At 39.3% G+C, this 72,089-nt stretch overlaps 3 protein-coding genes across 3 annotated transcripts in view; 2 read left to right on the top strand and 1 right to left on the bottom strand.

The window, feature by feature from the left end:
* The window catches only part of LOC107791866 (nascent polypeptide-associated complex subunit alpha-like protein), a 2,600-nt gene extending 463 nt beyond the window's left edge, over window positions 1–2,137 (bottom strand). The window contains exons 1-4 of the mRNA XM_016614011.2: window positions 1,968–2,137; window positions 1,022–1,103; window positions 157–284; window positions 1–37 (exon numbers count right to left, since the gene is read on the bottom strand). The exon at window positions 1–37 is cut by the window's left edge and continues 463 nt beyond it. Of these exons, the coding sequence (XP_016469497.1) occupies window positions 1–37; window positions 157–284; window positions 1,022–1,103; window positions 1,968–2,030 (310 nt within the window). The 5' untranslated portion in view covers window positions 2,031–2,137. The remainder of the gene's footprint in view (window positions 38–156; window positions 285–1,021; window positions 1,104–1,967) is intronic.
* Window positions 2,138–26,301: 24,164 nt separating this feature from the next.
* On the top strand, window positions 26,302–36,297 carry LOC142181215 (transcription elongation factor SPT6-like). Its single transcript, XM_075253979.1, has 17 exons — window positions 26,302–26,637; window positions 26,774–26,872; window positions 27,871–28,000; window positions 28,069–28,153; window positions 28,279–28,432; window positions 28,508–28,643; window positions 28,765–29,032; window positions 29,161–29,370; window positions 29,452–29,577; window positions 29,666–30,052; window positions 30,790–30,897; window positions 30,986–31,765; window positions 31,925–32,066; window positions 32,138–33,312; window positions 33,492–33,701; window positions 34,561–35,029; window positions 35,672–36,297. Exons 1-17 carry the CDS (start codon window positions 26,604–26,606, stop codon window positions 36,088–36,090), a joined length of 4,932 nt encoding a protein of 1,643 aa, XP_075110080.1. The 5' UTR covers window positions 26,302–26,603; the 3' UTR covers window positions 36,091–36,297.
* Window positions 36,298–42,519: 6,222 nt separating this feature from the next.
* Window positions 42,520–48,233, top strand: LOC107791868 (uncharacterized). Its single transcript, XM_016614013.2, has 5 exons — window positions 42,520–42,937; window positions 45,418–45,530; window positions 45,632–46,003; window positions 46,740–47,478; window positions 47,791–48,233. Exons 1-5 carry the CDS (start codon window positions 42,706–42,708, stop codon window positions 47,859–47,861), a joined length of 1,527 nt encoding a protein of 508 aa, XP_016469499.1. The 5' UTR covers window positions 42,520–42,705; the 3' UTR covers window positions 47,862–48,233.
* Window positions 48,234–72,089: the final 23,856 nt, after the last annotated feature.

The following is a 72,089-nucleotide window of genomic DNA, read 5'->3' on the forward strand; positions in this document are numbered from 1 at the left end:
TCTTGAAAACATCTGGTTTTGAGATGACAAATAGAATCTGAAGTAGAAGTCAACAAAGAATCAAAAGAAAGTTATAGCTACAACATAAGCAACTAAAATAGAATTAAAAGAAAACAAGGGAAAAAGAGAAGTGAGAAAATAATAATGTCAACTAACATTTTTGCTCTTCTTGACAGTTACACGGCTGACCCCAGGGATTGGCTTCATTCCTAGCTTTAGCATAGCTTTGCGACTCTTCTTCTCACTCCTGCTCTGCTTTGACCTGCCACTACCATCTCCGAGGTCTGCCCACAATAATACATTTAAGCATTACCACAATAACCAGAGATGAAGAAACTCACCTGGCCTTTCAGTTGCATCGGGACAGAGAAAAATATGTAGCACTCCTATTTAAGCAAAATGCAACTTCCAACATTAAGATCTTGGTTCTTGAGGATCCTTTTTATGAGCCACGGGAATGCTATTAGGCGAACACGATGACTTTTGTTTTTTTTTAATTAATGACTTTCGTTAGTTTCTGATACAATCTCATTTGTATGGGTTTAGCTTGCCCATATGTAAAATTAACTCATTAATCCTGGTACCTATCAAACTGCATATTAAAAAATCAAGACGGGAATAGGAAAAAAATATAGAACAAGAAAATTACAATAAAGTCATGCACACAAGATTTTATGCAAGCGGTGTTGGTCTATTATCATAATTCTGTGTGTGGGTTAGGGTCTAGGACTATGTTGGTTTTAAGGCTTTACTTCTTGTCCCATATTGATATTACTTTATATTATTTTAAAGATTTGTTATCCTATTATATGCATACAATTGTTTCTTAGAAAAGTATTTTCACACACATGAATAAGAAACTTATTTTTTTGTGAAGCGGCGTCAAATGACATCCCTATCTAAAGGGCATCTCCGCCACTGCTGTCACTGAAATGTTGAATAATAACATCTTTATGTGAACTGACAGAATATTATACAACCTAAGTAAGACTCAGAATTAACATTTAGGTTCTACAGTTACCTTCAGCATCATCATCATCTTTGTCATCATCATCATCTTCATCATCATCATCTTCTTCATCCTCGATAATAGGTTCCTCAGACTACAAGAGAACGAATTATAAACATATAAGCTTACACAAGGAGCAAAATGACCTGTTCTCTTGAGAAAAGATATTTTAATGCCAAACAATGAGAATACACTTAAAGTTTATCACTTCTAGCATCCACATATGGACCAAAGAAGCTTTTCCTCTATTTCCTTCTTTCTTTACACTTCTGTTCATAAATTAATCCTACTAATTCTGTTAGTAGCCTTGAAAGTTTCAAACTCTTACCTCCTTATAACAAAATTCAAACTTTCACTTAAAACATCATTTAGAATCTCGATGGCGAACAAGCAAATTAATATTTGTTCTCCAAATCTTTATTATTTATCATTTCTGAACAATTAATTAGCCTTCCAATGCAATTGTAACACACAGAAAGCTTCTTTTTTTTGTTTAACCAACTAATCCAGATTGAGCAGGTCCCATTTGAAGGGGCTCAGAAAGCTAATTCAATATCTCGATACAGACGTAGGAAAAATGTTCAATCTTTCAATTGGAAAGATCATTCAAAATTTCTGGAGGAAAACAGTGAACCACTAGTCTTTTTACATATCTTTGCCTTTTTCAATTTCCAAACTGAGAAGTACCCAGGAATTTAATAACCTCAAAAATCAAAATTTTACCATACGAACTTGTATATTAACAGGTCTTTTCTCAAAATTTTAATTTATCTTCCCATTTCTCTACAAATACCAATATTTCTATGTCACTTAACCCAGACAGTCACAACACAAGCATGTAAGTACAACAAAATAAAAAATTAAAAGAGTATGACATAAATCTCAAGCAATAAACGAATCTTACAAAACAATAATCGAACTATTAAATCAATTTAAACAGAAATTAATGGAGAATTACCTCAATCTTTTGTTGTTCGAGATGAGCGGCTAAGAGCTCTTCTTGCGATTGAGCAGCAGTCATGGCTGAGAATTAGTGAGGAATTTGAGAAATTAGGTTTTTTGAGAGAGAGAGAGAGAGAGATAAGGAAGAGTCCTAAAACCCTAAAAACGGCGGAGAAAAGCCTTTTTACCTTGAGATCTGAACACCTTGCCACTACTCAAATCTCGAGAAAATTACAAAAATGGTCACTTATGTTTTGAAATAAGTAATTTACCATTCTCATAGTTTTAATTGTTTTTTCCAATGAACAGTTTGGTTGTTTAAGTTCGTTAAAAATCAGCAATTTTTATTTTAAATCAAATATCTAATGAACTTTGAAAGTTAGATATAACGAAATTGTGGGGGAAAAACTTATAATTACTACTTATATATAGTGGCTAAACCTTAAATAGGTATTTAAAACTAGCTATGTTTTAAATGATGCCATTACAAGCGGCTGCCCAGTGCCATTGCCTACCTTACGTGAAAAACTCTTGGGCTTGGGCGCTTGTTAAAGATTGTTAGTAAGTATATTATGTTCTTCAATCTAGAAGAATTAACTCAATAGTCGCCACCTAATCTCTTAAACTATAAATAGCCAGCAGATGTATGATATATGTATAATATATATATATATATAAACTGCATATAATCTATGTATATCGTCTAGAAAAAATAAACATTAAATTTGACCGGCTATTTATGTAATAATTCCTTTTTATTATTTTTGCCTAAAATCTATTCTATTGAAAAAATTTGTTTTCTTTTTAATTAAAAAAGATAAACACACAAATACATAAAGGTATATGTAAATATTTGAATTTACATTTTTCATTAGAAAACAATAAGGGTACACGTAAATTTCAGTTGAGAGTTTTACGGGAAGAAATTCAAAAATAGTCAGATTTACAAGTGGTCATTCAAAAATAGCCACAGTTTCAAAAATAATCGAAATTTAGTCACTTTTTATGTAAAAATAAATTTGAACGAAAATACTATTCAAAATTCAGAAAAACTCCAGTATAATATACTGGAAATATACTGGAGTTCCAGCATAAGTATATTGGAACTTCAGTATATTATACTGGAGTTCCAGCATAATATACCGGTCCAACATAGAGATTGGAGCACAGGTTCCACCCATCTTCTTTCCCTCTTCTTCCTTCCCCATTCTACCCATCTCTCTCGAGAAAAGATCTACTAATTACTAATGTAATGGCAAGGACATTGGCTGAAATTAACTCAAAACCGAGGTGCAAACAAATATGTAATTCAAATGACTCTAATCAAAGTGAGTAAAGTGTTAATATAAGGGGAATGAGCTTGATTTCCAATAGCAAAGTGTTAATATTAGGGGAATTAACTTGATTTCCTAGATACTCAATTAATTTTCAAAATACTCAATTATTGAAAATTATCGAACACGTTGTTCGCCTGCATAAGTGTATATGGTAGAAATTGGGCTCGTCTACGATATGGTAGATCAGGCTCGGAACATGAGGGACTGAAAATCAACCCCAAGTCCCATTGAGCCAGTACTAGAGATTAGAATGTCTGTCCTCGAGAACATTGAATTTGTGATCTCAAAATCGACCCTGACCCCGAACGAGCTTGAGGAAACATTGTCAGCGTAATCAACAAAAGAAGAAATAGCAAGAGGCCAAAATATCTGTGACCGATCGAATATTACGGCAGGAATCTCGGCACGTATCAATAAGGAACCGATATTTCAGCGAATCAAGAGGTTTTAACTTTTATAGAATTGTACCTAAAGTAGGACTCCCCTACTATATAAAGGGGGTCTCATTACTTGTAAAACACATTGTAACACGCATCCCAAAGCAATATATTATTATTTTTTGTAAGATATTGTTCTTTTGTATCTTGACATCACTCGAATTGCATCCAATTCAAGTGTGACCGACTTTCCAAGTCTATGATTGTTCAAGTTGTGTGGTTTGAATTCACTTTATCATTGCTTAGTTCAACTGCATCTTTAATTTATCGCTTTGTGTCAATTTAATCCATGTTTCCTTAAAACAACTTACAAATTTAATTATTATCTGATTTTGAGGGTAAACAGTTTAGCGCCCACCATGTGGCTAAGGAAAAATAATGGTTATTTGATACAAATTTCCATAACACACACTATTTTACACTTATTCTTTGAAGTGCCTCCAATTTCAGGTTAAAGCTCGAAATGTCAAACTCACAATTAGCACCCCTACCTGTTGATGATGAATCCGGTCACCACGATGAAAATAACAACATAACACCCGGTAATGAGGTACCTCCCCTTGATCCTATCGGAAATCCAGTCGCGGACCTGTTGGACGCTAACTCGCATGTGACTATCGACACAAATCTGCCTACCGACCCCGAGAATAGCATCTGTAGTAGAGCCCAATCAACAGCTTTAAATACTCAAAATAATAGAGAAGACGGGATCAATTTATGGATGATCTTCGAAATGTTACAGGCTCAACAAGCAACGATGACTCAGTTATAGAACCAAAGCTGCGCACCAAGCAGAATTAAACCTGATCCATGACGGGAAATCACTTGCATGAACGAACCGGTCGCAGAAAGGTCGAATGGAAACGAGTTTGGGACCAACCCCGAGATCATAAAAATGCTCGAAAATCTGACAAAACGGATAGAATCAAGGGAGAAGAAAACTGAAGCTAAGGACAAAAGGGTAGACACCTACAATTTCAGGGTCGACCAAATCCTAGGAGCACCGTCGATACTGAAAGGCCTGGATTTCAAGAAGTTCATGAAAAAACCTTTCCTTCTGAGTGTGGCTCCAAAGTCGATCCCTAAAAAATTCTGCATGCCCGGGATTCCTAAGTACAATGGAACGACTGACCCAAACGAGCATGTTACCTTATACGCATGCGCCATCCAAGGGAACAATTTGGAGGATGATGAGATCGAGTGAGTCTTATTGAAGAAATTCGGACAGACCTCGTCAAAGGGAGCTATGATATGGTATCACAACTTACCTCCTAATTCTATTAACTCATTTTCTATGCTTGCAGACTGTTTCGTGAAAGCATACATCGGGTCTATCAATGTCACGACCCAAACCGATAGGCCATGACAAGTGCCCAAATCTTACTTGTCGAACACCCCTAAGCATATATCTAAGACATAACATAAAAAGGGTAGATCATGCATAACATGTGTCAATAAACTGTTGAATCATGTGAATAACATACGCAAGGAAAACAAGCCCAAAAGACATATATATACATATACATGCGGAATACAATAGTGCGAGCCGACAAGGCTGTTATAGACAACTACATATCCAAAACTAGAAGCCGGTAAGGCCACATACTATCAAACTATACATGACTGTCTACAGACCTCTAATAGAGTATACAATTGTATAAAGGACGGGACTGTGGCCCGTCGTACCCATATCTACATACAAAAATAGTGTACCAAAATCAATAGCAGTTCCAGATCAAATGGAGCACACCAACTCTTGCTGAGCTAGAAACCTAAGAAGGGGATTGTCAGTCTGTCTACCTGCACCTGGGCATGAAACACAAGCCCCAGGAAATAGGGCATCGGTACGAATAATGTACCGAGTATGTAAGGCATGAAAATCAGTACATACAAGACATAAAAGAACCATGAAATAAAGGAATCCACCTATAAGTGTAAATAGCTATGTGAATCATGAAACATTTATAATGGCATGCATGTGCGTATAAATGTCATATCATGCCTAGGTATGTGCGTACATAACGTCATAAAGTATTTGAGGGCATCCTATCATATCATCTTGGCATCAATGGGCGAAATCATCAATGTATTCCAATTGATCATGTGGTGGTGCGTATATAACATTGTAATCTTTCCCCATATCCCATATACATATAATATATGTGTATATAACGTTATCTGGTCATGGGTTAATATACATATATAAATGAATGCAATGCATAAGGAAGTAAGTCAATAAGATCTCTCGGAATGTCATAAGATCAATATGCCCTCAGATAAACTTTATCAACTACATGTTTTTCTGAGACCTATGAACAGAAGATATAATAATAAGGTACATGGGGAATCAAGAACATAGGCACCCCTAGAACTTCTATAAATAGAGTAATTTATGAAAGTTGTGCGTTTGCTCGTATCGTTTGTATCATATGGATCATGCCAAAAGAAAATAAGGGATAGCCTTAACATACTTGAGCCGATTCTCTTGACAATACCTCTAACACGTGTCAATTGCGATAAAACACGCAATGGTGGATCGAAGTAGGGAAAAATCCATATGATATTCTTGAGAAAGGTTGTACCGTACTCCCTTAGAATTGCAACTCACGCTGTTATAGCACTACGTAGTTTCATATGAATTCTTTTGAGGCTTTCATCCATTACTTTACAAACACATACATCTCCCTTTAATAAATTAGGGAGGTCTTTTATCATAGTGGGTTATGGGCCCCACTTGATGTGGATTGCTTTGCCAAAAATCTCCTAAATATGCCACCTACCTCCATATACCAAAGAGTCACTATTAGGTTTTGATCCATAATTCCACTTGCTGCCACGTGGGGATAGTGTTTCCACTAATTGCTTTCCATAATTTCTAGTTAGTTTGTTAATCTTACACTAAAAACCAATAATTAACCCATTTCCCACATAATTAGGAATTATCTCAAATTGCTTAAAATACTATTCACTTTTTAACATACTTTATATACCTTACTATTATGGTCATGTGGTATATTGTATGGCACTAGTCCATCAATATGGGATATTATAGCTTGGACCATATTTTATCCCAAATTATCAAACTTTAATGAAACTCATTTTCTTTGATTTGTTTACCCTCTAACTTTGATAACACTTACTTATCATCTGTTATAAATAGCATAAATACTTATAACCTCAAAAATAATCTCATTCCCGAGCTTGCGTCGATTAACTTTGACAAAACTTTAACGTACAAAAATGCAGGCGTCATTCCCCCCTTAGAAATATTCATCTTGGATGTTTGACTCCCCGAGATCTATATAAATTTTGGCAGAGTCTCCTCTATAACAGTACCACAATCATCCATAACGACAATGGCCTCACACGACCAATGATAATAACTAATACAAGAATCTATACACGCATATTAAAGCTGTGATGTCTCGGTCTGATCCTCCTCTAGAAGCGGAAATAAGTGAGGATACCTAGACTTCATGTCTTTTTCAGCTTCCCAAGTCGTCTCTTCCACATTATTGTTTCTCCAAAGTACTTTAACCGAAGCTACGTCCTTAGTTCTCAATCTCCGAACATGTCTATCCAGTATAGCAATAGGTGTTTCCTCATATAATATATGCTATATGACCTAAACATCATCAACTGACACGACTCTGGAAGGATCTCCGATATGCTTATGGAGCATAGACACATGAAAGACTCGATGTACAAACTCCAAGTCATAAGGCAAGTCTAACTCATATGCTACCTAGCCTACCTTGCGTATGATCTTATATAGTCCAATGTACCGAGGGTTGAGTTTTCCTTTCTTACCAATCTCATAATGCCTTTCATCGAGGATAACTTTAGGAATACTCAGTCGTCAACCTGAAACTCCAAGTCTCGTTGTGGATTATCCGCACAAGACTTCTGATGGCTTTGAGTTATTAATAGTCTTTCCTGTATAAGCTTAATCTTCTTGATTGCCTGTTGTACCAACTCTAGTCCTACTAACTTAGTTTCCCCAACATCGAACCATCTGATATGTAACCTATACTTCCGTCCATAAAGACCTTTATATGGAGCCATCTCAATACTAGAATGATAACTATTATTATATGCGAACTCAACAAGCGGCAGATGATCATCCCAGCTACCCTTGAAGTTTATCACATAAGCCCATATATCCTCAGGTGTTGAACAGTACGCTCAGCCTGTCCGTCTGTTTGGGGATGAAATGTTGTATTAAGATTTACCTGGGTTCCCAATCCTTTTTGGAAGGACCTCCATAAATTAGCTGTAAACTAAGCACCTCTATCTAAGATGATAGATATAGGGACACCATGAAGTCGTGCTATCTCCTTAATGTAAAGCCTTGCATATCCTCTACAGAATATGTAGTCCTAGCAGACAGAAATGGGTTAATTTTGTAAGTCTGTCAACAATCACCCATGTAGAATAGAACTTACACTGGGTACGAGGTAATCCTATGATGAAATCCATATTAATTACTTCTCACTTCCAAGTCGGAATCTCTATAGCCTGCAATAATCCATCAGATTTTTTATGCTCAGTCTTAACCTGCTGACAGTTAGTCCACTAAGCAACAAACTCTGCTATATCCATTTTTATTCTGTCCCATCAATATATTTCCCTGATATCATGATACATCTTTGTTGCTCCTAGATGAACAGAATAACAAGAATAATGAGTTTCTCCTATAGCCTGTCGGCGCAGCCCTGCAACATTGGAGACACATAATCGTCTTCGATTTTTGAGGACTCTATCTCCTGTAATCTCAAATGGTGTCTTCTCCTTCTAAGGGGCAGTATCTCTGTAATGAGCTAACACATGATCCTCGTACTGGCATTCCTTCACTTCAGTTACTAAAAAGGATGTTGTCGTGTCCTGAATAGTAACTCCAGTATCACCTGAGTCCAGTAATCAAACTCTAAGAATAGCTAGCTGATGAATCTCATAGGCTATCCCCCTCTTCTCTAGCTGTAAATATGATAGGCTACACATAGATCTACGGCTGAGGGCGTCAGCTACTACCTTCGCCTTTCCTGGATGGTATAGAATATCAACGTCATAGTTTTTTCAGTAGCTCAAACCATTTTCTTTAATGTAAATTCAATTCCTTTTGCTTGAAGATATACTGAAGGCTCTTATGATCCATATAGATATCAATATGAATGCCATACAAATAGTGCCTCCACATCTTTAGTGCACGAATCATCGCGGCTAACTCTAAATCATGGGTCGGGTAATTCTTCTCGTGCTCTCTTAGTTGTCTATAAGCATAAGCTACAATATTACCATGCTGCATCAGTACCCAACCTAATCTAACACCCGAAGCATCACAATAGATAGCATAACCATCGGTTCCCTCTGGAAGTGTTAGAACCGGTGCTGAAGTTAATCTGTCCTTCAATGCCTGGAAACTCCGTCTACAAGCATCAGTCCACTGAAACTTAGCTCCCTTACGAGTCAACTTTGTCAATGGTGCTGAAAGAGAAGAAAATCCATCTACAAATCTCTTGTAATAACCTGCTAAACCGAGAAAGCTACGAACCTCCGTCGGTGTCGTGGGTCTAGGCCAAGTCTTTAATGCCTTAATCTTTTGTATATCAACCCAGATACCTTCACCTAAAATAATATGCCCAAGGAAAGCTACAAAATTCAACCAGAATTCACATTTAGTGAATTTTGCATACAACTTCCCTTTATGTAGAACTCTGAGCACAATACGCAAATGATCTGCATGCTCAGTCTCTGAATGAGAATAAACCAATATATCATCGCTAAATACAATCACAAACAGATCTAGAAAGGGTCCAAACACACGGTTCATCAAGTCTATGAATACTATTGGGGCATTGGTCAAATCGAATGACATAACACGAAACTCGAAGTGCATGTATATGGTCTTGAATGATATCTTCGGAATATCTTTCTCCTTAACCCTTACCTGATGGTACCCAAACCTCAAGTCTATCTTCGAGAAACACTTGGCACCTTGCAACTGATAAAACAAATTGTCAATCCTCGGGAGCGGGTACTTATTCTTGATCATCACCTTATTCAACTGTCTATAATAAACACACATCCGCAATGAATCATCTTTCTTCCTCACAAATAAAATGTCACGCCCACAAATGTTTGGTCGTGATGGGGCCTATCACATTATTAGGCAAGCCAACCCAAACCATTAACCACGCCAAATTTCTTTTATAAAACCATTTTTCTAACACGGATTTAAATCCCAACTTTTCATAGTAAATGTATAAAACAACTAAAAATGTGTAGACATCAATAAAATGTTAAACCAACAAAGCCCAAACATCTGGTGTCACGAGTCTAGAGCCTCTAAATATACAAATCTGACTGTCTAATACATAACAAGTCTAAAATACGGGAAAACAAGGATAAGAGGAAGAAAGCAGGGCTGCGGATGCCATGCAGCTACCTTGAAGTCTCCGGCAAACTCTGACAATGCTGAGGACCCTCGCTCTACCGCTCGGGCACCTGGATCTGCACACAAGGTACAGGGAGTAACGTGAGTACGCCAACTCTTTAAGTAACTAAAGTAAGTAAGGTCTGAAAGTAGTGACGAGCAGTTTAAAAATCACATAGAAGGGTAAACGACAGAATATCAAGTCAAACCCAACAGTTTTAAAACCAGTTTCTTCATAAAGCTTCAGTTTCAATTGAAATACTTTGAATTCATTTATTTAGCAATTTTCAACAGAGGCTTATTTTTGAAGAAAAGTGAAATCAGCTAAAATATCATAAATGGGCCCCTCGGACAAGGTATCATTCATAAATATAGCCTCCCGGGCAAGCCTCTCAGTCACTCGTGACTCAGCTCTCGTCACTCAGTATTCACACTCAGCACTTAGGCTCAACAATATTTTATAATAGTAATAATCATAATAATTGCTGAGGCATGCAGCCCGATCCATAGTTTATAGTCGACTACGCTCACTAGGGGTGTACAGACTTCGGAGGGGCTCCTACAGCCCAAGCGTCATATCGCTGCGGCGCACAACCCGATCTAATATATATCGCTGCGGCATGCAGCCCGATCCATATAAGTATTACTGCGGCGTGTAGCCCGATCCATAACATATATAATATCCTCACCATTGGGTGGCGTGCAACCCGATCCGTAATATTTATAATCCTCACCATTCGGTCCTCAACCTCTCTCAGTCATTAACCTCACAGCCACTCGGGCATAATAGAAAAATTAAGGGAACTCAGTCCAAACAGTTCTCACATTTAAGAAGTAGAGTGATAAAACCAGTTTTACATAATAAACAGGTAAAACATGACTAAGGATATACTTATAATCAAATAGAGTGAGGAAAAACAGTAAAAATGCCCCTAAGGGTCTCAATAGGTCGGCACAAGGCCCTAAACATGGCGTACAACCCATAATACAGTATAAATTTCTAAAATGCGGGATATCATAATATTTCAAATCAAGTGCATGGCTTAATAGTCGCTACGGGATGGACCAAGTCACAATCCCTACCGGTGCACGCCCACACGCTCGTCACCTAGCATATGTGTCACCTTATTTATCCAAACAATTCGAAATACCGGGGTTTTGTACCCTCAGTTCCAGATTTACAATGGTTACTTACCTCAAACCGGGTGAATTACTACTATGCGACACCTTCGCCTCTCGCGTTGGCCTCAACTCGCGCCGAATCTACCCAAAATCAAAATCATAACATTAGAATATGCTAAAGGATCGAAGCCCAAGCGAAAATAATCAAATTATGCCAAAAATCCCGAAATTGGCCAAACCCGACCCCCCGGGACCACGTCTCAAAACTCGATAAAAATCACATCAATGGAATCTTTATCCTCCCACGAGTTCATACATACCAAGAATACCAAAATCCGACCACAAATGGCCCCTCAAATCCCTAGATTAAAGTCTCAACTTTCCAAGCCTAACTCCCCAATTTAGGCTTCAAATTCCACAAATTTCATGTTTAATTAGGTAGAAATCACAATAGGATCGAGTATTAAGTCCTAAATTCTTACCTCCAACAAGTTCTCTTTGATTCCCTCTTAAATCTCTCTCAAAAAGCTCCAAAACCGAGTCAAAAATGGTGAACTTAAGCCAAAACTCGCTAAAATGGCCTTTTAAACATTCTGCCCAACGATCTGAAGTCCTTCTTCGCGAACGTGGTCAAAACCTCGTGTTCGCGAAGCACAAAAATACCATTGACCAAAATCCTCCTACGCGAACGCGATGCCTCAGCCTCTCCAACCATCGCGAATGCGTCAGGCATCTCGCGAACGCGATGCTTCCTATTCCGACCCTTCGCGAATGCGGGACCCCCTCGCGAATGCGAAGGCCAAATCTCCAGCCTCCCTTCCTGACCCTTCGCGAACGCGAAGAACAAATTGTCTGCAACAGCTGAAACCAAAATCTGCAACTTCCTTTAACTTGAAATGGTCCGTTCAACCATCCGAAACTCACCCGAGGCTCTCGGGACCTCAAACAAACATGCCAACATATCCCGTAACCTCATTAAAACTTGTTCCAACCTTCGGAATGCCCAAAACAACATCAAAACACCAAAATCACATCGGATTCAAGCCTAAGAATTCCAAAAACTTCCAAATTCCACTTTCGATCAAAAAGTCTATCAAACCACGTCCGAATGACTTGAAATTTTGCACACACATCCCAAATGACACAACGGACCTACTGCAACTCTCAGAATTCCATTCCGACCCCTATATCAAAATCTCACCTACCAACCGGAAAATGCCAAAATTCCAATTTTGTCAATTCTAGCCTAAATCTACTCTGGACCTCCAAAACACATTCCGATCATGCTCCTAAGTCCCAAATCACATCCTGAAGCTATCTGAACTATCAGAATTCACATCTGAGCCCTTTTCCACATAAGTCAACATCCGGTTGACTTTTCCAACTTAAGCTTACTCAAAAGAGACTAAGTGTCTCAAACCTTACCAAAACCTCTTCGAACCCGAACCAATCAAATCGATAACATAAAATGCAACTGAACAAAGCAATAAGAAGCAGAAATGGGGAAAACGGAGCGGTAATTCATGAAACGACCGGCCGGGTTGTTACATAACACAGGTTCTCCCCACGGTGATGTACTAGGTCTGATAAAACCTTTTTCAAGAAAGTCCCTTAGTTGTTCCTTCAACTCTCTCAGCTCTTCAGGTGCCATTCTATAGGGAGGAATAGATATTGGTTGAGTATATGGTAATATGTCAATAACAAACTCAATTTCTCGCTCTGGCGGAAGACCCGGAAGCTCATCAGAAAAAACATCAGGAAACTCATTAACCACATGGATAGATGAACGGTTGGTGACTCTACTTTCACATCCTATACCCGAACTAAGTGATAAATATATCCCTTTCTAATCATCTTCCTTGCCTTGAGATAGGAAAAAAACCTACTTCTCGGCGATCCCTTATTACCTTTCCACTCCAAAATAGGCTCCCATGGGAACTGGAATTAAACTACATTTGATCTACAATCAACGTTAGCATAACAAGAAGCCAACCAATCCATGCCAATTATAACATCAAATTGTACGATATCTAACTCAATTAGGTCTACTATTGTAGATTGACTATGAACTACTACTATACAATCTCTATATACCCGCCTAGCTATCACTGGATCCCCAAAAAGTGTGGACACCTCAAAAGGTTTAACCAACTCAGATTCTATCCCAAACTTACTAGCAACCAATGGAGTGACATATGATAAGGTGGAACTTGGATCAATCAATGCATATACATCATATAAGGAGATTGATAATATACCTATAACAACATCAAGTGACGACTCCTGATCTTGTCGACCTACTAATGCATAAATACAGTTCTGAGGACTGCTCGAGCTAGATGCTCCACCTCTACCTCTACCACGACTAATTGGTGCTTGTGAACCTTGCCCCTTGGGCGTACTAATAATGACGAACTACCTACAGATTTCGCTGGTTGAACTATACATGTACCACCTCTTGTCGGACAATCTCTCATAACGTGGCCTGGATAACCACAAATATAACAAACACCCAACCCCATAAGGCACTACCCAGCATGATACTTACCACCTTGAGCACATCGTGGCAAGGGTGGCCTCATATGACTTGACTCACCCCTATACATATAACTTGAGGCCCTGAAATTCTTACTAAGTCCTGAATATGTGGAACGATCAAATCTCCTACCGATAAACTGAGGGTGTGTGCTAGCCGATAGTTGGGTTGGTACCTCGGGTATTGTTATCTTTGACCACCTCGAAACTTACCAGGAGGACTCGAAGATCTCGCTCTCTTACTCTGGCCCCTGTCATGCTCACGATCGGCCCTCTGCTTCTGCTTACGGTCCTCAACACCCTTAGCATATACCTGAATACGAGAAATATACATGCCTGACTGAAGTGAGACTGACATGTAGTCATTAAGCAGGTACGGATCCAACCCAATCCTTTATCCTATCTACAATAGTGGGAGCATACCTAGCCAAAGAATCAAACTGAAGGTTGTACTCCTGAACACTCATATTACCCTACTAAAGGGTCAAGAACCTATCAACTCTGGCCCGTCTAAGGTCTAATGGCAAATAATGACAAAGAAAAGCCTCTGAAAACTCTTGCCATACCGCTAGAGTGGTATACTCACCTCTGGACAACTCTCAGAACTCGTACCAATTAACTGCAATATCCCAAAGTCTATATGAAGCTAACTCAACTGACTCAGTCGTGGTGGCCTTCTTTACCCTCAAAGTCCTCTACATCCTATCGATAAATACCTGAGGTCCTTGTTTGGATCTACTCCAATGAATACCAGAGGGTCCAAATTAATGAAATCATGAACCCTCGCACTGATGGCCCTATCTGCATGACCAATGCCTACCTTCTGATATCGAGATTGTATGGCTACTAATCGAGTCAATAGTTGAATAACATCTCTAATCTCCTGACCTGGTGCATCTGGCTGGGGAGCTAGGTGTACAAGGGCAGGCGCTGGAGCTGGTGCCCCTCGGAGCACCTCTAGAGAGGGTGGGGTATGTGAAGTTTGAGATGGGATCTCACTATGAGACTCTCCCTAAGCCCTAGTAATCGTGGCTCTCGGCTATTAGTCTCATCAGCCACGGACTTGCCCTTCTGGGCGGCTGTAGCCTTTAGAGGCATCGCTGAAAACATAACATATCGTTAAGAAAATGAATTCTTATATCGCACGATCTAAGATAAAAAGAGAGGATAACATCCTATATGTCCCCTGTTTATAAATGTGGTACATAACACACTCATAAAAAAGACTCTACTAGACACGGTCTGCAGACAACCCTAGGACAGAACTGCTCTGATGCCACTTTTGTCATGACCTAAAACGATGGGCCATGGCGAGTGCTTGAGTCTTACCTGTCGAACACCTCTAAGCATATGTCTAAGACATAACATAAAAAGGGATAGATCATGCAAAACATCTATCAATAAACTAGTGAATCACATGAATAACATACGCGAGGAAAACATACACAAAAGACATATATACATATACATGCGAAATATGGTAGGGCGAGCCAACAAGGTTGATATGGATAACTATATATCCAAAACTAGAAGGTGACAAGGCCATATACTATCCAACTATACATGACTGTCTACAGAGCTCTAATAAAGTGTAAAACTGTATAAAGGATAAGACTGGGCCCCGTTGTACCCATATCTACATAAAAAAATAGCATACCAAAATCAATAGCAGCTCTGGATCAAATGGATCACATCAAATCTTGCTAAGCTAAAATCCTAAGAAGGGGGACCGTCAGCCTATCTACCTGTACCTCGGGCATGAAACACAGGCCCCAGAAAATAGGGGCGTCAGTACGAATAATGTACCGAGTATGTAAGGCATGAAAATCAATACATACAAGACATAAAAAAACACGGAGTAAAAGAATCCACCTCTAAGTCTAAATAGCTCTGTGAATCCTAAAACATTTATAATGTCATGCATGTGCTTATAAATGTCATATCATACCTAGGTATGTGCGTACATAACATCATCAAGCCTCTGAGGGTATCCCATCATATCATCTTGGCATCAGTGGGCGAAATAATTAACGTATAGATCAGGTGGTGGTACGTATATAACGTCGTAACCTTTCCCCATATCCTATATACATATAATATACGCGTATATAACACCATCTAGTCTTGGGTCAATGTACATGTATAAATGAATGCAATGCATAAGGAAGCAAGTCAATAAGATCTCTCGGAATGTCATAAGATCAATATGCCCTTAGATAAACTTTATCAACTAAGTATTTTTCTGAGACTCATGAACAGAAGATATAATAATAAGGCACATGTGGAATCAAGAACATCGACACCCCTATTACTTCTATGAATAGAGTCATTTATGAAAGTTGTACGTTTTCTTATTTCGTTGTACCATATGGATCATGCCAAAAGGAAAGAAGGGATATCCTTAACATACATGAGCCGATTCTCTTGACAATCCCTCTAACACACATCAATTACAACAAAATATATAACGGTGTATCGAAGTAGGGAAAAGTTCGTATGATGTTCTTGAGAAATGTTGTACCGTACTCCCTTAGAATTGCAACTCACGCTGCTATAGTACTACGTAGTTTCGTATGGATTCTTTTGTGGCTTTCATCCGTTACTTTGCAAACATATGCATCTCCCTTTAATGATTTAGGGAGGTCTCTTATCATAGTGGGTTGTGGGCCCTACTTGATGTGGATTACTTTGCCAAAAATTTCCTATATATGCCATCTAGCTCCATATACCAAAGAGTCACTATTAGGTTTTGATCCATAATTCCACTTGTTTCCATGTGGGGATAATGTTTCCTCTAATTGCTTATCCACAATTTCTAATTAGTTTGTTAATCTTCCACTAAAACCCAATAATTAACCCATTTCCCACATAATTAGGAATTATCTAAAAGTACTTAAAATACTAATCACTTTTAACATACTTTATATACCTTACTATCATGGTCATGCGGTATATTGTATGGCACTAGTCTATTAATACATGGTATTGTAACTTGGACCGTATTTTATCCCAAATTGTCAAACTTTAACGAAACTCATTTTCTTTGATTTGTTTACCCTCTAACTTTCACGGCACTTATTTATCATTTGTTATAAATAGCATAAATACTTATAACCTCAAAAATAATCTCATTCCCGAGCTTACGTCGATTAACTTATGATGAAACTTTAACGTATGAAAATGCAGGATGTAACAATCAAGGTCGAAACCAGGAAGTCAAACCTTTTCAAATTAAGACAGAATCCTGATTTCAAATGGAACAGATGGATTTGCCATCGGTCGTTGATGACTGGGCCATTTAAGCTTTCACCTAAGGACTCAATGTTCGAAGCTCGATGGCTTTACAGTAGTTGAAGCAGAACCTGATAAAATATCTTGCAGTTACTTGGGCCGACGTGCATAACCAGTATCAATCAAAAATCAGAGTCGAAGATGATCAACTTGAGGGCAGTGCCCTCATCTTTGCACAAAGTGTAAAAATTCCCAACACCGGGGGGAGGGGGCGATTAAAACAGCAGCCAACTGCAAAGGAGATGACTGCGATCGAAGAGGTAATTCCGATATCCGCACTTACAACGACAAAGGGGCCAAGTTCGGCCACAAAGTAAGAAGATAAATAGCAATTACCGACAACAGCTTCGATCCAACCGGAGAATTAGGGGACTGATGAAGATTTTGTCTACGGAGTTCCCAGGTCTTTTATAACACCCGATAATTTTGACGCCACTAAATCGATGTTCGAGCAGCTGGAACAGGTCATATTGATTGAGTATCTACCCGATCGATAGGTATACCTGGGCACGGGGTTAAGCCCCAAGCTCAGGAAAAAACTCATTCAATTCCTTATAGCTAACATAGACTTTTTTGCTTGGTCCCACCTTGATATGACAGGGATTCCGCCGGAGATAACCACTCACAAGCTGAGCCTGGACCCGAAATTCCACCCAGGCAAGTAGAAGAAGAGACCTCAGTTCGAGGTTAAACATGCTTTCATCAAGGACGAGGTATCTAAACTCCTTAAAATAGGGTCTATTCGGGAGGTTAAATACCCGGATTGGTTAGCAAACGTAGTGGTGGTCCCTAAAAAGGGAACAAATAAAAAATGTATGTGTAGACTTTAAGGATTTGAATAAGGCATGTCCCAAGGACTATTTCTTTTTGCCCAACATTGATCACATGATCGATGCCACGACCGACCATGAGATCCTCAATTTTCTCGACGTCTACTCCGAGTACAACCAAATACGAATGAACCCAGATGATCAGGAAAAAACCTCCTTCATCACTAAGTACGACACATATTGTTATAACGTGATGCCATTCGGATTAAAAAATGACGGTACTACTTATCAACGCCTAGTAAACCAGATGTTCGAGGAACAAATAGGAAAATCAATGGAGGTTTACATTGACGATATGTTGGTTAAGTCCCTGCGAGCAGAGGACCATTTAAAAAATTTGCAAGAAACCTTCAACATATTGAAGAAGTATAATATAAAGTTGAACCCAGAGAAATGTGCGTTTGGAGTCGGATTAGATAAGTTCCTCTGATTCATGGTATCCAACTAAGGAATCGAGATCAACCACGACATGATTAAAGCCATTGAAGATATCACAGTTGTGGACAACGTAAAGGTCGTGCAGCGATTAACCAGATGCATAGCCGCCCTGAGGCAATTTATCTCGATGTCTTCCGATAAAAGCCATCGATTCGTCTCACTACTGAAAAAGAAGAATAACTTTTCGTGGACCTCGGAATGCCAACAGGCCTTGGAGGAACTCAAACAGTATCTATTGAGCCCATTGCTGCTTCAAACGACAAAGATAGACAGACAACTATACCTATACTTAGCAGTATCGAAAATAGTAATAAGTGGAGTCCTGGTCCGGGAAGATCAAGGTACACAATTTTCAATTTAGTATATTAGCAGGACTCTAGGTGAAGCCGAAACTAGATACCCTCACCTAGAAAAATTAGCACTCGCCTTGCTAAGTGCCTCTAGGAAGCTGAAACCATATTTTCAGTGTTATCCTATATATGTTATGACCACTTACCCATTGCGAAATATAATGCATAAACCCGAGCTCTCAGGGAATTTGGACCTATGGAAATCAGCGGGTACTATATTGAATATTGACCTCGAATAGCCATTAAATCTCAACTTTTGGCAGATTTCGTGGCCAAATTTAAGACGACCCTAATACCCGAAGTTGAAAGATAGTTGTTAGTAAACTCGAGAACGACTTCGGGGATCTGGACCCTCTTTATGGACTGCGCCTTGAACGTAAAAGGGTCCGGACTTGGCATCATATTGAAGCCACCAACAGGCAATGTAGTTAGACAATCTATTAGGACTGTGAAATTAACTAACAACGAGGCCGAATATGAAGTCGTGATTATAACCAAAAGCTTGGGGACGGAGGTGATCAAAGCTAAGTGTGACTCCCTCCTCGTGGTAAACCAAGTTAATGGGACATTCGAGGTTAGAGAAGAACGAATGCAAATGTACCTAGACAAGTTGCAATTGACATTATATTAGTTCAAGGAGTGGACTTTGCAACATATACCTCGGGATCAAAATGGCGAGGATGATGCGCTTGCTAACTTAGGGTCGTCGGTCGAGGACGACGAGCTCAACTCAGGGGCAGTCGTACAACTCATGAGATCGGTAGTGGAAGAAGGCCATGCCAAGATACACTCAACAAGCCTAACTTGGGATTTGAGAAACAAATATATAGAATATTTAAAGGCTGGAAAACTGCTCTCGGGTCCAAAGGAATCGAGAGCCCTGCATATGAAGGCAACCCGATTTAGCATGTCTGAAGACGGAACCCTGTTCATAAGAGTGTTCGATGGCCCACTAGCAATATGATTGGGACTAGGAGATACCGAGTACGTTCTGAGGGAAGTTCACGAGGGTAACTGCGGAAATCATTCAGGCGTCGAATCATTGGTTCGAAAATTAATCAGAGCCGGCTACTACTGGATTAACATGAAAAAGACATGCTCCGATGATTCACCAACCCGGGAAGCTTCTGCATTTGATTTTATCATCATGGCCATTCATGAAGTGGGGAATGGACATTGTTGGCCCTCTTACATATGCACCCAGTAAAGCTTAATTTATATTGTTTATGACTGACTATTTTTCTAAGTAGATTTAAGCCCAGGCATACAAGAAGGTTAGGGAAAAGGAAGTCCTTGATTTCATTTAGGGCCACATCATATGCCGACTCGGAATGCCATCCGAGATAGTGTGCGATAATGTGAAACTATTTATCTACACCAAAGTAAGCAAGTTTCTCGAAGATCATAAGATCAAAAGGTTCCTTTCAACCTCGTATCACCCTATAGTAGGAACGGACAAACAGAATTGACCAACAAAACCATACTCCAAAACCTTAAAAAGAGGTTAACCAACACCAAAGTAAAATGGAAGGAAATCCTACCCGAAGTCCTATAGACATACCGTACGACCTCAAAGTACAGTACCAGGGCCACCCCGTTCTCATTGGTTTACGACACCGAAGCTCTAATACCGGTCGAAGTAGGGGAACCAAGTATCAGATTCCAATATGCAACAAAGGAATTGAATGACGAGTCCATGAGTGTGAGGCTGGAGCTATTAGATGAAAGGCGCAAAGCCTCCCTTGTTCGATTGGCCACCCAAAAATAGTGGATCGAGAGATATTACAATTGAAAGGCCAACCTTCGGTACTTCAATACAAGGGACTTAGTGTTAAGAAGGGTCATACTAAGCACCCAAAATCCGAATGAGGGGAAACTGGGGCCGAACTGGGAAGGACAGTATCAAATTATCGAGATCACTGGAAAAGGATCCTACAAACTCGGAATAATGAACGATGAGCAGTTACTGAACAACTGGAATATAACTCACTTGAAACGATATTACTGCTAAGATATGGCCACACTCATTTCTTTTATTTACATTTTGAACTAACGCTTGCATGTAACTAATAAGGAGCGGTACAAATTTTTAGGTCTGAAAGCACGCGTTGCACTCTTTTTCCCTTGAACCGGTTTTGTCCCAAATGGGTTTTCCGGCAAGGTTTTTAACGAGGCAACAATGGATTGTGCTAACTTAGAATTTAAGGTTGGTCATGAATCGGTGTCAAAGATCGCATCAATAGTATCAGAGGCTTCTCTATATGATCAACCTCGAATATTGAGGGGGCATTACCGACGGATATCGACTTTAGTAAGGGAAGAAACTTCGTGATTGAATGGTCTCGATCGATAGAATTTATTGTAAGGGCCAAATGGTCAAATGAACTATGCCCGCATAGACTGCTTGAGCCCTGGCACAAAGCATGTACACATGTATAACTATCATGCACAAGAATAAAAAGAAGTCTCTTCCTTGCGGATAAATATCTTGTCCCTTAAATATTTTCTTGCATTTCTTAAGGAATTTCCTATATCTGATCTCCTAAAGGTATCAAGCCCAAGGGCCACCTTAATCCAAGTTCGAACAATCACTCTCACTCGGGGACTACCGTCCGAAAATAAACTGGGATGGTCAGGGCTATCGGAGCTCGGGGGCAAAAGACCTGTTAGACAACGCCCGAATTTTAAAGGCTACGGCCATCCCCATTCGGGGACTGTTATCTTAGGCAAGTCCGGATAACTAAGGGTGACAAGCCCACTGGGCAGCACCCGAACTAAAAAGGCTACGGCCATACTAAAATGGCTCGGAGACGTCTGAGACCCATAATAAAAACAACAAGGCCTTAAAATTTCTTAACCGGCCCTAAAGGCTACTCTCGGCAAACTACAATCTAAAAATTATAAGTACGTTGGGGAAAAATTTCCGGTCACACCGAAACCCCACGATGCCTTAAACAAAATAATGTTAAAGGCAAGGCTTGTTCGAACCTCCGAACATAACCTAACTATTTCGTGCTAAGGCATTTTAATATGTGCAAAAAAGCAAAGGAAAAAACTTAGAAATTGTTGGAGGGAAAAAAGCTTTATATACATATCAAAAGATTTTTACGAGGGCCAAAACAGCCTCGAGCCCTCGAATCTCGGCCTGATACTACTTTAGCTCTTCTCAATATCGGAGAAAAGTCTCTATGATGAAGCATCGAGGCCTACAAACACAAAGAAAAGAGTTATGATCGTCTATAAATTAATCTAAGTACAAATTAGAAGTCATCAAGAAGTATCTGAAGTTACCCGATTTAGCATTTGTTGAGCTTCATTGAATAGGCAGAGCGCTTCCACCTCGTTCATCTTGGCTTGGTATTTCTCGGTTACCAAGCACCGAAGGTAACTGGCCACCCTTAAGGGGGCAAAAAGAATTCGGGAATCTTACGGAATGGACATGATGATCGACCGCTTCCGATCAGGATTTGCATTGAAAACCGGTTGACTAGTTTCGAACTTCAGGAAAGCCCACTCGTTCCCGATGATGGACTCTTCCTTGGCACAGGTAAATCACCCAACCCAGTGACGTCCTCCGTGGAGGTAGAGTCTACGCCATCAAAAAAGTTGTGAAAGGGGTTTGCCTCCCTTTGGGGCCCCTGGTTGGGGAGTCCTTTCAGCATATGAGCCTCATTGAACATAGACTTAGTGAACGAAGGAGACTTGAAGAGGTCTATCACACCGAGTACGTCCTTCGGGGCACTGACTAGTACCCGGGAAGCACCAACCACATCCTCCTTGTCGGCCTCCCTCACTTAAGGCAAAATGGCCTCACCTTCTTCTGGTTCGGAAGCTTTGGTTGTGGCCTCCTCGTCGGTCTCCCTGAGTTGAGGCAATTTAGTTTTGCATCTCACTAGTTCGGAGGCCCTTTGTCCCTCGAACTGTGATCGCATGCGGGCCACCAATTCAGAGGCTTCTTCTTCTTCTTCTTCGGATTTGTCCGGTGGAGAGAGTCCGTTGATGGCGCTCGGGAAATAGTGTTTTCTTTGGATTTGCGTACCAGCCTCCTCCTTGATTTTTTCTTCTCCGAGTTCGGAGAACCCGAAGCCCCTTTTCTCTTCTTCTCCTCACCTTGTATCGAAGCTGGGGACTCGACGGGACAATCCTCATCACCAGATAGAGGCCTCATTGCGATATCCTTGGAAATACCTACAAAGGGAAACAAAACGAGTAAGAACTCACCGATACAAAAGAAACCCAAATGTTATTCACTCAAGAAAGGAATATCACCGTAAGAACGAGCCTCCCATTGGCCCTTCGAGATTTCGCACCATGCACGCTCGGAATATGATTTTTATGACACGATGCCCTCGACCCACTCCTTGAGTCGAGGGACTGTATTCGGGACCCGAGAACAGCTGCACCACCACTGAGCACCGATAAAAAAGAAGGAAAGGAGAGTAAAATAAAATTTTTGAAAAATGAAATTTTACTTACGTTTAGTGTTCCACTTCTCGTGGAACGACATGCACTCAGCTAGGATCAGGTCCGAGGTCCTCACTCAGATAAAACGGCCTAGCCAGCCTCGATCCCGATCTTCATCGATACTCGAGAATGGGGCTTTACTAGCCCAGCACACAAGTTTGATCAGTCCCCCATCGAAAGAGTCGGGGACTGTATAGGCACATGAGGTGGTCGATGATGAATGTACATCCATCGATCTTGCTCACGAAGAGCCGAAAGAGGATCACGATCCTCCAGAATGAAGGGTGAATTTGACCGAAACATACCTCGTATCTTTTACAAAAGTGCATGATAACCAGATCCAATGGGCCCAGCGTAAAGGGATAAGTGTAAACACTTAAGTATCCCTCAACGTGGGTGGTGATATCTTCACCAGGTATGGGAACCAACATGTGCTTATCAACCCAGTTGCAATCCTTTTTGACAACAGGGATGATCTCTTCGGTGTTTGAGCACATGTATCTCGAGACCTTCTCATATCGGCCAGGTAGAGAGGGAGGTTTTTCAACCTTAATCGACGATTACCGAGAACCCACCGGGTATGAACGTGCTCAAGGGGGGGTCAACTGCTGGTTCCTCTACAGCAGTACGTACAACAGTCTCCTCGGCAGTTGGGCGCGATATAGAAGGAGTTTTTTTTGGGGGACTGTTTTTGAAGTTTTCACCATTTCTTTTAGAATAGAGGGAAAAAAATGACAAAAGAGGAAGTTAAAGAGATACACTTGATGGTTTGGATTGAAGAAAAGCGAAAGTTCTTACAAAGATCTCCAGAAACCAGGATACAAATGCTAGAAAATGTAAAGATTTTTAAGGAACAAAAGTAGAGAAGGTGTGGATGTAAAGTTTGAATGAATGAAGAAGGAGGTATTTATAGTTTTCAAAAGACGGCTCGCATCTAAGAGTAGTCGACCGGTGACTGACAAGCATTTGATGCCATTAAGACGTGACTGATGATGCGTTTTGTTCATTTTGTCATTTCTGACGCGGGGTATCGAGGTGAGAATAAGAAACTCATATCGTTTCTCGTTGTCTACTCTCTGAAAAACGAGGGGACTATCTGTATACGGTAAAAATGGGGCTTGTCTATGACATGGTAGATCGGGATCGAAACGTGAGGGACTGAAAATTGACCCCAAGTCCCACCGGGCCAGAACCCAAGATCAGAATGTCTGTCCTCGAGAACATTAAATCCGTGATCCCATAATCGACCCTGACCCCGAACGAGCTTGAGGAAACATTGCCAGCGTAATCAATAGAAGGACGAAATAACAAGAGGCCGAATATCTGTGACTGGTCGGATATTACGGCGTGAATCTCGGCATGTATCAATAAGGAACCGGCAAATCATCGAATCAAGAGGTTTTTACCACTTATAGAACTGTACCTAAAGTTGGACTCCACTACTATATAAAGGGGATCTGGTTATGTAAAACACATTGTAACACGCATCCCAAAGCAGTATATTATTATTTTTGTAAGTTACTGTTCTTCTGTATCTTGACATCGCTCGAATTGCATCCAGTTCAAGTGTGGCTGACTTTCCAAGGCTATAGCTGTTCAAGTTGTGACTTACTTTATCATTGTTTAGTTCAACTGCATCTTTAATTTATCGCTTTGTGTCAATTTAATCCACATATCCTTAAAACCAGTTACAAATTCAATTGTTATCCGATTTTGAGGGTAAACAATAAGATTTGAAGTTTGTCATCACCATATCTTTAATAGTCATTGACATACATTAAAAATTTTCGAAACTTTGAATTCGAAAATTAATTTTTGTGAAATTATTATTTATTTGGATTGAATGCTATTGCAAATGATTGTTAATATCCTCTGGAATTTATATCTCAAATTTGAAAAAAAAATGCTAAAGATTCAAGGTGACTTTGGTTAGAATTTCAGATTGAACGTGAAGAAGACATAAACAAATTATATACATTTTGTATGTCGGATGTAGAAAAAATATCAAGTTGTGGATAAATTGTAGACCTTGACCAGATTTATATATATTTTGTAAATAACTTTAGTTACTTTCTATAAATAGGAAAACACAAGTAAACCAGATAAATAAGTTTGAAATTTTTATATATACAAAAAAGTCACTTTTAGTTACAAAGTCTTTTACTCCTTATAGCTTACTATTAAACTAGTGTTAATCTAAAACATTAACACTATGTTTGGATCATTGTTACCCATCGTTTTATAATGTATTGTATCGTTTTATAGATACAACGTTTGAATAGATAGTATCGTTTGTTGTTGTTAAAAATATTTTTGTTGTTTGATTTGATTATATCACAATGTACTATTACTGATAAGTTCACTAAAATACCCCAATATTTTAAATAAAATTTATCAAGCACATAAAAATAATTTAAGAAAACCTCTTTCTACTAATTTATCAATAATTACGTAGCTTGGAAACAAGAGCAAAAACCTAAAAAAAGGTTAAATAATATTAGCAACAAAAAGAAAAAAATTAAAATGATGGAAAGAGACAAAGAATCGAACGGAGACTTGAATAAAAAGAATGGGGAAAAGCAAATCTAGAAAAGATGGAAGAAGACAAAGTAGGTCAATATATTGGAGATTTGGAGTTAAAATAAAAAAATAGTGATAACATAGAATATGAAGTAATAAGTAGGGCATAATTGGAAAAGAAAATATGAAACGATCCCACTACATCAAATCGGTTGTTTCATAAAATGAGGTTTTTGGTTGTTGCGAAACAATGGATTAAACAATACGATACAAATAATTTTAAATAAACAATCAAAATAAATATTATTTTGGGATAACGATACAATGCGATACAATTGGTAACAACCATCCAATCAAGCTGTAAAATTAATACTTTTATGAAAGTGCTCAATATAAATATTCATCAAATCAATATTTTAAAATTTCAGTTGATTTGTTTTGGAATAACAATACAATGCGATACAGTTGGTAACAACCATCCAATCAAGCTGTAAAATTAGTGTTTTTATGAAAGTGCTCAATATAAATATTCATCAAATCAATATTCTAAAATTTTATTTTTAATCAACTATTTAGAGCATTATAAATTCATTGCCAATTCGCCTCATCAAAATAAACAAGTCCCGTAGCTCCTGCCTGCCCCTTTGCATTGCCTTTTGCTACTGTGTCAGTGCCCCGGACCGCCATAGTGCTTACTCTCCTCACGCGACATATATACACATATTTGTCCATCTTGTATATAATTTCAGCACCTTTTGCTGTTGAGTAGCAGGGAGAGGAATCGAAGCGAAAAGCCTAGGGTTTGGTTTCAATTTCCACATAGTTCTGTGTGCAAACTTTGTGAAATACTAGGGTTTTCATTGTGTCCTAAGTTTCGTCTTCGCATTTTGAGAAAATGGCTGGAAAAAACGTGATCTCCGATGACGAAGGTTGTTTTTCTTAAACTTATTTTTTCGAAATTTTTCGAGAAATATGTTTCTTATATTAGCTGAAAAATGTTACTAGTAATTATATGCATGTATTTTTTATGCTATTTTATTGATAAAAATCAAATTTGGTGAGCAGACGAAGTTGGAATTGAGGAAGAAGAGAGGGACGAAGAGCCTGTTGATGGAGACGCAGTAGATGAACGGGACGAGGAGGATGAAGACGAAGAAGAAGACGGTATTAACCCTAATTTTAATATGGTTGAATTTTCATATTTTTTTAAAACTTATTATAATGAAGATTGACTGTGTTTTACCTTTGTTATTGCTTGAATTGTGGAATGAGACGGGCCACAACGGAATTGGAATGTTTATAGAGGATTCATACTAGACCCAACTAGTTTAAGATTGAGGCTTGGTAGTTTTTGTTTTGCTAATGCTTGGTTGGAGAAGGATTAGATTTAGTGAGTTCAAGACAAATTATTGAGTATTTAGATGAACTTATCCTGAATATAGGGGTCAATGGAGTGGGTAAAAGTCGTGGGAGATCGGGGTTCAGACTTATGCTGAGTCTAAAAATGCCAGGTGATTTTTTCCCATCTTCCCGATTCTTGATGAGCAGATTTCCGGGTATGGCGGTACTTGTGGTGGTGGTGGGAGGTAGTGGGTACCGTTGGAGTCGTCGAGGCGAATGCTAGCTGGTCCAGGCACCACCATTGTTAAAAAATAAGATCCCAAATAATTGTGGAGTGGATATACAAGTTTCATAGAGCCGCATCAACTAGTTTGGTACCAAGGGATTGTTAATTGATTGCTAATATTTGTTTTGGAGTTCCAAATCACGTGGATTAAGGTTTAAGGATGCATGGTTAGTCGAATCGGCATTTTGTTTTTGTAAGGAAGTGGATCAACTTACCTTGAGGATGTGGATTTGGTGGCTACACTGTTTTTTCTGTTCCGGTTAAGTGCAGTTATACTCAGTAAACTCAACCCCCCCCCCCCCCCGAAACAGCAGTTACTGCTCCCAACATTAAAGGCTTTTAGCCTGTTATTAGAGTTATCAGATGGACTAATAATACATGATGTTGATATTATGGAGGATAAGATAGGGAAGCCTTTATGGAATAAAACAATTTATCTTTGGCTGTTTTCTCTTGTTTGTAAAGTTTCGCTACTTGTTTTGAAGGTTTCTATGTACTTGTTCTAATCGGGTATTCTGGTGCTTTATTTGGGCAGAAGAAGGTCAGGATGAATATGAAAAAGATGGGTTTATAGTAGATGATGTGGAAGAAGAAGAGGAAGAGGATGAAGAAGATAGAGCTGACAGTGATGATGAGAGGCAAAAGAAGAAGAAAAGGAAGAAAAGGTGAGTTATTTTTTGTAGTATTGCATATTTTTTCTCGTGTATGGTTGCCTTATATATTGCTGTTTCAGGGAGTCAGAGAGGAATTACATGCTTGACGAAGATGATTATGAACTTCTCCAGGAAAGCAACATTGCGGTGCCTCGTCCGAAACTTGTGAGTTGTCATTTTTGCTTACTGATATAAACACACAGACAAACACATGTATATACATTTCATATGTAGTATATTGATTTGTCAGTCATTGTTCACACCTTCTGATTTTCACCTTGGCCGATCAGGAGAGCAAAAAGTTCAAGCGGCTAAAAAAAGCTCAGAGGGATATGGATGATGCGCGTTCTGGTTTTTCTGAGGAGGAGGAGTTTGACGAAACTGGGAGGCGTGGGCGTACAGCTGAGGAGAAGCTCGAGCATAGCTTATTTGGTGATGATGAAGGTAAATGCCATTTTAATTGTCTTCTTTGTTGGGGTCTTTCTCATGATGTTAATTGAACTCCCGGAATATTTCCAGGGCAACCACTCGAGGATATTGCTGAGGAGGAAGAGCGGCTGGAGGAAGAAGAGGATGCTGACATTGGAGAGGAAGATGAAATGGCCGACTTTATTGTTGATGAAGAAGAAGTTGATGAACATGGTGCTCCTATTAGGTATAGCATTTGAAATATATGTGGCTGTAGGATTCATCTTGATGTTTTATTAGCTCTCTGGTTTATCTCACATTGTTTTTTTGCCCCCTCTTAGTTGCTTACCTCTTAATTTCTGATGCAGAAGGAAGAAGGTGAACAAAAAGAAGTCCAGGCAGGCATCAGGAGTTTCGTCTTCTGCTCTCCAGGAAGCCCATGACATATTTGGTGATGTTGATGAACTTTTATTGCGTCGAAAACAAGACCGGGCAAAATCAGGCAAGCACGACGAATCTGGTGAATGGAGTGAAAGGAGACTTGAAGATGAATTTGATCCTACTATTCTAGCTGAGAAGTATATGACAGAGAAGGATGAGCACATTCGGAAAATAGATGTCCCTGAAAGAATGCAGGTGCAACACAAACATTTTCTTTGTGATTGCTTTTACACCTTAGTTTTCTTGTCTGGGTCGATTGTGTTATTTTTCTTGTTTGCTATGATACTTTCTTAACAGTAGAGTTTCTTGTTAATTCTTCGTAGGTATCCGAGGAAAGCACTGGTCCTGTGCCACCTGAAGCTATTAGTGTGGAAGAGAGTAACTGGATCTACAATCAGCTTGCTGCTGGCGTTGTGCCTTTCTTTAAGATTAAGAAGAAAGATAGTGGGAAAAGTGATGAAGAGAGTGAGCTACCAATAGATAAAGATGACATTATGAGATTTCTGGATTTGATGCATGGACAGAAGCTTGATGTGAGTTCTAAACCTTAACTAGGATTTGATCTTGTCTGTGCCTGACATTTGAAACTCCGCAAATTTTTGCTTTTTTATTAGGTCCCATTCATTGCCATGTACCGGAAAGAGGAATGCATGAGCTTATTAAAGGATCCAGAAGAGGATGAAACTAGTGATGATGGCCCCAATAATTCTGACAAAAAGCCTGCTGTAAGACGGCAGAAGGTGAGACTTGTTGTCAAAGTATTGTGGATTGTCCCATGTCGAGAAACTTGGGAATATGAAATGAATATTGAAAGAGATTATGCTACAGGTGCTTTGGGCAATCCAAGATTTAGACAGAAAGTGGCTCCTCCTTCAGAAGCGGAAGTCTGCGCTCGAGTTATACTATAAGAAGCGCTTTCAAGAAGAGTCCCGTAGGGTGTATGATGAAACACGTCTAAAGTTGAATCAACAACTCTTTGAATCAATTACAAAATCACTCCAGGCGGCTGACTGTGAAAGAGAGGTTGATGATGTTGACTCAAAATTTAACTTGCACTTCCCACCTGGAGAGGTTGGTGTGGATGAAGGACAATATAAGAGGCCAAAGAGGAAATCACAATACAGTATTTGCAGCAAAGCCGGCTTATGGGAAGTTGCAAGCAAGTTGGGATATAGTGCCGAACAATTTGGTTCACACATGTCTTGTGAAAGTATGGTAAGTGTGGTCTTATAAGTTCCAAATCTGCTGAATGTTGGAGAAAGTAAATTTGCTTTCATGTTAACTATTGCCTTGATCGGGGAATCACTGGAGGGGGTACCGTTTACTGATTGCACCAATACATTTGAAATCACTTTTAGAACATCATTACTTCTGAACTCTCGATCTGCTTGTTGACATACAATCAGAAATGAGATGTGTTCAACTATGTAGACAGTAAAAATGATGACCTGAGTTAATTTAAATATGCAATCTCTCCCACATAGACATGCATCTTATTTGCAAAGGATGACATGCTAACACCCATTTATTTATGTTGGATACCAAGCTATCTTATCAATATATTTTCAAAAAAGCCTTCGATGTAGTGATGAAATTGTGATACATAATCAATCCTATTTGTTTTGTTCATTACTAAAATGAAAACAGGCTCTTTTAAACAGGGTTAGAAAAGCCAATCCAGTTGTTTACTTGCAGCCAGTGGATGAGATGCCCTTACATGTAGTTCCAGTTCCTTTAGTTAAGACCTTTAAATCACAGAATCCTGAGACTTATATTGCAGCCCCCAAATATTCTCCAAATAGCTGGTTGTTCCCTTCTTTTCCTCATTCCTGTTGCTGGAGTTGTGTTTAATTTCTTTCTGAAGTCATCTCTTAGTTGCAAAGGGAGATGAGGATAACATTTGACCTAGTTGGAACTAGGAAATGACAGTGAAGCTGTGAATTTTCTTGCAGGGGGATTTGCTGGAGGATGCTAGGGAAACACCAGAGGAGATGGCGTCGAACTTCACCTGCGCAATGTTTGAAACACCGCAAGCTGTGCTTAAAGGCGCTAGACACATGGTATGAGGATGTTTATGCAATACTTACTTTGGGACGATTTTGTTGCCATGTTTGACTGTAATAGCTAACTCTCATTGAGCTATTTTAGGCGGCAGTTGAGATAAGCTGTGAACCTAGTGTCCGGAAACAGGTGCGTAAGACCTTTATGGATGACGCCAAAGTATCAACGAGTCCTACTCCTGATGGGAATGTGGTGATTGATTCCTTCCATCAATTTGCTGGAGTAAAGTGGTTACGGGATAAACCTCTCTCTGATTTTGAGGATGCACAGTGGCTTCTCATACAGAAGGCTGAAGAGGAGAAACTCCTCAAAGTTACTATCAAGTTGCCCGAAGTTGTTCTTGACAAGCTGATAACTGACTCGAGAGATCATTATCTCAGTGATGGTGTGAGTAAATCTGCTCAGTTATGGAATGAGCAGAGAAAGTTAATACTTGAGGATGCATTTTTCAATTTTCTTCTGCCTTCGATGGAGAAGGAAGCTAGGTCGTTGCTGACGAGTAGAGCTAAGAGCTGGCTGCTTTTGGAATATGGAAAATTTTTGTGGAATAAAGTGTCTGTGGGACCATATCAACGCAGAGAAAGTGATGTCGGCTCTGATGAAGAGCTTGCGCCCAGGGTTATGGCTTGCTGTTGGGGCCCTGGAAAGCCAGCAACTACTTTTGTGATGTTGGATTCGTCGGGAGAGGTTCTGGATATCCTGTATGCTGGGTCTCTCAGCCTTCGTGGGCAGAATGTTAATGATGAGCAGCGGAAGAAGAATGACCAGCAGAGACTGTTAAAATTCATGATGGACCACCAACCACATGTTGTGGTGCTGGGAGCTGTAAATCTATCTTGTACACGGCTTAAGGAGGATATTTATGAGGTGTGCATCCTTGAATTTTATTTGATTGCAAATGTCTGATTAGGGATAAACTGGCGGTATTCTGGTAGGATATGGTGCCATATTATAAACATTTTCTTAATCAGCATAATTTCTTTATTGAGGTGGCTAAAGTATTTCTTGACTGTTTTTGTGGTTCAGATAATTTTCAAAATGGTGGAGGATAATCCAAGAGATGTTGGTCATGAGATGGATAATTTGAACATAATATATGGAGACGAAACCCTTCCACATCTCTATGAGAATTCCCGCATTTCAGTGGACCAGCTCCCTGGGCAGTCAGGTAATTACTTTCCTGTGAACTTTTATACAGCTATTAGGATTTAGCAGCACTTATCCACTCCAGGGTTTTAGGTATTGTTAGGCGCGCTGTGGCACTGGGACGTTATCTTCAAAATCCTTTAGCAATGGTAGCGACATTGTGTGGACCAGGCAGGGAGATTTTATCTTGGAAGCTGAGTACTTTAGATAGTTTTCTTACACCAGATGAGAAGTATGGGATGGTTGAACAGGTTATGGTTGATGTAACTAACCAGGTGGGTGTTGATCTTAATTTGGCTATAAGTCATGAATGGTTGTTTGCCCCTTTGCAATTTATTTCGGGGCTAGGTCCCAGAAAGGCAGCATCTCTTCAAAGATCCTTGGTAAGACAGCAGACAATCTTCACTAGGAAGGATATCTTGACTGAACATCATCTTGGTAAAAAGGTATTTGTGAATGCAGTTGGCTTCTTGCGAGTAAGGCGTAGTGGATACACTGCTAACAGTAATACATATATTGACTTGTTGGATGATACAAGGATCCACCCAGAATCCTATGGTCTTGCACAGGAGTTGGCCAAAGATATTTATCTTAATGATATCGGTGAAGAAAATAATGATGATGATGAACTGCTTGAAATGGCAATAGAGCATGTTAGAGAGAAGCCACATCTGGCGAGGTTACTTAAAGTTCCAAACTACGCCAAAGCCAAAGATCGTCAGGACAAAGAGGAAACTCTCAACGATATAAGGTTAGAGCTGATGCAAGGGTTTCAAGATTGGCGTAGACAGTATGTGGAGCCAAGCCAGGATGAGGAGTTCTATATGATTTCTGGCGAGTCTGAGGAGACACTTTCCGAGGGAAGAATTGTGCAGGCAACAGTTCGCCGAGTTCAACCTCAGAAAGCTATCTGTGCTCTCGAGTCTGGATTGACTGGCATTCTTACCAAAGAAGATTCTTCAGATGATTGGAGAGAGGTCAATGATTTGACTGAAAAAATGCGTGAAGGTGATATCTTAACTTGCAGAATCAAGTCGATCCAAAAAAATCGGTACCAGGTTTTCCTTAGCTGTAAAGAGAATGATATGAGAAATAATAGGTATCAGAATAATCAGAACTTGGATCCATACTACCATGAAGATCGCAGTAGTTTACAGGCTGAAAAGGATAAAGTTCGTAAAGAAAAGGAGCTTGCAAAGAAGCATTTCAAGCCAAGGATGATAGTTCATCCTCGATTCAAAAATATAACGGCAGATGAATCAATGGAGGTACGTTATTGATTATCTTCACAGATATTGAATACAAACTTGGTGCATAGTTCTTATGATGCAACATTGCAATAAAACATCTTTTCTTTTGTGACAAGCGTGAATTAAGCGTTTTTAGAATGGCGATTCTAGCATTTGATGCGTAAGCTATCTTGATACTCTCTTCATACTTTGTGCAGTTCTTGTCGGACAAGGAACCGGGTGAAAGTATCGTACGTCCCAGCTCACGCGGACCATCTTATTTGACTTTAACTCTCAAAGTGTACGATGGAGTTTATGCTCACAAGGATATTGTGGAAGGTGGAAAGGAACATAAGGACATAACAAGCTTGCTCCGTATCGGAAAAACACTGAAAATAGGAGAGGATACTTTTGAGGATTTAGATGAGGTACTTTGACAATTTTTCCAGTTATTTTATATATAATGAGAGTTGTTCCTAATCTAGTTTTTGGTATCTGTTTTCGTTTGGTTTTGTGGGAGGGAGCATTGCAGGGAATAGAGAACATATGTTCCCCGTAGTCAATATGAATTGCGGGATCAGCTATCTTCACAGGTCATCCAGCTGGAGAAAAGAGTTGTATAAAGCAACAAATAAACAAACAAATTAATAAGTAGTAATAAATGGAAATCCTTAAGATGATGATGGTTGATGCTCTCTGAAAGTAGAACTAGAACATAAGTAGGAATGCAGTTAGCTTGCATTAATGCCATTGTTGAGAGGAAATAGAATTTGTTCTCTCTCTCTCTCTCACACACACTCTCTCTCTCTCTCTCTCTCTCACAGAGTCCTCTTCTCCATATCTCTTTCTTTACATCTCCTTGTGCAGAAACAAAGGTTTTGTGCTCAAATAGTGGACAAATACATTGGGCAAGAGAGGCTGAGTTTGATGAGTGAAGGACCTGGATTTGCTCACTTTTTTCTTACTATTGTTAGAGCTGGTTGGAGTACTTAATTATTTGCTACTTCCTTTTTATTACCAAAAAAGTATTAATTGCTCCCAAGCATTTTGCTTGTTGGTATTTAGTTGGTGGTGGCTTTCTCTGATATGTTTATTATCTTGGGTTGATTGGAGCTAGAAACTTCATGGGGATTTATTGTACATTTTGTGGTCCTTGGCAAATTTTCTTAGGGCACTTGTTTGATTACTTTATTCATCTCCTGGTACAATACATTTCTTGGGTGTATTCTATTTTATTTTCTTGGAAACACTAAGAATCTCATTCGTTTTGTGTTGTGTTTATTTGAGGTAATGGATCGGTATGTCGATCCATTAGTAGCTCATTTGAAGGCAATGCTGAATTACCGCAAGTTTAGGAAGGGATCAAAGGCAGAAGTTGATGAACTTTTGAGAATTGAGAAATCTGAGTACCCTATGAGGATTGTCTATAGCTTTGGTATTTCTCATGAACACCCTGGGACATTCATTTTGACTTACATACGGAGTTCCAACCCGCACCATGAGTATGTTGGTCTGTACCCGAAAGGATTTAAATTCCGCAAGAGGATGTTTGAAGATATTGATCGCCTTGTGGCATATTTTCAAAGACATATTGATGATCCCCATGACTCTGCACCATCAATACGATCAGTTGCAGCGATGGTACCTATGCGCAGCCCTGCAGGTGGGGGCTCAGGATTTGGTGGCAGTTGGGGTGGTTCATCCAATGATAGTGGTCGAAGAGGTGGTCAGTCTGGGGACAGAGATTCTAGACCAGGTAAAATTTTCTGTTTTTGTCCGTCTCTATTCTCTCTTTGTCTGTTCTGTTTCTGCTTCCCCTTTGTTTCATGATGAAAGGTTGCTCTTCATCAAATTCTGAAAGCTCTAAACCAACCTTATTGGTGACTTCTCTTTAGACACCTGCTTTTTCTTCGAAATAGGTGGGGGCCTGTATTTGCAGCTAGTAGGAATTCCTTTTTTAAATACATTCTCTCCAGCACTGTTTGGCCCGTATCTTCAAGTTGAGGCGGCATGTCCCTTTCTCGTTTCCCCCTAAAAATATTTCTGGGTTTTGGGGGGGGGGGGGGTTGGGGTTTCTTGTGGTCTATATTGGGGGCGGGCATTGTTTCAACTGCTCTCCTTTTTCCCTCAAGATCTCAACGTTTGTTGGTCCCTCAACTGAGCAGGTTAAGATTTGTGACTTATTTGCCCTAAATAAGATTTTCAGGAAACTCTCTTGGGGGTGAGAGAACGTTTACTGCTTATCCTACTGTGTACACTGTCTGTCTATGTCTAGAATGTGTTTCATTCCATTGGAAGTTTATCCATTGTTGCTCTGTAATGTACAGTTGTTCATTGAGGTTGATAAAAGAGCAGAAAGATGCATACTGATTGCTAGTGGACTTTTCCGGTTTTGCAGGTAGAAATGACTACAGAAATCGAAGCAGTCAGGATGATCCAAGTGGGTTGCCGCCCAGGCCCTATGGTGGTGGTGGTCGTGGGCGTGGGCGAGGACGTGGTCGGGGAACATATGGACGTGGTAGAGGAAATAACGACAATGACGGGCAAGATTCAGATTATGGCACTCAAAAGTGGGGTTCTAAGGAAGGTGGAGGAGGATGGGGTGCAGAAGTCCAAAATTCACCTGCTAGAGACACTTTCTCTGGTGGTTGGAGTGGTGGTGGAAGTGGTGCCGGAGGTGGTAGCGGAGACGGAGGTGGTTGGGGTGCTAATGGTGGTGGTGCTGGCTGGGGGCAGGATACCGGTGGTCAGTCCGATGATTCTGGCTGGGGTGGCGGTAAAAAGGGTTCACAATCCGGTGGCAGCGGAGGGTGGTGACTATCTATGATCACATCAATTCATTTGATCAAGTAATTTGTACTTATGCAGCCCTTTGGATGTATAACCACTGGCTTGTTTTCTTTTTGCAAACATTGTTATCCAGGTTTCAACTTTGCATTCTGGAATTGAATTGCTAAGTGTAGCATCTTTGTAATTATGCCTCTATGTCCGTCCTCCTCATAATGTTTTCCCTTCCCTGTCAAAGGTTCTACTGTTATTTTTATTGTTTAATGCTCTATTCGTCTAATGTAGCTTGACGAGTAAATTAAGAAGTTAAAAATCATATTTTTGACTAATGGAGGGAGGTGATTTGCTCTTTAATAGAAGGATTAAGAAGATATATTTTTCTTGTTGTCGTGTTTTTGTTTCTTCCGGTACTCCATTATATTTCTTGTTCTGTCATCTTATGCGTGGGAAGAAAATAAATTTCTCTGAACATTGGCTTCTTTACCAGTGTTTGATCGGTGTATCTATATTTGGGTCTTTCCTTTTCTGATCGAAATATGTCTGTTTGATTTGGACAATCCTGGGGCTAGTACCTCAGATGGCATAGTATTCTTTTTAATTTTTACAATAATTGTGGTAATTAGATCAGCTTGCGTTTCTTGACAATTCCCTAAGGGGTCGTTTGGTTGGAATATAGTTTATACCGGTATATTAAAATTAATACTGGGATAACTTATGTAATTTGTTTTGCTAACCAAACATTGTATTAAGGTGATATTAAATTTTTATATTACCCTTATACCTTCTTATACTTCATACCAAACTATCCCTTTAAGTGTGTTTGCAAACTTTTGCCCACAGGTACTAGGGCCTCGCATTTTTATCTTCTATTTCGCCTCAAAGGATTTGAACCTACTCGTCATGGTTTTCATTTCATTGATGCGTAAAACCCTTAAGCCAGGTGCCGTAGTTGAGTTGACAGATGACAGTAATTTTTGACATCAGTTTTTTAGCTAGAGTTTAACAATATATTTCCAAATTTGTTAAAAAATTTGATTTGAGTGAAGTTTGGTTTGAAGATAAAAGATCTGTTTGGACATAATTTTTCAAAAGATATTTTACTTTTTTTCCCCGAAAAAACATGAAATGTGACTTGTACCCATAAGTTTTAAAAACTATCAACAATACCCAACAACTCTAAAGAAAATTCATATAAAACTAGGGGTAGACATTCGGTATTTCGGTTCGGTATTTAAAAATTTTGGTTCGGTATTTCGGTATTTGGTTTATCAATTGTGTATACCAAATACCGTACCAAAATATTTCGGTACGGTTCGGTATTTCTTATTTTGGTTCGGTACGGTTTCGGTATGGTTTCGGTTTAAACCAAATCTTCACTGTCTAGAGCTCCCAGCTGAAACATAATAGAGGATCATTTAGATACAATTTCAGCGTTTCCCTACTCATTACTACATAAATATCTCAGTAGGAGAATTCCAGGAATCGCATCAACAGATTGCAATCATAAGAGAACGTTTCCAATTCATTGTTGATTAATGTATCAGAATCAGTATTGATCGTATAATTATTATCCAGCTGGACTTTAGACTCAGGGTTGATCGTAATATTATTACCCAGTGGGACGTTTTCGTTTGAAATAGTGTTAGGATTCAAGTCCGGATTATCAGCATGGATTGATGATTTGGATCGAGAGGTACGTTGAACAAAGTCGATGGCAACGAATATGGGAGATTTTTGGGAGTTTGAAATAAGAAGGAAAGTAACGAAGATTAGCAAAAGGAAAAAAGAGAGGATGAATGGGTATTTGCGTTGCTTCAAGATATCTTGCATGGACGATGAAGATGAGGATATAGCCATTTTTTTGGATTGAATATTCTGTGTCTATTCTTTTGTGATCTCTCTAGCCAGAGAGATGTGGGAAAAAACAATGACGTGAAAAAACGCAGAATACACATTATACCGAAATATCAAAAATTCAATACCGTATGTCGAACCGAATTATCGAAATTTTTGTACCGAAATAAACCGAAAAAACCCGAAACCGAAATACCAAATTAATTCGGTTCGGTTCGAAATTCGGTTTTTCGGATTTTATGCCCACCCCTATACAAAACAAGCGAAACAAATCTGAAGAAAATTTATACAAAAGGTTCTAGCAAATTATCTTCAAATTTTATCTTTGCGGTGGATTGTCACAACAACTTTGGCGAAAGTTTTCTTCTGTTTATAGAGAAGGACAAAACCACATGAGTTTAGTGAAGGAAAAGTGGGTAGATATGAATTAGTAGGGTCATAATAACATAAAATGGGTTTTTATTTCATTTTTTTATTTTTATAAAATACAAAAGTTTAGAGTAATTTTTGATTTTTTTAAAAAACCAAACGGTGGGCCAAAAACAGCTCTTGAGCTGGTTTTGGATTTGGGCGTTGGGATTTGAAAATTTGCCAAAATATGAATAAAATTTATAAATAAACAGGTATTTGACCAAAAAAATTGAAAAAGATTTGGCAAAATCTATGAAGAAACGGGGGGTTATATAGCCGAAGTTTTGTAAAATTGTCTAGGCAGTGAATCTCGCATGACAAAACTCAAAACTGTATACAAGGAAGAGGCAGTAGACTTGTTATCTCAATGATAATTGAAGTTGTGGTGAAATATTTTTCATAATCCATAAATAAATTAAGAAAAGAAGAAATGGATAGGTAACAACAGCTTTAGAAGAAGTGAAGTTGAAAATAACAGTTGGGCATTACATGTGCATAAATTGAATTTGGTCACGGGTGCTTGCGGTGTGCCCCACAACACAAAATTAAGAAGGAACCTTTGTGCCCGTGAATTTGATTGGATCGTTTTGTTCATTGTACTTGAATCCGTTTTATTATTTATTGCATGGTCTAAATTTCGTTTTTTGTGTATCAAAAAAAGTTGTTACCATCATATTAGTGAAACCGTAAAATTATTCCCATGTCTTGTTTCTCAGAGTAGTAAACAAAACTCGCATTGCTTTTAGTACTTTATTGCGGGATTTAGTTATTCTTTTACGATCTCATAAATAAAACAAGTATTCCCTCCATTCAATTTTACTTGACACATTTTGATTTTTCACGACTCTTAAGAAATAATAAATGAAGTGCATAATTTACCATAATACTCATATTAATTAATGCATATTTTATTGGATTTGAGAAAATGATTTGAAATGATTAATAAATACAGTAGGTATAACAATTTTTTTTTGTCATCTCTTGATATGCATAAGGTGACAAGTAAAAATAAAAATCTATTTTTAGTATACATGCCAAGTAAAAGTGAACGAAGAGAGTACTAAGTTATGAGTGAATTTATGTATAACTTTATGCACGGTAAACAATAGATTAATTAGACCCGAAATAATTGAATTCTACATAATTACTCCCTGTATTACTTAGGGCATCTCCAAGGATGTACTATTTTTTGCACCAAATCTAAATTTGGTGTAAAATTTGGTATTTTTTTGCTCTAATGGAACACCAAATCTTGCACCATTATCGTGCATGAACGACACTATTCATCAACACCAAATTTAATTTATTATTATTTTATTCATATTTTTATTTTTTTGGACTTTTAATTTATCATATATTGTGTATATAATTAATTTTTATATTAAGATCTTTATAATTTTAATTTTATATCCTATTTTTTTGATATATTAATTTTTGTATATATTATATTTATATAAAATTATAAGTTAATTTTATTATTATTATAATTGCATAAAAAGAAATATAACCATTATTTAAAAATAAAAAATGCAAATATAATATATCTAATGTTGCTAAAATTGAAAAGTGAAAACTAAAATTTAGAAAAGAAAATTAACAATACATAAAATAAAAATATATTATAATTAAAAGTACATCAAAGGAGGATACATTAAAACTGAAATTACATTAAAAAACATAAAATATAAGTTTAGTAATCCGCTATGTCATTTCCAGGTGCACCAAAATTACCAAAAAACTGTAATATTTATTTAGTTATCTTTTATCGATGATTTCACTTTTAGTTAATTTATTCTTTAAAATAATTTTGTAATAAATAATTATATAAGTGGTGAATGTGAATTATATATGATGAATATGGAAAAATGAAAAAAGATAGAATTTGTTTGAAGAAATAAAAAATGAAATTTAAATAGAAGATAATAATATAATATAGAAGAGAGAGAAGAAATATTTTTTTTGGTGTAAATAATGGTGTAATGGGTGGAGTAACTTTGGTGTTACACCGTTTTGGTATGAAATTTGGTGTTAGGGTTGGAGATGGTCTTGTACCTGCATAACTTTATGCAGGATAAACGGTATAATAATTAGACCCGAAATAATTGAATTCTACATAACTACTCCCTGCATTACTTATACCTGCGTAATTTTAACCAACAACTAAACCATCCCTTAATTAGTTAACAACTTCGAATGAGGAAAAATTAAAAACAAGAGAAGAGCGACAGTTTATTATTATTTTTTATTTTTATTTATTTATTTATCTTTTTAAGACTCATTCAGGTTTTTACTCTTGGTTGGTTTTGATCTTTTATGTTTCAAAGTCAATAAAAAAGAGTAATAGAGTAAACTCAATAATATGTTATCCTTTCTGTTTTATTGGTTCACCTAGAAATAGGTTAGGCTTTCTATCCAAATCAATGAGAAGTTTCTATTTGGTTGAGCGTCCTCTTCGAAATTCAAATAAAGAAAATGAAAAGGTAGATATATAATAACTAAGTGTGGCGATTGCTTACCATTTGACATTCACCCTTTACATAAAGTTGAGAGCAAGAAAGTCTGTTTTTAAAGTAAATTACCTTACCTAGTGTCACTTTATTTGCCCGTTAAGCTAGAATTTTAATACTCCACTAGTTTTTCTTCTTACGAGATTTTTTTTTTGGGGTCCAATTATCCCTTTTCTCTATGTTGGTTTAAGCACAAAGAGTTAAATATCCTCTATCTTCTCCTTTTTAAATATCGTATGATATTTTATTTTTGAACTGATTTTTAGTATAGTAATAATGTTGAAGTGTTCTAAACATAATTAGAATACATGAAAATAAGATTCTTCCAATAGGGTTGGATAGAGATAGAAAGATTTTGTACACATGTTTTTTGGAAAATAAATAACATAAAATTTCAAGAACTTGGTACAAAAATATCACCTTTTTGTATGAGAGTTTTGTTTAAATTTTAATATCATTTATACCAGCTAATTCTTCAAGAGTTGTCTTCTTTTTATGTGAATAAATTCATTAGAAGGAAGTGGAAGTTTAGAATAAAAATGTTATTTTATGGAAATAAAATCCATGTTTAAAACAGGAGACACATTTCAAGCTATTATCGATTTAAGTAAATCACTAATCAAACAATCGTTCCACTATGCTTCTATCTTTATAAAAATCATACGACCAAGAGTTAAAATTAACATAATTCATTATGCTGGAAAAAAGAAACAAGACTTGGGCATCAATTAATTGTAGTTGCCTATATTAATTCATAATATCATTTCTGTATGTTTAATCAACTTTTGCTAAAAAAAATTAATTAAGAAATTACTCGACTTAATTAATTCAAAAGCTCTAGGTTAGCCTAAAATATTTTGAAAAAATTACTATACCTTTTTTTTCAAAAAACTTTTAGCCATATTTATGTTGACAAGACAAGGGACCAAAGTTGACAAAAAACGTGGAGAACTTCAGCCTTTCGTTTCCAAATATGACTTTATTACAAAATCCAAAACACCAACCGATAAAGCGATAAACAACAACTTAAAACAAAACGCCATTGTAGCAAACCAACATTACTGTCTCATTTTATATTTTTACAACCTTAAAAAATATAACTTCATTAAATCATAATCTCTTCCCCTTATTAATTCATTCATAAAAAAATATTAGAGTTTGTTTTTATATTTAAATTCAATTAAACTTTAAACTTCTCTTTTATAATTAATTGCATACTTTTATAGCTATAAAATCTCATTACATATTTAAGATTTTTTACTTTCCTTCTTAAACTTCATACCTAATCAAATTATACCACATAAATTAAAATAGAAAGAGAGTAATGATTAAACTTTGATATGATGTATTTTTTGTGAAACTTGCATTTCAATATTATCTTAATAAGTTATACAGTTTAAGTTAAATACACTGACTGCGTAAAACATAAGTAGATCATTTATAAGATAATATAATTAATAACATGATATAAACGGTAAGTAATCTAGTAACACATGTTACATTAAAATTTAAACTAGTCTAAATAATTTTTACCCTATTCATCCTTATAACTTAAATCCTTATTATGACTTATAACTTAAATCCTTATTATGGTAAAATGTATCACATAAATTAAATTACTAGTAGTAACATATTAACAATGTTGAATTAAGTAGTAGGAGAAAAGAAGTGGACTACATATATTACCACTCTATTTGAGTCTTACCAAAAAGGAAGTTTCTCACTTTCTCTCTCTTTTTCTCCTCCAACACACTCACAGGAAAAAAAGGGAAAGAGAAAAGAAGAAGAAGCTATGGACTTTCTCTCACTACACACTCACAACACAAATGGAGATTAGCAAAACTGAACCAAACCCACATTACTATTATTTTCAATGGGCAAAGTAGAGGATGAACATCAATTACCAATATCAACAGTAGGTGCAAATGGTACAGACCAAAATGTAGAGAATAATAGTTGCCGCAGCAGATTCAGTGGGTTTGTGAAGTTTAGATGTGTATTTGCTTTGCTGTTTGGTGGAGCTGTTTTGCTTTCTGCTATATTTTTGCTGCCTTTTTTTCACACTGGAGATCTTGGGGATCTAGATCTAGACCCCAAATTTAGAGGTACCTAATTTTCTTGATTTTGAGTTTTTTTTTTTAATGTTAACATTGTCTTCTTTAGTAAAGTTTGATTTTCGTTGTGTTAGAATTGGTAAGTAAGAGTTCCTAATTTGGTTTTGCTTTTGAGATCCTAATTACCCTTTTCTTGATGTTGGGTTTTCTTTAATGTCAACATTGTTTTTTATAGTAAGGTTTGAATTTTTTCGTGTTAGAATTGGTAATTATAGAGTTCCTAATTTGGTGTTATTTTGATTTTAGTTTTTTTTTTTCCTTTTTTAAATGAGCTGGTGTTTTTTATTTTTGGGTTTCTTCTAATCTTGTGAAATGAAGTGAATTTTTCAATTTTGATGTTGTTATTACCATCTCAAATTTGGCAAAAAACTTTGCCGTTTACCGGTACCCCTTTTCTTCATTTTGAGCTTTGTTCATATCAACATTGTCTTGCTATAGTAAAGTTTGAATTTTGTTGTGTTAGAATTAGTAATTATAAGTTCCTAATTTGTTTCTTTTGAGATGCTAATCACCCTTTTTGTGTGGGGTTGTTTACCTTATGGTGTAATCTGATTTTAACTCTTTTTTCCTTTTTGCTTAAATGAACTGCTGCTTTTGATTTTGGGCTTCTTCTAATTTTATAATATGGTAAAAATTCAATTTTGAAGTAGTGGATAATGCTGATATATGTTTGTCATTTTTCTTTATCTGGTGAATTTTTTTTTTTTTTTTGGGCTGAGAACAAGGCTGTGTTATGACATAGGCTGTTGACTGATTGGTCTGGTATGAAAGCTTATGTTAGAATTCTTTTTAGGTAATCTCCTAATTTAGTAAGTTGTAAATAATTTTCATCAAATCTTTTATAACAAATATGCACATTTCTGACTCAGTGGGAGGAGAGTAATAACCTTTAATTGAAACTGGAAATAAAACTAATTTTTTAATAATTTTTTAATTGTAGGATTATATATTGTTACTTAAGATGATCAACCTCTTTGTCACTGTTTCAGTTCTTCACAAAAATTTCCTCTTCTTTTGTCTTTTTTCTCTTTGTTTTTCTTTTTGGTGGTTTTCATTATAGTCCTTGTTACATTCAGTCATACTTTATTTCTGTAGAAAGTTTATTACGAAAGTCAATTGCCAACAAGTTGTTTGACATGTGACCCTTGTGAAGTTGAGCATATAAGAGGTTTTTGTTACCTAATAGCGATATCCTTGTGGTATGAGCCCCTACCATTATAACCCTAGTGTTGTTTACTTGCAAGGAAAACTCCAATTTGGTCAAGCGAGATTTACTTTCTTTATGTTTTAGCGCCAATGGTAAAAGTTGCCGCCATGTGACCATGAGGTCACGTGTTCAAGTCGCAGAAACAGCCTCTTGCAGAAATGCAAGGTAAGGCTACGTGCATAGACCAATGTGGTTCGTGCCTTCTTGAGACTCCACACATAGTGAGAGCTTAGTGTACTAGGCTACCCTTTTATGTTCTTAAACATTTTCCGACGTTAACATTTCCATCCTAAATGCACGAGTTCAAGAAACAACCCCATAATTCAGGACTTTAATGATGGCTGAGCAATTAAAGATACCTTGTTTTCTTTTGCTTTAGGACCTTTCATTCTATCATGTAAAGATAATTGTCCAACTGGATTTAAAAGGGTGCTCCTTTTTACATATTCTTATTCACTGGCATGTGACAGCTGATTATAAGTTTGTAAAGTACCGGGACCATTAGATCCAGAAGCCTAAACATGCAATGTCTGGAGAGTTTGATAACTGACACTTAGCCAACTTAGTGAATGTGTTTTCTGTCCTTGTTAGTACTTAGTAGAGGAGTATCTGGTGGTCTATTTAGTTCATTAAATAGCTCCTAACGCCTCACCTCTTCTGTTCAGCTGAGTTGTCTAATTGATGTCATCACATAATATGGAGTTGATCATTAGTTTTTATCTTCATTTCATCTGTCAGTGGCTCAACTAGCAATCCACCCTTTAACAATATTTGTAATAAATAAATCTTACTATGAATTATCAAAGAAAGAATGCATATTAGTCCCTATTTGAATATACCGAGACACTAAAGGAGTATCTAATTGGTCTCTGCTGCAGATTTGAATCAAATTCTTGTCAATTGCTTACCATTGCCTTCTTTTCTATGAGTATTAGTTTTATCAACACAAGCAACTTGTGCTAGTATAATTGAGTTGCGATTGATATATTTAGTTGTAGGCATAGAGTAGAATATCCCTTGGGTGTGACCCAGAAGCAAGAGGTTCCAAATGTTAGTGGGTGATATCCATGGGGATATAACATCCACTGCAAACTTTACTTTGAGAACTCTTCATTTTTTCTGTTATAGTAATTTCAATATCTAATAATAATAATAAAAAAAAAATCTAATAATATATTTAAAAAATTAGTGCAGCTGATTATTGCACATTGGATATACTTTCACCTATTGATTTGTCTCTACGTTTGTGTTTGGGGCTTTATAGGTCATGACATAGTAGCCAGTTTCATGCTTGAGAAGCCAGCTTCTTTGATGGAGGATTATACCTTGCAACTTGAAGATGATATTTTTGATGAAATAAGTGTTTCCAACACTAAAGTATGTCAATTGTGGTTTCTCTTCGTTTTTCCTTTCCTCTCTCAGACTTCACTGCTTTTGCTACTTGTTCCTATTCTTACTGATTTATGCTTTTATAACAGGTGGAAATAATATCATTAGAAAATATAACTGGATCAAACATAACAAGGGTTGTCTTCGCTGTTGATTCTGATGTGAAAAATATGAGGATTTCTCCAACTGCTCTGAGTCTAGTCAGATCCGAATTTGAAACTGTAATTACTCACCCATCATTTCTGCACCTGACGGCATCTTTGTTCGGGGATCCTTTTTCTTTCGATGTGCTGAAACTCAGAGGAGGGATTACAGTGATCCCTAAACAAATTGGATTCCTCATGCAGAATGTGCAGATCCGATTCAACTTCACATTGAACTCCTCCATCGATGAAATTCAAGATAAATTTGATGAATTAACAAGCCAGCTGAAATCAGGGGTACACCTTGCATCATACGAGGTGCGCAAATATGACTGCTGTTACCTGCATTGACTTTTATATCCTTTGCTTTCCTCTGATGTTGGTCATTTATGCAATTCATGATGATGTCATTAAGCAAGTCTTTAGGCCATTCTATTCTATTTACAATTGTTATTTATTGTTCCTGCCACATAACGCCTACCGCTCTTCTTGTCTGTTTACTCGTATAGTTGACTAAGTGTAGTAATAGCTTTCTGTCTTTTTTGTCTTCAAGGAAATTAAATAAATGGAAAATGATAAATAGTAGCTCCAGGGCATTGGAAATGGTTTGAATTTGATGTTCTAGGATTTGACCTGCTTCTGCAAATTACAATTTTGTAAAAAGATTGTCATCAATAAAAACTGCTAGGATAACCAGCACTATGGTTCAGTGATTCCATTTTTTTGCAGTTCTGTTTTGAGGTGTAAAAGGTTCGCAGTGTTTGCCCTCGGAATCTGCTGCTTTACAGGAATAACTTATTTAGCACACAAGCGTACATGCACTCACACGTTGCACATATGTGTAGATATATTTATTCTTGTATTTACATACCGTAATATTGACAATACTTGTGAAAGCATTGGTTCCTTTGTCATGGTAGAGGATTTCATGGTTTCTAATTGTGCTGGCTGCTGGCTTCTTGCATAGTATGTGTGTTTCTATTTGTTATTTAAAAGCATTTACGTTTACTGTTTGCATGTTGGTTGATATTTCTCACTTCTCTTTTGGATGCAGAACTTGTATATCAAGTTGACTAATACAAGAGGCTCGACGGTGAATCCTCCCACTATTGTTCAGTGTCAAGTTCTTTTAGCAGTTGGGATAAATCCTTCTAATTCTAGGTTGAAGCAGTTGGCTCAGACCATTGGTTCTAATTCTAAAAACCTTGGCCTTAATAACACCGTATTTGGGAGGGTTAAACAAGTTAGCCTGTCTTCTATTTTACAACATTCTCTTGGTAGTCCTTCACCTTCTCCGGCTCCTCAACCCTATCACCCTCAACACCATCACCACCACAGTCGCCACCACCACCGCCAAGGCTCGAATGTTGCTCCCGCAATTTCACCTGCTCCGAGGGCTGAGAAAAGGGGATCAGTTAGCAGGAAAGTTTCACCAATATTGGCACCTGTGCCATCGTCTGCACCAGTGGTTGCACCTGCCCCTATACATTCAACTCACAAAGGTCATGTGGCGAAACCTCCTTGTCATTTCGAGAGATTCCCAAGGAAGGCGACTAGTCATCCTCCTGTACTACCGCCTATTAGGTCACCAGTCCCTGCACCTCATATTGCTCCCTCTCCACCACAGAAAATGCATGCTCCAACACCAGTCCCGCATGAACTCTCTGCGTTGAGCCCATTGCCCTCTGTTGTGTATGCTCACACTCAGCCTCCTCCAATGACACCTCCAATGACACCTTCAGTTGCAGAGCCTCCTCACAGAATACCTTCAGGTTCAAAATCCCCATCGTCATGTAAGTAGCAAGAACATTTTCTGTTTGTCTTATACAGAAAAGCTAATAAGCTCTCGAGGCATGTTAAGAAATCATTCATCAGTCTTCAATATTCTTTACCTTTCATTCAGCCGAGGAGAGGGGCACGGATTAAAGCAAGTGGAACTCTTCTATTCTAGTTGTATTGTTCATTCAGTCCTGAAGATTTTTCCTATTTGCTAATCACCTGCTCTGCTCCCTCTTGCTTCCAGAATTATACTTATCACTCAATTGTTCTAGTATGTTTTTACTCTTCATGCTGAAATGATAATCTGGTGTACTCCATGTGTGCAGCTTCTACAGGGATTTTTTCGTCAAACTTGTGGGCTCTCTCGCTGTTTCTACTTCTTGTACCACGTTTATAGAAGCAGAATGAAGGTTTTTTTCCTCCGGTGACGCTGAAATCTGCTGCCAGTATGAAAATGAGTTCCACGTATCATTTCATCTAGGCCGAAGAAAACTAAATGGAGGAGCTTTGCGAAGTGGGAACAATGCCAAAAGGGCATCCCTCACACGCAAATGAATATATGTGGTTGTTTTGTGCTTGTAAATACTGTATCAAAGATTCAGTACCGCGATGCATTTTCAGGTCAAAGTCACAGAGGTGACAGGCCTGTGATGACATGCATTACCACTGTTATGTATGATACCTCTTTGCATAAATGTAAAGAGGTTAAAAAAAGCAACCAACAAATGTATAACAATGCCTTTTTGTTTCTAATATCTTCTGAGCCCGCTATATAGTCCGAAGTTTAGCTTGTTTGGGGGAGGGTAGTACTAGGATGGGTGACCTGGAAGTCCTCGTGTTGCATCCCCTTTGGTTTTCAAAAAAAGAAAAGAAAAAGGACATAAGAAACTTCCGAGCCCGTCAGCTACGATTCCTAGCTATGAACAGAACTTTATTTATCCTTTCATTTGCTTACTGTATTTTTACTTGTTCCTGCAACAAAAATATGGTTTGTGTCTTTATCTTCAACATTATAGGAGGTGATGTAAAATTGGATGTTGCAGACCTCAAATATTAAATAATACTGTATCCTTTTTAGTAGCTTAGATTTTTAGATTTTCTTATCGATTATTGTAGATTAATAAGACCCAAAACCGGTAGCGAGTAGAATAAAGAAGTTGCTTCTAGAATGCCGATTATAGTTTTGTAAGGTGTATATATATAAATACACACATATATACACACTTTATACCAGAGTAGGTAAAGTGTTTGAGTTGGAGTTTCATCGCGTTAACAAAAATATTATATTACATTGTGTTAACAAAAATACGCTCATCTTCCGTTCAAATATGCTTTTATTTATTTTTAGTTCTGTAATACATTTGGTGATTCACGCTCATTGACATTGAAGGAGAATTAGAGCTTGTCTTTGGCATATGAAAAACAAAAACGGATTGTTTTGGCCTTTGGGATATTTGATGAAGTGACAAGAAAAGAGAAAAAGCTAGTGTGGTAGTAGTTTAGTTTCTTCTTCCCCCTAGCCTTCTCAATATGTCACCCAAGTATCCATTGAAATTATTTGAAGAAAGAATTCTTATTCTTTTTGTCTTCAAAAGTGATAGATGAAATATAATAACTATTGGTTTGGACGTTTGGTTTCAAATTGGTGAAATTGTCACTCATACCTTTTAGTACTTTGGCCATTTTTCTTTTCATGTCTAGATTTGGTGTATCAACATTTTTGGCTTGTGGGGGACAAGCTTTGGCTAGGATCATGATAACTGTCATTGGCTGCTTTCCAGACATGCCCCATGACCCCTTGGCCGTGCCCCATGGCGGCCTAGCAAGCCTCACAATGCCTAGCGCCATGGTCGGCCCCGTAGTCTTGGCTGCGCCAAGTGACAAGCGCGCATGTGCCTCTGTCGCCCCACTGATGCCTCTCGCCAGCGCCCAAGGGCTGGCCAATGACAACAGCGCCGCGCGCCCTGACAATGCCGCGCGCGCAGATCCTGATGCCTCGCCAGCGCCCAGCTGCAGGCCCATTCCAGCAGTGCCTCGCGCACAGACCCTGATGCCAAGAACCAGTGCCCAGCCTCAGGCCAGCACATCAAGTGTCGCGCGCGCCCACAGCAACGCGCGCGCAGACCCGCAAGACAAAGATGCTGCCATCGGACTTAGTTTTTCCTTGTAATAATCTAAGTCCTTTTCATTGTAATCATAGACTAGTTTTCATCATTTTCATTTCAGTGTGCTTCTACAGCTTTATTAGGACTAGTCTTGTAATGTTGGTTTATTTTTTTTAAGCATTATTAAGGGGGACCAAACAATCAAACATTTTCAAGCAAGCATTTTCTGGTGTCTCTCCCCCTCGACACCGCATCATTGTAATCAGCATTTTCATTCATCAATAAAATCATCATCATCATTCAAAACCCAATTCTCTCTCAGCTTCCGCAATTTGCTTACGACATTGGTTTTCCCGCACGACACTGACAATCTAGTCTAGCGTGCGGCGAGGACCTCATTGGCGGACAGCAACCGCACTGACATCGGTTGCTTAGCCTTACGTTGCCCTTCCAAAGATCATCAGGAAGGCGTTGCGTAACAGTTGGTATCAGAGCCTAGGCTCGACATCGGACGAGGGAACATTTGCCATCATCACCATTTCTGACCATGGTGAATCATGGGGAGCGTCTAGCATCCCTAGAAGAGACGGTTGACCGATTACGACCCATCGTGGATACGGTGCCTGATCAAAACAACAACCTAGTGCAAAGGTTGGACGACCTGGACCGCCGAATGCGGCAGGCCGAAAATGACATTGCAAACATCAGTCGTGACTCCGACGAGGACCGACAAACGGCAGCCATCGAAACTGCCAATATTCATGGCAAATTTGAGGACCTCCAACAGGAGCGTGCCGACGATTTAGCCCATCAACAACATGAGGCAGACAGACTAACTGCCATGCAGCAAACCATAAATGACTTGACAGACAAGCTTAATGTCGTCAATGCTGCCTTACAGAGTCTACTTCGAGAAGGCGACCATCACATCAGGGGTGCAGCAGACCTCACCCCCATTCCACAAAAGCTTAAGATACCGGAGCCAAAGCCATACGACGGATCCCGGGATGCTAAAGAAGTGGAAAACTTCATCTTCGACATCGAACAATACTTCGATGCCGTGGGCCATTTGGAGGAATCCAAAAAGGTAGCGACTGCTGCCATGTATCTTCAGGGCGATGCCAAACTTTGGTGGCGGGTCAAATACGAAGCCATCAAGGCCGGTGAAGATACTCTTCAGACATGGGACGAATTGAAGGTAGTCATACGCCTGCAGTTCTTTCCCGAAAACGTGGAATACAATTCAAGGAGAAAGCTACGGGACCTCCGCCACACCAGATCAGTGAGGGAGTACGTGCGCAAATTCTCCGCACTCATGCTAAACATACGCGACATGGGGGACAAAGACAAACTCTTCGCATTCATAGAAGGTTTGAAACCTCATGCCCGTATGGAACTACAGCGACAACGGGTAGACACCCTGCCCAAGGCCATTCAAGCTGCAGAATGCCTTGGCGATTATCATTTGGGAACTCAGAATGACAGGCCCCAGCCATCTGTCCGAGGGGGATTCAACGGGCACCATCCCAGCAAGGTGGCCCAAGCAAAAGTGGGGGAGATCGGAGTGCATCCAAAACTAAGACTCCTCCCTCCAACAGCAACAGTGCTGCATCCATCAACAACAATCAGGGGAGAAAGCCTCCCTCAGAATGCCGTCATTGCGGCGGGGCACATTGGAACAATGAATGCCCAAACATCAAGGTCAATGCTCATCAGACTATCGAGGATGAGACAGATGCATCAGACACATCCGAAGACGACCAGGTAGGCGCCTTCAATGCAATTGTTGGCTCTATCCCACATGCCTTAGCGGGAACCAGTGCATGTCCTCCTAAGAAGACATCAGTCCCTATCACCAAGAAAGGGAAAGAAAAGATGGACGAGAGGCCTCCTAAACAAGCGAGGACCCTAATGTTCGTCGAATTGAAAGTGAACGGCAAGCCCCTTCACGCATTGATAGACACGGGTGCCACCCATAACTACTTGTCATCAACGCAAGTAGAGCGCCTAGGTCTTGTGGTACAAAAGAGCAAAGGCCGCGTCAAGGCTATCAACTCACCACCTCAGACATTGGGTGGAACAACTACAAATGTCCCAGTGAAACTTGGCCCATACAAAGGAAGCATCGACCTGCGCATCGCAATCATAGATGACTTCGACATCATAGTGGGTTTGGAGTTTATGAGGCAAACCAACACCATTCCAGTACCATTTGCCAACATGCTCCTGATGATGGGAGAAAACGGGGCCAAGCCCTGCACCATACCATGCTTTCCCATAAAGATGGCCGCTGAAAACATCTCGGCCATGCAGTTGGAGAAGGTAGTCAACAGACATGAACCTCAGGTTCAGGCTACCCTTCGCAGCAACAATCAACCATCATGTCATCGGCCTCAAAAGACTGGTGACGCTCATCATCGTGTGAAGACTTGTCAGCCATGCCAACAAGGACAAGTCGGATCACTCATCACAGCCGGGACCCTCGCAGCCATTACATGTCCCTCAGAGACCATGGGAAAGTGTTTCCCTCAGATTCATCACGGGATTGCCCCAAGTCGGCAATCTTGCATCCATCATGGTTGTCATAGATCAGTTCTCAGACTATGCAACTTTCATAGCAGCCCCGCAAAACATCTCAGCAGAAGATACAGCTCGACTCTTCTTCTCGCACATTGTCAAACATTGGGGCCTGCCCAAAAACATTGTTAGTAGGCGCGACTCACGCTTCACTAGCAACTTTTGGACCCATCTCTTCAGGTGCTTTGGGTCAACATTGAGTCACAACTCAGACATCCATCCCCCATCGGATGGCCAGACAGACCGGTTCGATGACATGCTGGAGGAATATCTCCGCAACTTCGCAACCGGATCACAGAAGCATTGGGTGAAGCTCCTGGATGCTGCTCAACTGTGTTTCAATTCTCAAAAGAGCCATCATACAAACAAGAGCCCTTTTGAAATTGTTACCGGACAGCAACCGCTTCTCCCGCAAATGGTGAATGCATCAACCATGCCAAAATCTCCTCGAGCTGCCAACTTCTCGAGCGAATGGGAGCGCAACATGGAGATAGTGCGGAGCTATCTCATCAGGGCCCAAGAGCGGGCAAAAAAGTTCACCGAACAAAAGCTTTGCTTTGCCCAACATCAACCAGGGGACAAAGTAATGTTATGCATCCCAAAGCGGTACTTGTTTGCAGAAAGGACCCATGACCCTCGGCTGCAACAAAAATACATCGGGCCCCTGCCCATTGAAAAACGCATTGGGAAGTCCACATACCAGGTCAAAACTCCATCCTGGTGGAAGATCCATCCAGTCTTCCATGTCAGCCGCATGAAATCATTGCTTCGCTACAACAGCAAGCTCAAAGAACAGAGGGGCGCAGACCTCCCATCCAACAACCATCAGAATCATCATCATCATAAGGCTCCGAGGACGGCGCCAACTCAGGTGGGGGAGAATGTCATGGGCTGCTTTCCAGACATGCCCCATGACCCCTTGGCCGCGCCCCATGGCGGCCTAGCAAGCCTCACAATGCCTAGTGCCATGGTCGGCCCCGTGGTCTTGGCTGCGCCAAGTGACAAGCGCACATGTGCCTCTGTCGCCCCACCGATGCCTCTCGCCAGCGCCCAAGGGCTGGCCAATGACAACAGCGCCGCGCGCCCTGACAATGCCGCGCGCGCAGATCCTGATGCCTCGCCAGCGCCCAGCTGCAGGCCCATTCCAGCAGCGCCTCGCGCACAGACCCTGATGCCAAGCACCAGTGCCCAGCCTCAGGCCAACACATCAAGTGTCGCGCGCGCCCACAGCAACGCGCGCGCAGACCCGCAAGACAAAGATGCTGCCATCAGACTTAGTTTTTCCTTGTAATAATCTAAGTCCTTTTCATTGTAATCATAGACTAGTTTTCATCATTTTCATTTCAGTGTGCTTCTACAGCTTTATTAGGACTAGTCTTGTAATGTTGGTTTATTTTTTTAAGCATTATTAAGGGGGACCAAACAAGCAAGCATTTTCTGGTGTCTCTCCCCCTCGACACCGCATCATTGTAATCAGCATTTTCATTCATCAATAAAATCATCATCATCATTCAAAACCCAATTCTCTCTCAGCTTCCGCAATTTGCTTACGACATTGGTTTTCCCGCACAGCACTGACAATCTAGTCTAGCGTGCGGCGAGGACCTCATTGGCGGACAGCAACCGCACTGACATCGGTTGCTTAGCCTTACGTTGCCCTTCCAAAGATCATCAGGAAGGCGTTGCGTAACATAACTCACGTGGGTACTCTGTGATTTAGATATCTTATTCACAATTTTGAATAGTCTCTCGCAAAAGTGCAAAAATGCAAAGTAAAGTTACGTATGCTAGATTTGATGTGCTCCAACTTCCTTGTATTATGTTGCGTATATAACTGAAGGTTAATACACCAAGCTGTTTGTTTTTGAATTTTCTTACTAATAAAAGTTTTGGAACCTAAGTCAAGATTGAAGTTCTTGTTATGAATAATTAGGATGTAAGATAGGAAATCAAAATGCTGAGTTAGGAGTGAAGAAAGCCACGTCAAATGAGTAAGTACTTTATTTTAAACTAACTTGTAATTGTTTTCCATTTGACAATTTCAAATACTTTTGGATTATTAAGAGGAGTTAGAATAAGATAGAATCATATGTGTGGATCCTTTTTGGTGGGTACATACTGGCTGAAAAATAGTTGCACGAAGTGTCAAGGAATTATCAAGAATATTTGTTTTTAATCCTTTTATAGTGAATTTGATCAAACAAAAATTTCTAAGCTTTAACAATTAAAGAACTATTGTTTTCAAGTATAAAAAGGGGACATTTTTCTAAGACCAAAAAAGATAGGACATTCCGTCAAGATCAACCCCTTCGGATGTCACGTCGTACTAATTTTTGATATGAGCATATGCATCAAATACGGTGTAACGACCGTCGTTATGAAAGTTGTAGCCCCGTTATCCTATTTATTGCTTATTTTATACTTTATAGATGCTATGTGATTTGTCGGGGTAGTTGGTTCGGGTCCGGTGAGGTTTCAGAATGAATTGAGATACTTAGTCTCAAGGTTGAAAGCTTAAGTTGAAAAGGTTGACTGGATGTTGACTTATATGTAGACGACTCCGGAATGAAGTTTTGATGGTTCTGTTAGCTCCGTTGGGTGATTTTGGACTTAGGAGTGTATCCGGATTGTGAATTGACGAATTCACAGTCCGTAGTTTAATTAAGCTTGAAATGTTGAAAGTCAAAAATTTAGAAGTTTGACTGAGAGTGGACTTTGTGGATACCGCGCTCGGATTGTGGTTCGGGGAGTTGGAGTAGGTCCGTGGTGTCATTTGTGACTTGTGTGCAAAATTTGAGTTCAATTGGACGTGATTTAATAGGTTTCAGCATCATTTGTAGAAGTTGAAATTCCTTAGTTTCAATAGGCTTGAATTGGGGTGTGATTCGTGGTTTTAGCGTTGTTTGATGTGATTTGAAGGCTTGACTATGTTCGTATGGTATTTTAGGACTTGTTGGTATATTTGGTTGAGGTCCCGGGGGCCTCGGGTGGAATTCAGATGATTTTTAGATCAAGTTTAGAGTTAAAAAGGGTGCTGTAGCTGAAGCCTTCTTGTGTAATCGCACCTGCGGAGCTTTGGTTGCAGTTGCAAGCTCGAAAGTGCGGGCTGGGAAGCGCAGAAGCGACCTAAGATGGAGGTGTGCAGTGGTCGCAGGTGCGAGGCAATTTCCGCACCTGCGTGGTCGCAGATGTGACATCATGGCCGCAGAAGCGGAACCGCAGGTGCGATTAAGTTTTCGTAGGAGCAAAAAGGTTGGACATAACTTTAAATTTGAGGGTTCAACGATTTTCTCCCTTTTAAACATTCCAAGCTCGGGATTTGGCAATTTTTGAAGGGTTTCTTGAGGTAAGTCACTTGTGGTTAAATTTATTCAATAATTATGTTTTCCCATTGAATTCCCTACCTAGATTGTGTGGTTTTGAGATATAATTTTGGGAGTTGAGGCTAGAGATTTAGAGAGTTTAGATTGGGGATTTGGTATTGTACTTTGGTAAATTTGGTATGGTTAGACTCGTGGCGGAATGTGCTTTTGAATTTTTTGACTTTTATTGGATTCTGAGACGTGGGCCCGAGGGCCGGCTTTTGAGGCGACTTTTTGACTTTTGATTAATAACTTAGTATTTTCTTATGGAATTGATTGCTTTAGCTCGTGTTGATTGTAATGAACTGTTTGTGGCTAGATTTGAGGCATTTGGAGGCTGATTCGCGAGGCAAGGGCGTGTTGGAGTAGGGATCTGCATAGTTTGAGGTAAGTAACAGTTCTAAACTTGGTTCTGAGGGTATGAAACCCCAAATTTTATGTCATGTGATTGGTGTTGAGGTGACGCACATGCTAGGTGACGGACGTGTGGGCATGCACCTGTGTAATTGTGACTTGGTCAAATTCCATGGAACTGTATAGTTGAATAATCCGTTGTTATCCGTATATTCTCCATGTGTTATAGAAATTCGACTACAATCATGTTAGAAATCATGCTTAGGCTAGGTGCTGATAATGTAGGGATCCGCAGAGGTCTTGTTACATGTTGAATTATCTGCTAAACTGCTATTTTGTACTCAATCACTATTTTTTTACTTGTATATTATATCTCAGTCTCTTTTGTTCTTTATTGATACATTGTATCATCGCTGTTTGGGCTGATTATCATGATTATTGACAACCCGAGAGACTGGAGAGATTGATGACTGAGTGAGGTCGAGGGCCTGATTGTGCAGATATTTATCAGGATCGGGCTGCACGCTCAGCATGCTTCTTTAATTAATTCCACGATTGTCGTATTATAGCGCTTGGGCTGAAGGAGCCCCTCCGGAGTCTGTACACCTACAGTAAATGCAGGTACCTACTGAGTGCGAATACCGAGCGACTGAGAGAAATGAGTGACTGTGAGGTTGGAGTGAATGGGAGGACTGAGTGACTATTACTCTGAGATTCTGCACTTGATTTCATTACTGTTGTATTTCAGCTAGTATATATCACTGTCATTTAGTCTCTGAGAGATACTATATCCTGTTTCAATTGAACTTGACACGAATTAACTATTTTGACCTTAAATGTCGAACTTGAAAGCATGCCTATTTCCATGTATTATATTTTTCTGTAATTGAACTGTATCCATGAAGCTCATCATTACTTTCAGTCCAATAGTTAGTCTTTTTACTTACTGAGTTGGTTCTACTCACACGATACCCTACATTTCGTGTGCAGTTCCAGGTGTTCCCGGACACAACAGGTGTTGATTATCTGAGCGGATCAATTATTCAGAGATTTCAAGGTAGCTGCCCGATGTTTGTAGACCTTGACTTTCCTTCCCTATCTTTGAGCTTTATGTATTTAGTTTCAGTTTTTCATAAATAGTATTTTTAGACTTGTGTTTTATAGACGCTCATGTGCTCAGTGACACCCTGGTTTTGGGAACTTCCGTATTGAGTTTTGACTTTCTATCTAGTTTATGAGAACTTTAATTATTTAAACCTGGGTTATTTTATTCTTCCTTTAAAAGTGTTGGAAAGGTTTTGAGACGTCGGCTTGCCTAGTACCACGTTAGGCACCATCACGACAGGCTAAGTTCTGGGTTGTGACAAGTTGATATCAGATCCTATGTTACATAGGTTTCATGAGTCATGAGCAGGTTAAGTAGAGTCTTGCGGATCGCTATAGAGACATCTGTACTTATCTTCGAGAGGCTGCCAAACCCTTAGAAAACTTCACATTCTTGTATTTTTGTCGTGTGGATTTGTTAATTCCGGAAACTAAACTTTTGTTGTTCTATTCTCTCACAAATGGTGAGGACACGTGCTGCCGGAGAGGACGGACATCTACCATACCACCAGCTAGGGCCACGAGAGGCCGAGGTCGCGTTAGGGGCTCGGTAGGGGCAAAGGTGCAACTCGTACATCAGCTAGAGCATCACCTACAGATCCACCAGTTGCTCCTGCTCAAGAGTAGGTTCGAGATGTGGTGGAGCTAGTGGGGCCAGCTTAGGCACCAGTTGTGCCCATTGTGATTACAGGCCTTTAGGAGGCTTTAGCTCAGATTTTGGCTGTGTGCACTAGCCTTGCTCAGACAATTTCTGTTCAGACCGTGCCATCCACTTCTCAGGCAGGGAGAGGTACTCAGACTCCCGCTGTGCGTACTCCAGAGCTAAGGGTGTAATGTGGGCGGGGCCCGAGCCTAAATGGGCTTCGTAGGCCGGTCCTAAGTGAGCTCGGGCTTCGTGGGCCGGTCCTAAGTGGGCCCAGGCTTCGCAGGTTTTTTGTAGTAACATGCCCGGGACTAGGGACCACTAACTAATTGTCCTGGGCTAAGTGGGCTGGTCCCAGGCCTATATGGGCATAAGTGGGCCTGACCTATTTTTTAAAAATATTTTATCTAAGGCATCTTGTAAATTATATATATATATATGTGTGTGTGTGTGTGTGTGGGGGGGGGGGGCTAAGTGGGTCTGACCTATTTTTTTAACTAAGGCAATTTCTTGTAAATTATATTATATAATTGTGACTTAAATTTTTTAATCCAAATTTAATACACAAAATATTGTAAAGAGATATTCAAAGGAATGCGTTATAATTTTTATTATTATGGCATTAACAAAACACGACAATATTTTTCTTAGTCTTCCTCCCCCAGTGGAATGAGCACAACAAGGTGCTAATACCACCATTGAGAAGAAAAAGAAACTAATCAAGATGTGCCAAAATACAAGTTACATATTAATTTTACATTGTATCTCTTACAAATTTCAAAAATCCTTCAAGGTTCGGAGGAACTTCCGTTGGTGGTGGCAAAAAAGAAGCTTGTTCATCACCGCTTCCGGGCGAAGCTGCATCCTCCTCAAGTTCATCTAGCATTTCTTCGTAAGCTTCATCTACCTCTGGTTGTGATTCAGCAAGTCCAAATTTTTTTGTTCCGAACGGATCCAATCTCTGAAAAGTACTGATTTTCCAAGCTCTCCCTCATAGACGCTCTATAATCACCAAGTTGAAGTCTTGCTTGACTGAAAGCGCTCTCCGATGCCACTGTTGAATCTTGAATGGTTAAAATGTCTCGGGCCATCCATGAAAGAATCAGAAAGTGTTTTTTTATCCTTCCACCATTCCAAAATATTAAAGGAGCCGTCAGGATTCACTTCCTCAATTCCCTGCGACAAATAAACTTCAAGCTCATTTAGTTGTGGACAATCACTAGTACTAGAATCTTGAGAACCCCTGAACCCGGCCCAAGCAGTAAGTGCTCTTACTCCCGCAGTTCTTTTAGATGATTGAGAACTAGAAGAAGAAGGAGTTGGAACATTTGGTCTAGTATTATCTATTGCAATTTGATACACACTATAAATAGTTTGAACATTTATTTTAATTGAGGCTTGTGCGTGCGAAAGTCTAGACAACTCCTCATCCTCAAGTGCTAAACCATTATAAATAGATTGATACCAATATTGAGGACCTCCTAATTTCATAGTAGGATTTAACAAGGCAGCAACACCATAAATAGGGGGAAATAGGGAAAAATATTTTTCAAACTTCTTTCTCATAGAATCAATAGCTTATTCATAAATTTTCACACCCTCTGAAAAATAAGCAAATAAATTTGCAAATTCTGCAAGATAAACTAAACAGTTAGAGATAGTAGGATAATATTGCCCAAAAAATTCATTTGTAGTAATATAAAATTTTTCTAAAAAATCTACAAGCATTTTAACATTAATCCAATCCGCATTTGTAAGGTGCTCATCATCATCACTTACATGAGTATTAAACGTTTAGTTTATGGGGTTTCTATATTTATATGCAACCACTAAACTTTCATACATGTAATTCCATCTAGTTGGACAATGTTTAGGAACCTTTCTTTCTCTTAGGCCAAATTCATCGCATCTTTTAAAATATTCTCTAAGTCTACTTTTACGGTTTGAATAAAAAAACTAGTGAAGAGTCATTTTAACCTTTTCAATTTCAACATTTAAAATTCTCATACCATCACCCACAATTAAATGGTAAATATGACAAATACATCTAACATGAAAAATATTACTAAATGCAGGATTTAGTGTAGTGGTAAGCAAGACTACAACATTAGTATTACTAGTAGCATTATCCATTGAAATTGACATTATTATATCACTAATGCAAAAATATCTACAAATATCCGTAACCGTGTTAGAAATAAACTACCCTGTGTGACGTGAATTAATTATTCTATAAGCGATAATGCGCTTTTGTATTATCCAATCCTCATCAATCCAATGACTGGTAACAGTAAGATAATCACAGTCATTACCACTTCTACCAATATCAGTAGTAATAGCAACACGATAATTAATATGAGTAAATAAATAGCGCAAATATTGTTCATATTCATGTTTATATTTATAAATATCGCTCTTTACGGTTGTGCGAGGCCATCCTTTATAAGTAGGAATAAAAACTCTTCTAATACAATGCACAAAGTGAGGGTTCGAAGGAAAACTGTAGGGTAAGCACATAACAGTAACCATTTTTACCAATTCTTCCCTATCTTTTCTTGGATTATAATATATTCCCGGTTGAAATTAATTTGACCCGGTACTAGGGTCAGGCTGACTAGGTACACTTGTCCCCTCGGCCGAAGCTTTCATATGAAGATATTTAACTTTATCTTGAGGGTGTAGCATTATGTGGCTCCTCAAACTTCCCGTCCCCCCGAGTAACATAGTTAAAAGCTAACTCTTTACCTCAAGTTTTATACTTAGCTTTATTTTTTTCTCTTATTTGCATAAAAAATGGCCAAACAAGAGATGTTTCGGCCCATTTAGAAGGTTGTCTAGAAAAAGTAGGGATAGCAACATGGGGGTCAGATGGGGCATCATTTGGATTAGTTAGGTTAACTTCAGCAATAAGACTAGTGGGTGTATCGTCATCCGGTTACGTTTAATCCAAATCTATTTCCTGCTCATTATCTTCATCAATAGTTGGATTACCATAAAGAGCATTCATATATTCATGATCTAAGTGTTCACCACATCCAACATTATGCACATATTGACTCTCAGTAAATTGTAATAAAGTATTATCACCATTAAGAATAGGAGCATATGGAGGGCGGGTATGGGGTTTGGGTAAGGGAGCCCAGGGAATTGGAGGAGGAATAGATTGGCCACTAAATTCATCACTCTTGAATTTTTCCTTATTTTTACTACACATTTTTTTAACAAAAAATCCATCTTAATTAATCAAACAATACAAAAGTAAATAAAACAAAACAAAACAATAATATTAAAACTTAAGAGTTGGAACGAGTTTACCGAATTGACGAAAAACTTGTTGAAAATTAATTATCGTTGAAGACTTGAATACTTTAATTCACCAACATCACAATTTTCCACACAAATTGCAACAATAAAGTAACCAATTATAGAAGAAGATTAGAGAGAGATTGATGATTTTGTGAGAAAAATGAAAGAAAGAGGGGGTATTTATAGTTGAAAATAGGAAAAATGTGTAATTATAAAAAGTTTAGGGTTAAAACAAAGTTGGGGGGGGGGGGTAAATGGCTAACTTAGAAAGCCCAAATGGCTATTTTTATAGGCCAACGACCATTTTTTAAATGTTGCAACGACTAACAAAATTATTGGAAAAATATAAACAAAATAGCCGTTGGGCCCGTTTAGGACCGGTTGAACCGGACCACTTAGCAACCGGTCCCGGCCCCAAACGATCCTGTTATCAAGAGCTTCTTCAAGGAACCAACCCACTTAGCAGGCCCACCCCCTGCTCTCAGGCTTAAACGGTTAGGCCCGTTTAGGCCCACTACCCATATAAGCTCATAGGCCTGGGCCGGGCCCGGGCCTAACCGACCCACATGCCAGCCTTATCCAGAGCAGGTGATGTAGGGGCTTCAGATGTTGGGGGTATTGCTAGCCCAGACGGTTGTAGTTGCTCAGGCCCAGGTGGGTCCCGTTATGAGTGAGGATGAGCAGAAGAGACTTGACAAGTTTGGGAGACTCCAGCCTCCATCATTCAGTGAGGCTAAGTTTGAGGATGCCCAATACTTATTGGATAGGTGCCAGCGGATTCTTCGCACAACGGGTATTCTGAAGTCCAGTGGGGTCTCATTCACTACTTCTCAATTTACTAGGGCTGCCTTCAAATGGAGGGAGGCCAATGAGAGAAGCAGGCTAGTCAGTTCTACACCACTTTCATGTCATGAGTTCTCCGTTCTCTTCTTCGAGAAGTTTGTGCCACCGACCTGTAATGAGGAGCTGTGCAGGCAGTTCAAGCAGCTACGTTAGCAAAGACTTAAAAATTCTTGCTGGGATTTCTGGTTTTCTGGTTCAAGTCTGGTTTAAGCTGAGGCTGTGCACTGCTTTCGTTGGCTATTAATCATTTCTTGCTGAAGTTCTCACTGTATTCTATTCTTTGCTGCATCCAGGTACTTCATGAACTTTGGGTGACAAAAGATGAAGTTGTAACCTTTTATTTTGAAATGGAACTTCAAGATCTTTCCTTTTGCTTATGATGTATTCTATATATTTAGTTTTATAGTTTTTGTTTTTAACTCTGTGTAAGCATGATGAAATTAGTGTTCTATGCTATAACTTAGTTGAGATATTTGTAAGCATGCATGCTCAAATAGTTTAGCTATTCCCTGTGATATTTTGATAACTTTGAAATGGTAGGTAGACACATTAGCTCATCTGGTCCTTTTTGGGAACACTGGATAAGTACTGTGTATGACCAAAGTAGCCCATGTTTGATTTTGGGTATACTTAGTTGAAGTATTTTAGCATTTCAATAGTGTCTAAAGGAATGGTATGTTTAAGTTGTTTCATGAATAAGTTTAGAGTTTAATCTTTCATTTTAATGACATGCTAATAGGTTAAACTCATGATTTGGTTTTATTAGCCTTTGATCTTTGTCCAGAAATTCTGTATTATTTTGTGTATACGTGACTTAGAGGATATTGAGCCTCAAGTGAGCCTTAATGTCAAAGGCCCTTTTATGTAGTCTTAGCATTATATAGTTCTTTATTGTTGTATGTATAAAGGAAATCAGGCCTCATTAAGGCCCAAACATTGTAGGTTTTCTTGTTAAAGCAGTTGGGCCTGATGCTAGCCCAGATGAGGCAGTTTGTTAAAATCAAGTTCAGCGGGTACTTGTTCTGTTTCCCTTTCACTTTTGGGCTTAATGTTGAGCCCAACTGCCTTAAGCAAAGTTTTGCCCATTAAGTTTTTTTTTTCTGCTCTAGCATAATAAGAAATGAACCTCTAACGCCGGAAACTTATTCATGACAAGCTGGGCTTGATTTTTGCCCAAGCAAAACCGCTATGGCAGCCTACACCTCTGTCCTCATTTCTGGGCTCAATTTAGAGCCCAATTCCCATCAACCATATTTTCTCTTAAAAGATTTTTTTTAGATAATGCATTGGGCCTGCTCTTGGCCCAGTTCTTTTTTCAAATAATTAAAGACTAACCTTATATTTCCATACATACTTACAATTAGTAGCTTGATATGGAACTTCGAATTAGTTGTAAAAAATGAACATCCTTAGTTCGCTTTAGTTGAGTACAATCCTTCAAATATAAATCGAGGTGTGCCATTCATAATTGAATCACCTAATTTATGGCCCTCACATTAATATTATAACTTAGGTATTAAACAATCTTGAACATTCGTAGCTTGCTTTAGGCGCGACTTAGTCTATTATCGTGATTATGTATACGATCGCGTAACATAATTATGATTTTTCTAAAAAAATAATAAATCGAGGTATGCGTTCGTGCAACTTCGACCAAACTTTCTTAATATTAATAAAGCGTGATTAGTTGTGGACACGTACGCATGACATGATTCTTGACGTGCCAAACGAAATGAGTACACGTACACGTGACTCCTTTTAAGATAATTTTCAAAATTACGAATAATCAAGCAACTAAAAGCGGTTAAAGGGATAAATGCACATAGGTCCAAAAATGAGTAGTTGAACATTTTAAGACAAGCATAAATTGCTAAGCGACCGTGCTAGAACTACGGAACCCGGGAATGCCTAACACCTTCTTCCGGGTTAACAAAATTCCTTATCTAGAATATTTGGTTTGCAGACTTTTAAATAAAGTCGAAAATTTCCTCAATTTGGGATTTTAAATAAACCGGTGACTTGGAACATCATAATAAACTATTCCAAGTGGCGAATCTAAAATTAAAATAATCCCATTTCGATTTATGTCACTTTAATTGGAAAAACTTCCTTATATTATCCTCGGGTGGTAAAAAGGAGGTGTGACAGCTCTGGCGACTCTGCTGGGGATCAGAACCCAGAACTTCTAGTTCAGGGTTCAAGAATTCGAGCTTGTTAATGTGATTTTTATTTGGCTTTATTTATTGTTGATATTACTGTATTTTGTGTACCTAATGTGCTAATTGCCGTTTATTTACTGCTTTAATATTACTTGAACTATATCAAACTGTCTCCCTACGCCTCCCTTTTGAGTCTTCTAAAAAATGGTGCACACGTTTGCGTGGCCCACTTTTTCTGTTAGAAGTTATACCAAATAGAACGAGGCTGGTCTAGCAACAAGGCCGGGTAGACTTTTGTGCTCCCGGTACGTTGCCCCCTCTTCGACTCGAGTTCTTCGCTCGGGTAAGCCAGGTCTAGAACACAATCCCAGGTTTAAACTTAGAATAATGTAACATCATGTCGGATCCCTAGTAGGAACATTTATTTGCATCACGTGCATTTGACCTTAGGGACTCAACATAGGGGTTGGGTCCATCTAGGACAGGTGTACGCAAAATAACAGACCATCCTGATGCATCCTATGTGCTATGTGAACATTTATTTGTTTCGGCTTGCATGTTGACTGGCTAGGAAAAGAAAATCAAGAGAAAAACCAAGAGTGATGCAGGAAGGAAATAAATCCCGGTTATGAAAACCCCGGTATTCAAAAATGTCCCGAAACTTTGCCAATTTTTTTTTTCAAAATGAGTCAATAACATGTCTCTTCTGATTTTGTCAAAATTGACCGAACTACGCAGGTCTGATTCTCACCGGATGTGGGATACGTAGGCAACCTACATAAGGTTCGACCTCAGTTTTGCAAAAATAATCAAATAAAATGTAGTTTAGGGCTTTGGTCAAAAGAATAAGCCGACCCAGCTTCGGTTATGTCTTAAGCGTTCTTGCCGGATTAGCCTTAGATTATCTTTCCATTTTCAAAGGGCTATTTTCTAAAGAACGGGCAAGTCTGTCAGTAAGGTGTCTTTTTTCCATAAAATACCTTCCCCCGGCCTCAAAATCTATTTGGAATTGTGCAGGAGCCACGTTTATAAAAATGGCCATTTTTGCTAAAGTAGCATGGGGGGGGGGGGTCATTTTATGTTGATTTTTTGTTTTAGAAATTGAAAACTTGTTTCACAAAAGAGTCCACCGGAGTCAACCCTAACCTTAACCATCCACAGGTACAAATGAACACTGTCCAGAACCCGTCACAATTGGTCATAGAACAGGCTCAACTACAGCTTCGTATGTAGTGGAATGATTTAGATAAAGATGGTCAGGATTGGATAAAAGAGCAGTTGGGTGCCCTTATAGGCATTATGGAAATCAAACCTTGGGAGGACCTAATCAAGGCTTGGGTAACTTTCTGGGATCCTGTCCACAACGTTTTCCATTTCTCGAATTTTGAGCTCACCCCTACTCTGTAGGAAATAACCGGATATATTGACTTTGGTCGGGACTTGAGGAAACAACAACTTATATTCCCAAGGGCTCCCTCTGTGCACAAATTCTTTGATCTCTTGAATATCAATAAGCAAATGAAGAAGGCCTATGTAAAAAGAGGATGTTATTCTTTCTACTTCTTGTACTTCAGGTTTGGGCACTCAGCTGGGTTCAAAATGCATGAAAAGGGATTAAACAACAAACAAGATAAGAGCGTCTGGAAAATTCATCGTCGGCTCGCTTTCATAGTGGTATTTTTGGGAATTATGGTCTTTTCGAATGCAGAAGGAACAATAGATATCCGTATGGCCAGAATTGCACAAATCCTCACTACTATAAAACACCATACACTTGCTCCGTTAGTGTTGACAGACATTTATCGAGCATTAATATTGTGTAAGTCCGAGGCTCAATTCTTTGAAGGTTGTAACGTCCTTCTGCAAATGTGGTTGATTGAGCATCTCTGCCATCACCCCAAATTCATGAGTTATGGTTTGAGCGAGGACAATTTCATCAAGAGTTTTGAGGAAAGAGGGAAAGACTACAATTCTCCAAAAGGGTTTGAAGCCTGGGTCTCCCACTTAAGAACTCTAAAGGCAAGTCAGATTGAGTGGACCCTAGGATGGCTTCCGGTAACGGAAGTCATACATATGACGGCTACAAAAGGCTACCTAATGTTGATGGGTCTAAGAAGTGTCCAGCCATACGCACCGCAAAGAGTTTTAAGGAAATTGGGAAGATATCAAGTGGTAACCGAAGATACAGATTTGAGTACCCAAGTCATTGGGCTACACCCAGAAGAAATATTACCTAAGGCTTCAATACAACAGGATTGGAATGGTTACCGATATTTGAAAAATGATACCCAGGTACCAGATCTTGCGAGAGGAGAAGTGGATCCAGATTATGCTGCATGGTTTGAGAGAAGGTCTTGTGCGAATAACGAGATAGAGCCTGAGTCCGAGCCTGAATGTCCCGCCAAAAGACCTCATGTTCAGGCTTTTGATGATAAACTCTGGGAAAGGTTGGCCTAGGGAGAAAAGGAGAAAAAATATCAAGCCACCATTCACACCTTGGATGAAAAATTGAGAAACATTGTATTTAATAATGATCTACAGGCGCAAGAAGCTGAAGGTGAAAGGTGAAGGTTGGCCTAAGAAAATGAAGCCCTCCGAGCCCAAATATGGAAGATAAAAATAGCATCTAAAAACCCGGCCAGAAGTGGAAGGGATGAAAAACTCATCCACAGCCTTAGGCGGAAAGTATGTGTATGGGGATGATTTGCAAAAGACTGAGATTGAGCAAGCAAAAGCCCGAGCAAAGTTGGCCAGAAATGCAGACAAGCAAGTTTTGTTCGATAGTTGAAAGAAAAGTATGACAAAGGAATCACAAGTCTGAAGAAAAATATCAATACCCTTGAGAACGAAATGACCAAGCAAGCCAAGAACTTCAAAGCTGAAAGAGAGCACTGCTACACTTTGATGGCACAACTAGAGGAGGACCTGTAGCATTTGCAAGAGCAAAATCATACGGCCACCTAAGTTTTGGAGGCCAGATCTCAGCAGATTGGACATCTGTTACAGGAGAAGGGCATCATCAAGGAAAGGGTTAGAAGAATTGCTGCTATATTGTGATGAAGTGCAACGAATGTGAGGACATGACCATGTCCATGTTCTTCGCCGCAGTAATGATATTTGTTCGCCAGATAATGGATGACCTATATCGCATCCAAGAAGATATGGCACGTAGGCCCGCGACAAGACCGACTGGTGTCCCGCGGGCACCTGGATCAGGATTGGAGGCACTTATGTACTCCTGATTTTTCTTTTCGAGTTTGTATTTTCGTTTCCATTTCTAGAGTCTATTTTGAGTCTATTTTAGTTTTTAAATTTTTAGGTAAGTATGATGGAGTCGTTGTAATAGAGAAACTTAGAAGTTTTATTTTAATGAAAATTTGAAAAAAAACCAAAAATTGTTTATTTCTTTATTTTATTTTGCATTTATCCTTTAAACTACGTGATGATTTGATTCACGCGGCGTCGTGATACGTAGGCAATTCCCATCAGATCTGGTCATGGTTTTAGATAACTCAAATAAGAGAGAAAATGACGAAGAGAGAAAACCAGAAAAAGAGAGAAAACAAGAAAAAGAGAGAAAACAAGAATAAGAGAGAAAACAATGCAAGAAACAGAGTGCAAAGAAAAGAGAGCAACTAATGAAAAACGCCAAAAAGAAAAGAAAAATGCAAAATCTGGGAGATAACAAAACCGGGATGAGACACGCTACCGTTGCAAACCCTGTAGAAAAACATTTAACTATCTAGGTGCATTGCATTCCCCAACGTGCGATTCCCTATGTGTTAATTGCCTCAAGCTAACTGGTTTGTTGTGTATGTTGTTGAGATCAGGTTCTTATTTTTAAGGTGGTTGGTTTTGTGGTAACTTGGCTTCGCACCCTTACTTTACAAGATCCAAGGGAAGTGTCGAAATGTCGTCAGAGAGTCATCTACCAACAATTCCCATCCCAGAGGATAGCCCGTTGTCGGTTATCCCAACGTCAGAGTCAGTAGCTGCTGAAGAGATTAGGGCACTACGCCTTCGCATATTGGAAATGTGGGAAACTTGGTCTAACGGTAGAGAGCCACCTAGTTTATTACCTTTTTTTCCCGAACTGATTCCCAAAACAAGTGGAATTTTCAACATCCTTATAAATTACCCAACCACCCCATTTGGATATCCCACCATGTCAGCCCATTTCGCTGGAACGCCTTCTGAAGTTCGCCCCTAGGCAATGATTTCGGGAGTTGCTTCTAACATATTCACTGCACCACCCACCTCTACTGCGGTGCAACCAACAATACCCAGGCCATGTTTTGAGCCGTCATCCTTTACTTTCCAAATACCACCATTCCCATCGGACACGGATCATGTCACCACATACTCCTACCCTCAACAGCCTCGGTATGAGTTTACCACGGGACAAGAGAGAACTGTAAAGAATCCCGAGCAAGAGGAGATCACTCAGAAAAAGAAAAGCATGGAACAAAGCCCCAAGAACATACAAGGCCTAAGTGGTCAAAAGAGTGTATCCTACGATGACTTGTGCATGTTCCTGCACGTTCATCTACCCATCAGTTTCAAAACACCCAAGTTTGAAAAGTATGACGGACACGAGGACCCCATAGCCCACCTAAAGAGGTATTGCAATCAGTTAAGAGGAGCAGGCGAAAAGGAAAAACTCCTAATGGCTTGCTACAGAGAGGGTTTAGTCAGAATTGCATCCGAATGGTATATGGATCAAGACATATCCCGCTGGCACATATGGGATGATTTGGCTCGAGACTTTGTCAGACAATTCCAGTACAATGTAGACATAGCTCCAGATAGAAACTCTTTGTCCAATTTCAAAAAGAAGTCTTCGGAGAGCTTCCGAGAATATGCTGTCAAGTAGCGCGAACAAGCTGCCAGGGTGAAACCCCCAATAGATGAGACCGAGATGGTCCATGTCTTCCTGCAAGCCCAAGAGGCTAATTACTTCTATAATATGATGTCCGCTATGGGAAAGCCGTTCGCTGAGGCTATCAAAATTGGGGAAATGGTCGAAAATGGTTTGAAAACGGGTCGCATCCTGAGCCAGTCAGCTATAAGAGCTACTTCTCAAGCAATCCAGAGCAGGACGGGGGGTGTAGCAAACTGAAAGAAGAAAGAAGAATTGGCAATAATAGCCCCAAGTCTGAGAAACCCCTGTCAACCCCAAGGTTACTTCAGTTCCCCTTCAAACACCCCGCAACATTATTACCCTCAGCAAGATGCGGCTTATGCCATGACTCCTCAGCCTTATGTAGTGATGAATGCCCAGCCATACGCTCGGCCACAACAACAGTATAACCAAAATTGAGCTCCACCTCCTGAAATAACCCTCCTCACCAAGCTCTATATAATCCTCGTCCCCCACAGAATAATTTTCCATATAACGCTCGTGCCCGTGAGCCACCTTGAAAAACCAACTTCATGCCCATTGGTGAATCATACTCTAGCCTCTTTCAAAAGCTGGTCCAAATGGGTTTGTTGCAGCCCGTACCTCCGAATAGGCAAAACCCAGAGTCACCTTCCTACTGACCCAGTACTCGATGTTCTTATCATTCAGGGGCAGAAGGGCACGACACTGAGGGCTGTTGGACCCTTAAAAGGGAAGTCAAAAGTCTAATAGAGCAAAAGCGGGTAGTGTTGAGAGATGAAGAGGCCCCATGTGACCAATGACCCCTTGCCACCTCACAACAAAGGGCCCGTTATTGGGATTATTTGTGAGGATAGAGAGTTCGATCCAACTTTGAAAGCTATCATTGCTATCGCCGATGTTTAAAAGAAGCCCAGGGCAGCATCAAAGCAAGTTAAGGGGGACAAGAAGAGCAACTCCACTCCTCAAAGCATAGAAAAGACTGTGGAAGCCAAAACAAGGGCAGTACCTCCTAAAGATACCGTTCTTTATGTTCCCAGGGCCCCTAAAAAAGAATAGTTTGTGTTGAGTCCCCCAAAAGGTTCGATATAAACAAGGAATCTAAGATGTACGTACCAAAGGGGACTTATGTGGCGCGGGGGCCGGTAATATCACCCAGGTTGAATGAGCACGTGGTTATTAGCCGCTTACCATAGAAGCCAATGAAGGACCCCACTGCAGTCCCCTGGAACTACAACAAAGTAGTAGTGACGTACAAGGGAAAAGAAATCATAGGGGAAGTGAATGAAACAAACCCGTCTGGGAAGTATCTCAACTTGGAGGATTTGAACAAAACCAAACAGAAGCATTTTCCGCTTAGAAAGCCAGTTAGTGCTGAAGAGGCAGAGGAGTTCTTCTGAAAGATGAAAGCCTCAGACTACGATGTAATTGACCAGCTCCGGAAGTCTCCCTCTCAGGTGTCACTCTTGTTTCTACTGATAATTTTGAATGAGCATCAGAAAGTGTTGATAAAGACCCTTAATGAAGCATATGTTCCTATCAAAACCACTGTTGAGCAACTGGAAAGAATGGCAGAATGATTTTTTGATGTCAACTGGATCTCATTCAACCGAAATGGCTTGCCTCTGGAAGGGGATGCCCACAACAAAGCTCTTCATTTGACCATTAAGTGTGAATGGTACTACGTGAAAAGAGTTATGTTGGATGGAGGATCTGGAGTTGACATCTTCCCTATCTCGACCTTATAGAGAATGGAAATTGGGATTGAAAGAATTAGGCCCAACAATGTTTGTGTATGTACTTTTGATGGCGTCAAGAGAGATACAATAGGGGAGATTGATTTGATCCTAACTATCGGTCCTATGGATTTTGAAGTGACATTTCAAGTTTTGGACATGGACACCTCCTACAATTTTCTCCTAGGAAGGCCTTGGATCCATGCTGCAAGAGTCGTACCTTCTACTCTCCACCAAATGGTTAAGTTTGAGCATGAAGACCAAGAAATCATGGTTCATGGAGAATATGAGCAATCAATTTACAGGGACCCGTCAGTCCCATGTCTGGAGGCTAAAGAAGGTAGCGAGCACATAGTCTACCAAGCTTTTGAGATTGTGGTTGCGAATCAGTGTGAGGAAGGAACCCCGTGTCCTCAACCCTTTTTGTCAAACACGTCAATCATGGTCTCCACTAAAATGATCAAGCACGGGTACAAGCTCGGGAAAGGGCTCGAGGTATCTTTGCAAGGTATCATGGAGCCCATCACTCTAACTGCCAGTGATAAATTCTTCGGTGTGGGTTTCCAATTCACAGAAACTGACGTGTAATGGTCTAATGAACGAAAGAACAATGGGTGGGTCTTGCCTCAGCCGGTCCCTCATCTCTCCAAAACGTTCGTCAAGTCAAGGTACATAGAGGAAGAAGATGAGACCTTCACAGCCGAAGAAACTAAGGATATATGTGGAGCAATGAGGCAAATGTTATATGAGGCTCACATGGTCCAGCCAGGCGAAGTCTCGAGCACTACTGAGGTGCAATATATGGGGCCCGATGCCAAGCTTCAAAATTGGAAGGCTACTCCGTTCCCAGTCAGGCGGGAATCTTGGTAGTTCAGTCTTGCCATCTTTTCTACATTCTGAGTTATTTCAGGGTGTAACTCGAATGTTTTTAGTTTATTATCTTTTAAAATTCCAATGTAAACCCTTCTATCTTCAAATTCAATGAAATGAAATCAATATTTCATCATCTATGAATCTCTTTATTCTTTCTGAGTTTTTGTTATTTTTCTTATTTATTCTTTTCAGTTCTAATAATGCGAACTTAAATAACATGACATACTTGCGGACTTCATGCCCAGATCCTAGCCCGCTATCTAACTGTTGAATAATGAATCAAGAACCAAAATATGATGAAGATGAGGCTTTTAGGGAAATAAACTGAGAACTGGAACAATTTGTGAATAAGCCTAAGCCAAGCTTAAATGAAACTGAGCCAGTTAATTTGGGTAGTTCGGAAGAGGTCCAGGAAACCATGATAAGCATTCACACTGATGAAAGAACTAGGGATACATTGATCCAACTTTTGTTCTAATTCAAAGATGTGTTTGCCTGGTCCTGTGATGATATGCCAGGACTGAGTGTTGATTTAGTGGTGCATAAATTGCCAACTTACCCTGATTATCCCCCTGTCCAACAAAAATAGAGAAAGTTTAAAACCGACATTAGTGACAAGATCAAAGAAGAAGTCACCAAACAGTTAAAAGCGGGTGTGATCCGAGTGGTCCGATACACCACATG

The sequence above is a fragment of the Nicotiana tabacum genome, chromosome 5 (assembly GCF_000715075.1).
Source record: "Nicotiana tabacum cultivar K326 chromosome 5, ASM71507v2, whole genome shotgun sequence".
NCBI classification, from domain to species: Eukaryota; Viridiplantae; Streptophyta; class Magnoliopsida; order Solanales; family Solanaceae; genus Nicotiana; species Nicotiana tabacum.

Coding starts and splice junctions, on each gene's coding strand:
- LOC107791868 (XM_016614013.2), top strand. CDS start 42,706: ATGGGCAAAGTAGAGGATGAACATCAATTACCAATATCAACAGTAGGT. Junction 45,531..45,631: donor TAAGTGTTTCCAACACTAAA/GTATGTCAATTG, acceptor CTTTTATAACAG/GTGGAAATAATATCATTAGA. Junction 46,004..46,739: donor TACACCTTGCATCATACGAG/GTGCGCAAATAT, acceptor TTTTGGATGCAG/AACTTGTATATCAAGTTGAC.
- LOC142181215 (XM_075253979.1), top strand. CDS start 26,604: ATGGCTGGAAAAAACGTGATCTCCGATGACGAAG. Junction 26,638..26,773: donor CGTGATCTCCGATGACGAAG/GTTGTTTTTCTT, acceptor TTTGGTGAGCAG/ACGAAGTTGGAATTGAGGAA. Junction 33,313..33,491: donor CGGCAGATGAATCAATGGAG/GTACGTTATTGA, acceptor TACTTTGTGCAG/TTCTTGTCGGACAAGGAACC.